Genomic DNA, 72,089 nt, shown 5'->3' with positions numbered 1-72,089 from the left:
ACTTTCAGGTAGAAGATGAAAACGTTCTGGAGATCTAATGTACAGCATGGTGATTATAGTTAATAATACTGTATTATATACCTGGAATTTGCTAAGAGAGTAAATCTTAAGTGTTCTCACCACAACACTTAAATCTTAAGTGTTCTCACTACATGAGGTGATGGATGTCTTAATCAACTTGATTGTAGTAATCATCTCACAATGTATATGTATGTTAGATCATCATATTATACACCTTAAAAACCATATTGTACCACCTAAATATGTACAATTTTTAATTTGTCAGTCATATCTCAGTAAAGCTGGAAAAAATATACCAAGTCAGACTTTTCTCACCTTCCTCATTGGTGCCCATCAGTGATGTGGTTTTACTATCTAGTATTTGGAGGCTTAATTGACCAAGAAATCTCATCTCTGCTCTAGTTTGTATTGACACCTCCATTGTCTGTGTGGTAAAGGGCCTGCCTCTAACAGATGGGCATTAAGCCAGAGCATTCAACATTATGTTGGTGGAGGAGGAAAGAAGATGGTTCTAGTTCTTTCCACGTGAGCAGCATGATGGCGGGGAGGGGGGGACTGGAAAACTGTAGACTCACTTCCTAAGGCATTCTCAGCCTTTCTGCCTTATTCTCACCATGAGAACTGCTTCTCCCTAGCCATCTCAGAACCAATACAATGAAAATTAATGAGCTTGTTCCAATAAACATTTATGAGGCTAGTTTTAGGTTAACGAACTAGGCCCTTCAGGCAAAGTCCATCCACCTGTCTAGGCTGGAAAAAAGGGTCATTCCTCCAGAAATTTCAGCCATCTTGCTCTAGACCATACAGCTCTGTGATTAAGGGCAAAATCTTTAAAATCAGCTGGTCCTGGGTTTAAATGCTGACTCTGACAGTAGCCTATGAGACCTGGTAAAGTTGCTTAACTTCCTGAAACCTTGATTTCTCAGCTGTCAAAGGAGAATAATAGTAATAGTATGTACTTCCTGAAGAAGCCAATGAGATTAGGTCTGTAAGATATCTAGCGCAGCACCTGCTACACGTTGAGGACCAAGTACCCAATTAACGGTGGCCACTATTATCATCACTTTAGTAAGAGTGGCCATCCTGTTAAGTGGATCCAGGGCTCAGGATCTTTATTTATCCTCTTTATTTATCCTCTTTCTTCCAACCATACCCAAACAGCAAGAGAGCAAAAGAAACTGAACACGCTCTCATCAGAATTAGAAAGTTCAGTGTTGTCTTTGGAATCATTTCTTGTTTCCCTATTTCCTTCCACTAGACTCTGAGCAACGGTCCATGATCACCAAACCTTGATCCCAGTTGCCCATCAACAAGTCCACACTGAAGTGTTAGTCTGAAATGGTTTAACTACTGTTGACCTTTCCAGTAAGGAGTTCTCTCTATAAACCTAGAAACTGGAGCAGAGAATCCAAAGAGTGTATTGAATCCCAGGCACAATAGGTCCACTTGACAAGCATCCATGCTGTTACCCTGTGAGAGGCAGTGTGCACTAGAGTTGAAAGAGTGTGGGATTTGGTATCTAAAGCTTACTTTACTCCCCCTGAGCCTCAATTTCTTTCTTTCTTTTTTTTTTTTTAATGTTTTCCCCAAAGTCTTTCATTTTTTTTTTTTTTAGATGTTGGGGGTAGGAGTTTATTAATTAATTTATTTATTTTTGTTGTGTTGGGTCTTCGTTTCTGTGTGAGGGCTTTCTCTAGTTGTGGCAAGCGGGGGCTACTCTTCATCGCGGTGCGCGGGCCTCTTACTATCGTGGCCTCTCTTGTTGCGGAGCACAGGCTCCAGACGCGCAGGCTCAGTAGTTGTGGCTCACGGGCCTAGTTGCTCCGCGGCATGTGGGATCCTCCCAGACCAGGGCTCGAACCCGTGTCCCCTGCATTAGCAGGCAGATTCTCAACCACTGTGCCACCAGGGAAGCCCCTCAATTTCTTCATCTCTCCTCTCAGAGGATTGTGTTAAGGATTAAATGGGAAAAAGTCAGCCACAAACATTTTTCCCTTCCATCTCTCCTCTCTGTTATAATTCTGTATCATTTTGGTTCTGGTTCACATCATTGATCTTGGAATCTGGCATCTCTTCGTGAGTCTCCTTTTATTTTCTCCCATGTTCTATGACCAGAGTTTCTAGCTTGATGAAGACTCTTGAGGGTATGGGCTGTGGAGGGGCCGAGCCATACACACTATCAACATTTCATTACTTACTTGTACAACTAAGTGCAGTCTTGCTGTCACCTCATGCTTTCTCCTAGATGGATGGCTCTCATTGGAGATGGCAATCTGCAAGGGACCTTCACAAAAACCCTGCCCACCTCCAAGTACCTTTTTATCATGGGCTCCTCCGGCCCTCACTGGGAGTGGAGTTTCTACACAGAGCCAGACAAAGAACTTTCCATAAACTCACCTAGCAGGGAGCTCAAATGCTAGAGGCACCTCTTATTCTTACCAAGATGTTGCCCTTTCTTTAGGGGAAAGCAGGCCTTGGTGGTTCCAGTCTATTTTCCCTGGGCTCTCTTGTTGACACTCCAGGCGCCATCTTCAAAAAGCAGTGTGTGCTTTTGTGTGGTAGAGGAGGGGTCCAATTTTGCCATCAATCATATTTAATAGTATATGCTATTAATGTAATTTTGTTATTGAAGATTCTTAAAGCTATTCAGTGGTTTGCACAAGACAATTACGGTTTTTAAAAAGTACATGCATGCAATCGGATATCACCTTTAATTAGAGCTGTAGCAATTAAATACGGTCATTATAAATGGAATATAAAATATTCGCTCCATAACAGTTGACAGGGCATTTCTTTCATTGAAAGGAAAATGACATCAGAATCAAACAATGAGAATTCTTATTAATTATTTGATGTCTTATTAAAGATTGTCTGCTTGGAGGATGATGTGAAAGAGTATGTGGAAGGAAGCCATTGACATTTTGAACAGCCTTCTTTTGCCTCAGAGCCAAGCTCAGCTCCGCACTCACAGAGCTCGTAGTTTTAAGATCTATTCGTTGCCCAAAGACAGGCTGTTTGAGTTCAGCTTTTGGACTTGATTAACAACAAGATCCCCCCAGGCCCCTTCTAAAGTGGAGGCTGGAGTCTGAGACACGTTTGCAGCAAATTCACTTTGTGAAATCCATATCTCTTTCATAGAGTGTTTTGGTTTTGGATCATGACAAAATTAATGTGCCTTCAATGCTAAAAACGCTTCCTTGGAGGAAGTACGTGGGAGGTGAGAACGGGTAGGGGGAGAAACACCCCAAGTTCAACAGCAGCCTAATCACATTTAGATGTCAGGAGGCAAACTTACTGAGCATTAAATCAGGATGGCTTGATTATATTTTTCTAGTAATAAAAAATTAAGACAGAAGACATAAAATAGACTAAATAAATAAAATAGTAATTCTTCTTCTTCAAATCTGCCTTCCTGCTGTTTTGTGTTTTGATATAATTAAAAAGTGGAGAGATTTTTCCTTCCTTGGAAAAACTAATGGTCTCAGTTTATGTTCCTTTATTGTATGTTCTCTGGTCATTTTGTGACTTGTCATTTAAGAGCCGGGGAAAAGAGGCTGCTTTGTATCAGGAGAAGGTTTCAACTGGTCCCCCAGCCTTGTTGCTGCAAACATATTGGCCGGGGAAGGATATAGAAAGGAACTACAGAAGGTGAATAACGACTCCTCCAACAATTTAGAATGTTTGAAGTTAATTATCCTACTCTGATGACTGGTTGTCTAGACATTTTAAGTATTTATTTTGTGGTGTCCCCTACAGTTCATAATTAAAGACCTAAAGGAAGGCTCCCGGAGGTTTTTACTGGCCAGACCAGAAATTACCCACACAACATACTGTGCTTGGGCAAAACACAGGAAGAAGTTGCATTCCTTTTTTTCATGTAGTCTGATCGGAGGCAGTGGCTAGAGTATTGACTGTCTTTGAACCACAATGGCATTAATGAACCCAACCGAGATCCATTAAGCTCAGCTAAGGATCTCCACCTGGGACTCAGTGTGTCAATGGCTCCTAAGAGACAGAATGGGAGTAGGACAATCTGCTAGAGTCAGGAGTTCCCTAATTTTCAGTCCCCCGACATCACCTATGCATCAGAGTTGGGCACACGACAGGAAACACTGAACTTGTATGAAATTCACAACGCAGAATTGTTCATTCATTCGTTCATTCATTCGACAAGTGTTTGCTCAGTGCCCACGTCAAAAGTATTGAGTTAATATTTTTGGAAAGAGCACAGTGATTGGGCCTGAATCTTGGCTTTGTTATTAATGAGATGGCTGTTTAACCTCTCTGACACTTTGTCCAATGAGGACAATAATATTTATTCTCACATGGTTGTTAGATGGATTAAACAAGAGAAGATACATACAATTCGCTCTACATAGTGCTTAGCATGTAGTCAAATGTTTAATCATGGTGGATTTTCAATGTGTGCAAATATTTGCTAATGATAAAATTGATGCAAAGGTGGTGTGGAAGTTGTGGAGTTCTACACACTTGTGATGGTGTCTTCAGTTCCATGAATCCTTCCTAAGCTGGAGATTCCAGGGATATGTGAATAAAAAAGGTTCAGTGAGGGTCTTCTGCGTTAGATCTTCCCTTTCATCTGGAAACTAAACAAATCCCCCCAAAGGAGTAAAATAACACTAAAGTGAGGCCAAGCCAGGTTCTAAGGCATCCAGGTGGGTATAGATCTCAAGGGGATGGAAGGACTCAGGCTTCAAGGAAGAGGCAGCATTTATAGACTAGGCATCCTGTTGTCACTCAGAGGCTGCACTCTCCTTTGTTTGCCCTCTGCCTGGGCCTCTTGGTTCCTTCTCCCAATCTCCCAACTTTCAGAAGAATATATAAGATAAACACAGACACATATACACTCAAACACAGGCAGAGCTTAAGTGAGCCCACAGTGTACTTAAATTCCAAAGTGTGTGTGTGTGTGCATGTTTGTGTGAAGCTATAGTTCTTTTAATTTTGTCTCCAGACATTTCATCCCCAACTCTTCTTCATGAACTTTCTGCCCTCACTTCATCCAGCTTCAGTGCCATATACAACATTCAGGGCTGCACTCTCTTCAGCTGCTTCTCTGTGCTCCAGAAAAATCCCAAGTGTCATCACGTCGGCAACCTTCACTCTTCAAACTCTTCATCCTTTCTTAGAGCCAATGCCTGTCTTCCAGGTCTTTCTTCATTTAGTTGGAAAACTAAGCCATTATAAGGAGTTTCTAGGGGAGTAAAAAACAGCTGTGTCACTCTTAACCACATCTGTTCTGCTGAAAGGATGGGTGCTTGCAACAGCTGAGTTGGTGGTCTGCATTCTCCGAGCACCAGAAAGAAAGAACTTGGTTCAAAAGGAAAGTTGGTTGAAGGCAAAGGCTGTGTCTGGGACTCCGAAACTTAGCACATGATAGTGAGTGGCACAGAGATGGATAGAAGGACAAGAAGACAATTGAATGGATGAGTGAGCAAATGAGAGGTTCAAAGTTCCCTTCCAAGACAAAGGACTCAATTCATGGACCTTTGTTGGAGCTTTTGGAATAGAGGAGCCACATTCCACAGGTATTGCTGGTTAAAAAGAGGATGTAAACCCAGTGTTAATGGGGGCCTGCACATAGGGAGAGCCTGCCTGATTTGAAAAATGAAGAGAGGGATTGAGAGTGGGAGGGAGGGAGAGAGAGAAACACAGAGACAGAGAGAAAGAAACAGTGTCTTGATGACATTATTCAACCAGCTGTGTCCAGCCCTGCCTGAGCCCATTACACTCCTGGACTTTTCTGCCCCATGAACCAAAAAATTCCCTTTTTTTCCTTAAGTCTTTGTGATCATTTGCAAACAGTAGTCCTGATTAATGCAATGATTGCGGGGGTTGGATATTATTCTTATTTTTCTTTTGAAGATACAGGAGAACATGACTAAGAGAAAAGGTAAGGAACCATGTGCTTTATGGTATGTTTCACAGTGACTTATATTCCAGGGTAACTTTTGAGGGGTTGGGTGGGAATCAGACAGTCAATAATCCTGCCTTACATTAGGATAAGCTTTTTTTTTTTTTTTGCTGTACGCGGGCCTCTCACTGTTGTGGCCTCTCCCGTTGCGGAGCACAGGCTCCGGACGCACAGGCTCAGCGGCCATGGCTCACGGGCCCAGCCGCTCCGCGGCATATGGGATCCTCCCAGACCGGGGCACGAACCCGTATCCCCTGCATCGGCAGGCGGACTCTCAACCACTGCGCCACCAGGGAGGCCCAGGATAAGCTTTTTTAAATGAGGTGGTTACCCCCAGCTCGACCAAATGTCATCACCCGGGGGAGGGGGACATTGTTTGGGGAGGGGGACATTGTTTGGGGAGGGGCAGCACTGGGGTGCAGGTAAGTTAGATTCTGTTTCTCTTTCATGGGTGGAGGAGGGAGGATGTGCTTTAATCTCTATTTTTGAGCAAATAGGTCACTTGTTAAATTACTTTTTTCTGAATAGCCTCTCTGAAATTAATATTCATGTATCCCTCTGATTTAGGTATTGGAAAAATCCTCTTCTGGCAAAAAGTTGACTGAGGTTGACTATTAAAATATCCTCCCAGAATTATGTCCAAAATATTCCTCTAGGTAGGAAAAAAGTGGGTTTTAAATAGCTCTGAGATTTTTCCCTTTGTTTTATCAATACCGCCTCATTTCAGCGTGGGCAGGCCAAACGGTTCTGGCTTCATCCCATGAATTAATGATTCTTCAAATCAATTTAATCTGGAGCCTAATAAATTTTCCTAATGACAAATCAATGTCAAAAATAATGAAAGAAGGAGTGATTCAATGTGTTTGCCCCCATCTCTACTTCCCTAAGCAGAGATGTATTATCTGAAGGGCAGATTTCGCATTTTCTCTTTCTACAATTCATGACACTTTTTCCTATGCAGGGTGAATTGTCAGAGGCAAGAATACAGATTTCTTTCACCTCCCGCAATCAGACACTAGTGTTTACATGTTATCCTTTCTCATGCTTTTTAAAGTTCGGCCAGAGTCAGCATCAGAGAACTAAGATCCTTAGTGTTCCTTGCACAGACAAAGAAATAAAAAAACAAAAAGATGGTGAGTGTGTGTGTGTGTGTGTGTGTGTGTGTGTGTGTGTGTGTGTGATACATGTGTTTCTGGAAAAATTTTAAACAATGTTGATAGGTGAAGGCGTGTAATGTATTAATGTAATGGAGTATGTAATGGAGAAGATGGTCAGGAAATGAGCAAGTTTCTTCCTCCTGACTTGAATACTGTTGCTTAAGACAAAAGATGTAATGACACTGTTAAGCTAGCATTACTTCCATCTCCAGACACTTAGTTGATAGCCCCAAAGAATTAACCAATACGTGTCTACTTTGTGTCCATCATTGTCAGGTACTATAAGTGGTTGAGGAGATTAAGTGTCAGCCCTTATGAAACTTGTAACCAAGATTAAGGATGCAAATCTAACACACACAAAACAATTAGAAGAAAAGTTGGCTGCTGATAATGACGACAGGGGCTCTTCAAACTCAGAGTTGGGTGAGAGGCCAGCTATGAAGGAAAGTCGAAGAAGAAAAGTCATGTCTAAGAGGCTAAGATGCAGGGTTTAGGCAAGAGGGCAGGGACTGAGTGTCACCCGCGAGTGAGGATAAGACCCTGATAGACTAGAAGGTAATATCCTTGTTGGTTCTTCCCCATTCTAATGGGGAAGAGATTCCAACTGTACACTGATTTGCTTTCCTAGGAGCCCTCTTCAGGGCTGACTCCTGAAGAAGTGCTAGGCTGGTGAAGGAATTTTTGACTGTGCAAGGTCATGCTTCGTGATACTACATTTGTAAAGGGCAGTGGACATGTGTTCCCTATACATTTATCTTAATTCTCTAGACTACCTTCAAGTTGGGCTGAAAGATATGGGAGTAGAAGTGACCAGACGAGATGACCCCAAGAAGATTTCCAGAGATAGGTCTCCTAGAAGTCTCAGAGGCATTATCTTCCAGGGTTATAAAACTCACACCTCATATGTCTGCCATAATGGATGTGTTTAATAATACACATTGTCCTTCTGGGAACAAGGTTCAAAACAGCTCAACCTTTCCCCTCTCAGAACTGAACATCATCAAATATTTAAGAGTGGCACTCTCCTTTACCCTTGGCCATTGTTTAAGGGAGGGAGGAAGGAGAAATCCCAGTCTCAACTTCTGTCACCTTGAGATGCTGACTTTTCTCTTAGACATTTAAGTAGAAACCAGGTGGATTACTGGCAAATTAGAACAAAGTCCCAGGACTCGGAAGCTGGACTTGGCAGCAAAACCCTCTTTTATACAGCAAAACTTATTGGAAAAGGAAAACTGGTCTGTGTGATACCATTGATGGTTGACTTGCCCTTGGATCAAGATAGTCTGATAATGTTGTTGATAATGTTGATTTTTCCTGGTGAGAGTGGTGGGTGTGCATAGGTTGGAGGCAGGGTTAAGATACAAATGGGAAATGAAAATCAGGAAAGATGCACTCAGAAGATTTTCCCTGCACCATCAAGTCTTAGAGTGCCATTTTTATTGCTTATCAAATAAAAACTCAAAACAGTGATTTGAAAAAAATATTATGTGACTTCCTCTTTTGTAAGTTAAGTTAACTGAAATTTATTTTTATTTGAGATACTTGGATGTCTCTTGAGAAAAATGTTACCAGGGTGAAATGGATTGGAGAGAGGGCATCCTTTTCTGTTTCTCTGGGCAAGCTCAGTGACTCTAACTTAGAAGCATCCCATTGCTCAGGACAGCAAGGGAGTAGACCCCTTTTCATTTAAAGATTGCTCAGCTTTGTGAGCTCCATGAGAGAAATGAGAAACACTTTATGTCCTTTCAATATCTCCAGTGTATGTTAGCATATTACATGTTTCAAGAAACATGCAGTGAGGAATTCTGGTTATCCTGCACGTCACACATTATGTGACAATGGGATAGGTGTGTTCAGGTAACATCCCTTCACTTGGTTCTCTGTAGAGTATGGGTTGGGAAATGTTCCATCAGCCATGCCTTAATTATTTGACATCACCCCCACTCACCCTGAGCACCTTCCACAGTGCTCAGCATATACTGGGTGCTCATCATATATTTAGAAATCCCTTTTCAATGTCCTTTAACACTCATGACTTTATTTGACCCCTGAAACAAAAACTCTTCATTTTATAGACAAAGAAAATGAAAGGTAGAGAAGTCCAGTGACCTGCCCAATGAAAGCATAAGAATCTTCACTGATGTTTGACCCCTCCAAAGCATGTGTGTTTTCTATCCCACCGCTCCAGAAAACAGCTGGGTGAGAAACGCTAAGTTATCCCAAAGCCTGTAGAATGTGATGCCTCCCCACCCTGGCCCCGAACACATGAAGAATCTGGACTCGTTTCCACATCTCCACTTGCTCTGAATGCCCAACATGAATGTCTCTGTACCAGGTTAAGTAGTCTTGTTTTCCCACCTTCAAATTTGTAATCTAAACAGTGGAATGCCAGCATGTTGGTTGAATGAGGTATCTGGATCCTGGTCTGATTTTTCTTGCTTTACATTCTTATTATCTGAAAGTCTTGGCTAATGAACCAATTGGGGCCCTCAGAGCAGCCTTGGGCTGCGTTGAAGCTAGGTTACACCTGGCCTAGATGCTATGATACCAGGATAGATACACTGCAGTGTACCCCAACCAATGCCAGTGGGGAGTGCAGGAAATGCAGGGAAATGGAACATGGTTCCAGGCTCACCAAGGACAGAAATCCCTGACTCAAATATTCATGGGCTGGAAAAGATGGACTGAGCCTTGGTGAGCCAGGAATCCCAGAAGATCAGATCCCAAGGGCATCCCAGTTTTTAGTCTATCTTCATCCTACCCCTTTGGTCAGTGCATGCGAGTTTCCTCAAGTACCCTTGAGTCATCATCCTCTTTGGCACAGTAGCCCATAGCTAGTAGTCCATTGCCCTGGGAAGCACACACCTTAGCCTGACTTTCAAGACCTCCTAGAATATAGCACACTGCCCTCCATGCCCACCTGCCATCTCTCCATCTAGGCTGGTCTGCTCACTACTCCTCCACCATCTCTGGTCCAAGTTCACCCAAGTCCACTGTATTCTGGAATGCTCCAATGGGGGCCACTCTGCCTCTCTAACTCCTACCCATCCTTCAAAACCCAGACTCAGTCCCACTTCCCCTCTGAAGGGTTTCCTAGCAATGCCAGCCCTCACAGATTCTGAGTCTGACTTGAGTAGCCATCATTTTGGCTTTAGTGGGTACTCAGCCCTGAATTATCATTGGAAAGTTCCATGTGAGCACTTATGGTCTCACCAGACAGATTTTGAGTTGGTTGACTGTTATTAGACATATTCATGACACTGTGTCACCACCTCTCCCCTCTTCCCCAGTGGCTAGCATAATGTGAGGCTCAAACCAGCCCTCTAATCCCTTTTCAGTCCTTGTTCATTGCACGACATTCTCTAGGTAACCCTGAAGGTGAATCCACTCCTTTAAATGGTCACAGAATAAAGTGTGGCATCTGGAGCAATTTGGGTTTTTTTAGACTGGCTATTACTATCTTTTTAAAAGTGCTTACTAAGCATCAGCTATTTCTCCTAGGTTCTTCCCAAAAATTATCTCATTTAATCTCCCCAAGAATCCCATGAAATCAGGGAACTGAGGCTCAGAGAACTTAAACAACTCACCCAAGGTCATACTGGAAGTGGTAAAGATGGGGTTCAAACCCAGTGAAGAACATTCCCCAAGCCCCTTGGTGGCAATTTCTGCTCAGGTGGTGTTTATTCTTTTTCCATTCCATCCTCCTGATGTTACTGTTGAAATCTGTTTCTTCCTTGTCACTCTCGAAGTTGGAAAACGGACTCTGCCTGCCCTTTACCAGTGACTTGGGGTCAGAGGAGCCAGCCTTTGACAAAGGACCCCCCGGAAGAGCAACTTCCGTCCGTGCCGCGACCCCATCCCTTGCCTGTGGTCTGGAACCTCTGTGGTTGCTGCCCCTACCTCCTGCATCTTCCATCTCCCCAGTCCCCCTCCTCTGCCCTCAACCCCCAGCCCCACCATTAATGAGAATCAGAAGGAGGGAGAGTGGGGACTTGAAAGTGTAATTCCTTTCTTATTTATAGGTCTCCACCAGCGGACCAGGGGCAAGGAGTGTGGTCTCTACCCTGAAGCAAGGAGCAAAGCACTCATAGGGGGCTGGGTCCTGGCTGGGCTCGGCCTGTGACCCCTAGTGCCTTAATCTCTCCAGCTGTACAATTAGGTAAAAGTTGGGCTACAATGAAAACCAGATGTTACATCAGGAGCGAAGTCTCCTGGGCAAACAAATTAAACAATAAATAAATGCTTTCGGTTTTACTAGCGACTGGCCATTCTGTACCTTCTCCCAGGCTCCAATTAGAGCACTCCTGTTGTCTTGTGGAGTTTTAAAACCCAAGTGTAAATAAGAACGAGTCCTGGAACGCCAGAAATGCCTGCTAGCTTTTATTTTTGTCGATTGTTTGGCTTTGCTTTGGTTTTTTGCAATGTTGCCAGCCTGTTTTTGCAAATCATCATGAGTTTGATTTTACATTCTGGTTTAAGTTGCGGGGGGGGGCAGAAATTAACCAGGTTGTACCCTTTTTTGGTCATTTGGGGAACATGGATCCTGGGATGTTCGCATGTGTGAAGGACTCTGGGGAATCACAGAGACCTAGCGTGCATTTCTTTCATCTGCCAAAAACCCAAAACAAACCCAAATCAGAGGAACTCCAGCTCTAGGAAAAGCAACACTGAACTTGGTGTTTTAACTACAGCCATTCACTTGAGAATCTCTCTACAATGTTTGTATCTGCTTTCCTGCCTGGCGTTTAAAGATAATCATACTTGGCTGAGTCAAGAATTCAAGAGGCCTCAAACCCATTACTTTCATTCATTCTTTTACTTGTGAACTCATTCATTCATTCAGGAAATACTTATTGAGCACCTATTATGCACTCAACACTTTTCCTGGAGCTGAGCATGCAGCTGCAAACGAGCACACAGAGTTCCTGCCAACAGAAGGACTGAAAGAACAAAATTCTGATTGTACAACCAGTTTAGGCATTAGGGTTCTGGTCATTCCTATTGAAGCCTTGGGAGAATTCTAGGAAAATGTGTACTGATGGACAAAAAGGTGATTCAGTTAAGTCATGGCTATCACATGTGACTCTTCCACAGCCATGTTTGGCCAAAAGTGATCTGAGCTTTCCACCGACACAGTTACAACCAGGGCTATCGTTAAGTGAGTACCTACTATGTGCCAGGCATGGGGGTAAACATTCCACACATGTCATCTCATTTTATCCTCACTGCTTTAGATTCGAGGAAACAGAGCTTCCAAGAACCCCACCCTACCTTACGTAAGTTTTCCCATTCCTGTTGACTGCTGGGAAGCCCAGGGAAATGTCTAGAAGAAGTTACAACAATATTTAGATATTTATTCAGAACCTACTCGGTGCCAGACACTGAGCTGGTAACTTTCTGCATGTTATCTTATTCCATCCTCACAGTCTTTCTGGAAGGTCTGCAATCCCCATTTTACAGCACAGGAAATGGAGACTCATCAGGGTGAAGTTCCTTGCCCCCTGTCACACAGCTTGTAAGTGTCAGAGCCAGGATTCATATTGAGGTCTTTCTGATGCCTAAGTCTGCATTCAGTCACCTCCCTTTAAGCTTTGTGTTTTATAAGCGAACAAGCAAAAGTTGGAACTAAGAAAACCAGCCTCAACTGCTTTGCTTAGCTCCCCTTGACCCTGTGAGGGCCTGAACTCTCAAGACATGTTTTGGGGAGCCCCACATTTACCCCTAGAGGGTGATGGCTTTCTCAATGGTCAAATGAGGATTCTGAAGCCAAGAGCGGTTGTACCCCTTTCCCAAGGCCTCAGGGCAAAGTCAAAGACAGAGGAATTCCTCGCCTCTGCCCTTGGTTGAGTCCAGTCAGAGACACTGAGTAGAAACACCCTCTGGCACAGCATTCTCTTGAGTGAAATATGGGTGGGAAGGACACAGAGGGAAGCTACATTAGGGACCCACCCTTCCCTCTTTCCCTCTCGTGTCCCTCAATCCAGCTCCAAACTCAGAGACAAGTCTGGGTCCAAGAAAGATTTGCCTGATCAGGATTTGGGTTTTTTGTCCCTTATATCTTGCCCTGTTTATGGTTTTGTATCAGAAGGAACACCTTCTAATGAACAGCAATCATTTGTCAAATGGATACACTCATATAGCCACCATCTCAATCAAGATAGAAGATATTTCCATCTCCCCAGAAAGTTCTCTTGTGCCCCTATGCAGGCAAACTTCACCTCCACCTAGGCCAGGTAAACACCAATATAATTTCCATATTTTCTTCTCTCTCTCTTCCCCTCTCTATTTTTAATTTCCTTTTCTTTTTTTTTTTTTTTTCTTTTTTTTTTTTTTTTTTTTTTTCTTTTTGCGGTACGCGGGCCTCTCACTGTTGTGGCCTCTCCCGTTGCAGAGCACAGGCTCCGGATGCGCAGGCCCAGCGGCCATGGCTCACGGGCCCAGCCACTCCGCGGCATATGGGATCCTCCCAGACCGGGGCACGAACCCGTATCCCCTGCATCGGCAGGCGGACTCTCAACCACTGCGCCACCAGGGAGGCCCTCCTTTTCTTTTAATAGTAATGTTTTTCCCTTGTGCAAAAGCTGGTAATTGCAATTTGCACATATTCTTGGGTTATTGTCTTGTCAGCTTGTTTTTCTCCAGTGTCCTTATTTGGCAAAATAAAAAGTTTGCAACCCTACGTCTGTAAATTTTACTGGTCTATGAAATCTAAAAATCTATTTTTATAAGAGCAGAACTCATTTGCTTGATTGGGGGCATAAGAGAAAGGATTACGAAAAGGTGTTGCGAATAAGGATGCAACATTCTATTTACAAGATGGCAGACTCTGAACTGACCAAGTTAGTCAGTAATCTGTGCCCAAGGTGGACATTGGCAGCTGGTTCTGAAATTCATTCCCAGGTCCACCTCTGAGTTCCCAGGTGACCTGAGACAGTGGTTGCTCTTTTCTGAACTCATTCTGCTCATCTGTAAAGTAGATTGGGTTGGTTAGATTATTTCTGTGGTCTGATTTCTTCTCAGGCTAGGTTTGGATTCATTGGCACTGATTTCCCCAGAGTGCTCGAGGTCTGAACTCCAGGCTAGCATTTTCAGCCCAAAGGAAACACAGTTCTAAACATCAGGCTTAGAACGAGTTCTATCTAAAGTTTCCTTCCACCTCTTTCTGGGAAGCAATCAAGGGGTCCCTTTTCTAGGAGACTGTAATTTGCTGAAAAGCATTTGATTGCTGTATTGAAAGGTGCACTGTATGTATAAAAAGGTGTTTATGAGGCTTCGTATAGTATAGTTAATAACCAACCAAGACCAGGGCCTTAATAACAGGGACCCTGGCTGCGAGCATCTACATTGTGCCTTTCTGAGGCCCACTAATATATAATTACAGTGGCTGGTGTTCTGGAATATAAACCCAGGGTGCTTGCTGCAGGCCTGCAGGTCAGCCTTCTCTTCTACCCATGGTAGCACTATGTACATGTCTCAGACTCAGCAGAAGTATGCCTCCTGACCTTCTCGATCCAACTTATTGGACACCTGCAGGTTCTAAGGTAGGCTGAGCAAGGTGCATTTTGAAATGCATTGAAAACAAATAGCTGGGCAGCAACCAGTAATAAAATGAGTTCAGGCGTTTGTTTTCTCATGAAGGGGAAATTCATTGCTGACGGACCAACTAGCTCAAGCTATGGCCGTTTCTTGCCATGAACAGGACAACTTCTTAGGAGGCCTCCCATTCCCACTTTGTCCCCACCCCTGAGCCATGCCCCATAGGGCAGGTAGCACACACTCCTAAATATACAAATCTAACCAGGTTTACTTTCCTTAAAACCTTCTGATGGTCTCCCACTGTTCTCTAGGACCAAGCTCCACCTCTCCATCATGGACTTCAGGGCCCTGCACCATCTGCCCTCTTCATTCTCTGGTCTCTCTGTGTGTCACATCACCCTTTGCTCCCTGACTCGCTTTCTCACTGACCTCCTTTTGGGTCCCTTCTGCCTCTGACTCCCCATGTGACTTTGGGCCTATCACCTAGAGTGATCCCTCCCCTCTCCCTTCCTTTCCTCAATGCCACTGTCCACTGTGCCCAAGGAGGATGTCAGCAGCCGGTTCTGAAATTCTTTCCCAATTCCACCTCTGAGTTCCTGGGTGACTAGTTCACAGTATGGATGAACCATACTTTATTTAACTTGTTTCTCATTGATGGTAAATTGCTGCTCAGCCTTCAGATCCCAGAGTCAAATGCCACTTCTTCTGCGAAGCCTTCCCTGATCTCCTGGACCAGGCCAGGTTCCCCTACTTGGTTCATTTATTCTTTCTTCCAGAATTACTCCTTCTAGAGTACATGTTCTCTGCCTGAAATTGAGATACACAGTTTCCAGGGAATAATTCACTTAGGGAGCATGTACTAAGAATATCCTCGTGGGCTTCCCTGGTGGCGCAGTGGTTGGGAGTCCGCCTGCCGATGCAGGGGACACGGGTTCGTGCCCCAGTCCGGGAAGATCCCACATGCTGCGGAGCGGCTGGGTCCGTGAGCCATGGCCGCTGAGCCTGCGTGTCCAGAGGCTGTGCTCTGCAACGGGAGAGGCCACAACAGTGAGAGGCCCGCGTACCGCAAAAAAAAAAAAAAAAAAAAGAATATCCTCGTGTTACAAATGCAGAACCTGAAGCTCAGATGGAGTATTTTGCACAGCATGTGGGAGAGCTGGTAAGTGACTGAACCAGAATTCAGTGACCCTGAAACACAAGCCCTTCACCAAAAACACAGGCTCATCAACATTTTATCGTGACGTGGTGGGGAATGGCACATAGAATACTCAAATACATAAAATATCTGTCCCCAAAATATAAGAAAAAATGTAGCAAGACTTCAATGAAAGACACAACCTATTCTTAACGATTATCGTTTGGTGATGGTTCTGGGAGTGAAGTTATCTTCCCCTTTCAGTTTTTCTCAAATATCCTAATTTTCTCCAATGAGTACCTTTTTTTTTTTTTTAAATCCATTTAAGTAAGTAAAGTGTGGATTGCCTGAAACATTACAACATTCCTAGAATTAAAAAAAAATATTACTGGGCTTCCCTGGTGGCGCAGTGGTTGAGAGTCCGCCTGCCGATGCAGGGGACACAGGTTCGTGCCCCAGTCCGTGAAGATCCTACATGCCGCGGAGCGGCTGGGCCCGTGAGCCATGGCCGCTGAGCCTGTGTGTCTGGAGCCTGTGCTCCGCAACGGGAGAGGCCACAACAGTGAGAGGCCCGCGTACCGCCAAAAAAAAAAAAAAAAAAAAAAAAAAAAAATTACCCACAATATCACTGCACTAAACAAACTGTTTTCAATTTTGAGTTTGCCTCCCGGGACTGATCTCTAGAATACTTCTTTTCCTCACAGTTGTCGTCATAGTGTGCCTTCTATGTTGGCATTCTGTTCTTGTCACTTAATATTTCACCCTGACGATCATGTAAATAACAGGGTAATACTCCATCAAGGTGAACCTCATCTATGGTTCTGGAGTCATTTGTGTGATTCTGGCATTAACAATGCCTCCAAGACCAGCACCATCTTTTGCTTTAATCCAGTCCACTCTGGCATTCATTCTTCCATTCAGTGATTTAGTCATTCCCTCCACGACTACTTTTTAAATGCTTACTATGCACCAGGCACTTTACTAGGTATGCTTCAATCTACCTGTGCTATGTGACAGTCAGTTACTGCAGAAATCCAAATAATTTATTTCTTAAGATATCTTTAACAGACTATAGGTGACTTCAGGAATTAGAGAGATATCCTATAGGAAGCCAAGGATTCGTGCCCTCAAGCGATTTTCCCCTTTTTGTTGATGAATTTTAAACAGTGTTTTATATAGAACTTTACAGTTTATAGGATTCTTTTACGTCCATTGTCCCTTCTAATTTGCCAGCACTTGAGAAGAGGGAGGCGTTTTCTCCAAATGAGGAGACTGAGGCCCCGAGAGATTATTTGATTTGTTCAAAGTTTTTCAATCCATGAGAAATGGGCCCATACCACATGCATGGTGCTTTGACTTGATTCTCTCACATTTTAATATATCTTAACCTGTTTCCCACTGATGAACATTTATATTGCCTCAACTTTTTCATAATTCTGATGTTGCAATTAAATCCTTGTAATACATCTATCTACACACTACTTTATATAAAATAGGTAAACAACAAGAACCTACTGTGTAGCATAGGGAACTAAAAAAAGAAAAAAAAAAGAATCCCTGTAACACATCTTTGAGCAAATGAGTATATTTCTGTAAAATAAGCTATTTGAAACATGCATAGGTTCACGGGCAGGCACATTATAAATTTTGACAGATAGCCCAAAAAAGCCTCTCTAACTATGTTGTGTACTGATGCCTGTTTGCCAGCAACTATGCCAGCTGTTGAAACTATAGATCTTTTTAAATTTGCCAATATTATGAGAACAAGACAATATCTCTCTGTGACTTTTCAATCTGCATTTTCCTGATTAGCGGTGAGTTTGAATATTTTCTCTTATGCATATAAGCCTTTAGCGTCTCATCTAGAAAGAACTTCCTACAGTCCCTGGGAAAGAGCTTTACAGGGAGGGCCCCTGGGGCCAGGGCAAGCTGGGGCAGGTTTTCTCTAGGAAGCCCATGGTTTATGCAGTCAAATCGGGAGGGCAAGTGGAAGCCAAAAGGGAGAATAAATTACAAGGTCAGTGGTTAGATGTGGAGAGAGAGACAGAGAGACAGAGAGAAGATGGGGCCAGGGTATGTCAGTTAGTTTGGATAGTTTATGATATGCCCATAAAGGGAAAGAAGACTATGGATCCTCCCTTTTCATAGTTCCCAGGACATATCACAGGAGTAGTGACTCACCATGAAGCTTGATGCTTAGGGCCCCTCACTTGCACAGACCCCTTCCATGGCCCAGAGAGGGGCTTAACAGTGGGTTCATGTGATCACATGTGCTGTAGGTCGAATGTCTGTGTCCCCTCCAAATTCATATATGGAAATCCTAACCCCCAAGGGATGGTATTAGTAGATGAAGCCTTTGGGAGGTGATTAGGTCATGAATGGGATTAACGCCCTTATAATGGAGGCATGAGAAAGCTCCATCAAATGAGGTTACACTATAAGATGGCTAGGAAGTAGGCTTTCCAGACATCAAATCTACCGGCATCTTGATCTTGGACTTCCCAGCCTCTAGAACCGTGAGAAATAAATATTTGTTGTTTACGAGCTACCCAGTTTATAGTATTTTGTTATAGTAGCCTGAACAGATTGAGAGAACATGTTTCTGTGAAATTTTCAAAATTAGATATTTTAGCTGCATTTGGGCAAGACTCCTGTCTCCTTCTGTTCCAACTTTCCTCCCATTACACTAGCCCATGTGTTGGGTGGAGACAACATTTTCAGGAGCTGGTCAAGAGGACACTGAGTTAGGGATACTTTTAGCCTGTATTTAGTGAGATATATGTGTGATGTCCACAGGGTCCATGGATAGTAAGCCATTGATGGCTGCCCCAGTGTTAAGTGTGGGTTCAGGAATACAGCTCCTGCCTCTGGGCCAACTCACTGCACTGTGACATGACAGTGCAAAGACAGACACTGTATCAAGATAGGAACGTGTCCTGTGGTCCCTAGTCACAGAATTAAGAGGATTGAAGAGGAGAGAAGAAACACATTTGAAAGGCAGTGAGCCAGAAGCTAGGCTATGAAAAATTCTACACCCGTCAAATGTGCACATTTATAAGCAGAAATTTCTGTTCACATTAATTCCTAGTCAAAATAGACGCTCTTTCCTGTCAGAATATACTAAATAAAGAAGCATTTTGTTGACAATATAATTATAAACCCACCACAATTTATATGAACAACTCATGAAATATAATTTATCAGAAATATTGTATTTGAAGAGTGCAAACCTGTATTTTTAGTGAGGACACCTATTGGTGGGGTTGCATGTTTCATGCAGCCCAAATATCATGTTTTATTTTTTTGATCAACCACATAGAGGAAAGACTGAATTATTTTTCTAGTCTCTCCGTAGAAAATATTACAAAGCCATAATCATAAGAAGAGGCAATCAAAGAGTGTGCAGCCAAAACTGCAGGGAAAAAAGTATTATAGAGGTGTTCTAGGCAGCTAATGAATTAAAATATTCTTGTTTTTTCTGGAAGTTTTTATTAAAAGATTGGTTGGTTTTTTAAAATTAGTATTTTGTTATGATTTCTTTTCTCATTTTAAATACACATTACTTGCATGCCTAAGTGTGTGTTCACACCTTTGCATTCTTTTACTTGATGAAGGCCCCAAAACTGAATATGCTTCAGGTTCCACCATTTGTAGGATACTGGAGAGTTTGGGTTTGGCCTCCATGACCTGTTTAGTCTAGACTGTAAGCACAGGAAAGCTGAGTTTATGTCATCCTTTGTTTAAACTCTTAGATCACTGTTACACCTACAGTGACCAGTGTCGAGTAGTCACTCAATAAGTCTTTACTTGACTTATGATTTGGTATGAATGAACTTTTCCAGCTCTGTTTTTTTGGTACCTATGGGAGATCAGATTATTGTTAAAAAATATTCACTCTCTTCCCACCCTCACTACCAAAGGAGGAATATACTTCCCCATACACTGCTATTGAGTTTGGCCATGTGACTTGCTTTGGCCTCACAGTGGGAGGAATACATTTGCCATCCTTTGGTTTTGGATGCTGGAAGACATGATGCGGACAGAGGCTAGATATCAGCTGCGTGGTTAACCCTGCCCTCTTGTACTTCTACTCTCACCATGAGAAGGACAGGCCATGGCTAATCTGCTGATCCAAAGAGGATGAGAGACACGTGGTGTGAACCCAACACAACCTGCAATCTTTGGGCTCTCTGGGTGCAACTGGACCCTGACTTCTGGCATGTTTCCTGGTTTTTGCCTTCTTTCTAAAAACTAACCAAGAAGCCATACCTCCATGCAGACAGATACATGGGCAGGGGTAAGATGAAATAGCCAAAGTGAGAGGCAAGAAAATCAGCCCTGCAATGCAACCATTTAGACAAAGTCAAATATAGATTTAACAACTAATTATAGGAGAAAGCTGCAAAGTGCGTTATAAAATCAAGTGTTTGCACAGAAACATTTTTGCTAGAAAGCAAAGTGGTAGCTCATTTGCATGTTTGGTATTGTTAGCATACAAAGGAGCCGAACTGCTAAAATTAAGATAGTGAGTTGTTTGAAAACCTCATTTTAAAATAGAATAAATCACTCCACAGACAGATGTTTAAGAGTGTGCCTGATGTGGGGAGAGCTGGCCTCCAGTGCTAGGCTTGGTGGGGTTGAGCCTTCATTCCAGAAAGGCCAACCAAATTCCTCTCTGAACAACAGGGATCAGGAATGTTGGAAACTCACTATCCCTGGCTTTCTGGGAGACTGTCTTGGGGGGTCCCAGTCTAGGGCTGAGCTGAGAGAGTGAGTATCAATTCTGGAAGCCACCAGTGACCAAGCCATCTCTGTGCCAGGTACATGCCAAGTGCTCATGTGCAGTAGAATGAGACAAAGTAGGTCCTAGGGTGTGAAATGTCAGGGACAGACCCTGTACTTACAACCCTTAGAGTTCACCCTAGGCCCAGATCTCACATGCAGTATCAATTTTAACCCTCATCCAACTTCATGATTTAAAGTATTAATATCATTATTGTCATCCTATCTCACAGATTGGACATGTGGAGGATGGGAGAGGTTCTAAAACATCTCCTGAATCCAATAGGAGGCAAGTGGGGGTGACCCTGAATTGACCCAAGTCTAACTCTAGAGATTTGTGATCATCAAACTTTTTTGTTGCACACCTCATTATGAAGAAAATGTGTGAAGGGACACTTCCATCAATATCTATTTATTAATTTATAAATGACATGCAAGCATGACTATATTATCTACTTTATATAACATGTCCCCAAATAGAAATATGAAAATAATGAGATAAAGACAAAAAATGGAAATATTCTTATTTTCTTCATGCACTAAAATGGATTATCTGCGTTTTCCAGGGTGTGCGTTTTCCCCACTTTGGAGATAAGTACTTAACGACTATACATTTCATTCTGACCTGTTCTAGGTTAGGAAGGTATATTAGTCTGGGTTCTTGAGAGAAACAGGATAGATATATATATATACATCCAAGAGAAGATATATTTATATCTATCTATCTATCTATCTATCTATCTATCTAGTGAGAGCGAGAGACTGATTATGAGGAATTGACTTACATGATTATGGAGCCTGAGAAATCCCACAATCCACCATGTGGAAATTGGAGACTGAGAAAGAGAATGGGAGACCCAGTGAGGCTGGTCCTGTAATTCAGTTCGGGTCTTAAAGCCTGAGAACCAGGGGAGCCGATGATGGTGTATCAATAAATCCCAGTGCAAGGGCGGAAGACTGATGTCCCGCTCAATCAGGCAGGCAGGCAGGAAATGGATGCTCTCATCCTCACACATGGAGGAGGGCAATCTGCTTTACTGAATCCACCAAATCAAACGCTAATCTCATAAGAAAACACACTCAAAGATGCTCCCAGAAACAATGTTTAATCTGGGCATCCCAAGGCTGGTCAAGTTGACACAAAAAATTAACCATCGCAGGGGAGCTGTTATATGAGTCCATCACCTTGGCCTTTCTTTTCTTGATGTACACCTATATTAGTTTCCTATTTTTGCTGTAACAAATCACCACAGACTTAATGTCTTAGAACAACACACATTCATTCTCTTATGGTTCTGAAATGAGAAGTCTGAAATCAGACTCACTGGGCTAAAGCCAAGGTGTCAGCAGGTTGGTTCCTTCTGGAGGCTCCAGGGGAGAATCCGTTTCCTTGCCTTTTTCAGCTTCTAGTGGTGCCTGCATTCCCTGGCTCGTGGCCCCTTCTTTCATCTTCAAAGTGCACCATTCTACTCTCTGCTTCCAATCGTCACATCCTCTCCTCCTCCGACTCTGAGTTCCCTGCATCCCTATTATGAGGACCCTCGTGATGATATTGAGGCTACCCAGCTAATCCAAGACAAGACTCTTAACTAAATCACATCTGCAAAATTGCTTTTGCCATATAAGGTATCATTTGCAGGTTCCAGAGGTGAGGTGGAGATACGTGGGGGCCATTGTTCAGCCTTCCACAATACCTTTCACAATTTTTGCCCAGCTGTGGCCTTTCACAGATTCAAAGCTCCACAAGGAAGAGGTCACCACATAGGGTGACCAACCATCCAGGTTTGCCAAGGGCTTTCCTGGTGTTTGCATGGAAAATCCCATATCCCAGGAAACTCTCAGTCCCAGACAAACCAGGACAGTGTGTCCTTTTACTGCTACCTGTAGGTGCACGGTACTTTATTTAGAGTAGGCATGTAATGAGTGTTAGATAGACCCTTTCTACAGGGCTGAAAAGACTTTCCCTTAAAGACTCTCTAGACTTTTCTAATCCCTTTAACTTCTCTTTATGGTCCAGGTCACCCCAAAATCCTGAACATTTATCCAAGTCCCAGCTTCATTGCACAAATCTCTTATTCCTATGTGCATATAAATTGTTTCATGAAAGTAAGTTCTGATGCTCCACTTGAGATATTAAACTCATGAACCTAGACATTAAATCACCTTATATTTTTCTCCTTCGGGTCCTAAAACAGACAAAAATCGCAACAAAATGCTGAGTAGGTACGTCCTGTCTTGCCAGCACAAGGCATCTACACAAAATTGCAGAGTAATGAAGTTATAAAAGGAGATGGAGAAGAGAGGGATGTGGGTGTCTTAAATGATGACAGGTTATCGGTAGTGATAAATACAAAGCCATTGCCTAAAGCAGTCATACCCAAGCTTCAGTCATCTTTATAATTTTTGAAATATGTTACCACATCTGTATGTTGTCACCTGTAGTAACTCTTTTTTTTTTTTTTTACTTAAATACATTTTAAAAGATTAAATGTTTAGTAAACCCAAGTTTTTTTCCCAAAACACATTATAATAAACATGGGATTACTGGAATTACCTATTGCTGTGTAACAAAATACCTAAAACTTAGGGACCTAAAACAACATTTACTACCTCACAGTTTCCATTGGGCAGGAATTCAGATGCAGCTTAGCTAGGTCCTTTGGCTTGAGGTCTCTCAGGAGGCTGCAATCAAGGTGTCTGTTGGGACTGCTGTGGACTCGAGGCTGGACTGGGGAAGGATCCACTTGCAAGTTCTCTCCGTGGTTCTTGGCAGGATTCAGCTCCTCACAGGGGTTTGGACTGAGGATCTCAGTTCCTTGCTGGCTGGTGGCCAGAGGCCATCCTCAGTTCCTGGCTACATGGGCCTCTCCATGGGGAAGCTCACAACTTGGCAGCTGTCTTCATTGACTCGAACAAGTCAGAAAGTAAGAGAGGGCGTGCTAGTAAGACAAGTCACAGATTTTTGTAACCAATCACATCTTGAAAGGGACAGCCCATCACCTTGGAAGCAAGTCACTAGATCCAGCCCAAACTCCAAGGGGAAGGGATTATCCAAGGGTGTAGGTACCAGGAGTAGAAATCATTAGAGGCCATCTTCCATGTCTGTCTATCCTAATATACCCTCTGAAATCAACTTGCTTACTCCTTAGGGCCCATGTGTTGCACATTGGCAATTCCTCACATTAAGGATACAGATAGGCTTACCTTGCCATAAGTGGCAGTTGATGGAGGGAATGTGGAGGTGGAGAGTGTGACCCAGCCACAGAGAGACCATGGTAAACATTTGGAGGTTGGGGCAGAGAGGGTGAGTGAGAAGCTGTGTGTGAACTGATAAACTGGAGTGGAAAGATCACTGGAGCAAAATGAGGCTGGAGAGTTTTCTGAAGTAGGAGAAAATTCTAGAACCATTCAGCAGCCAGTCACCAACTTCCCATTGTACATGGCAGGCCCAGCACAGTGGGAAATTAAATAATAGCTTCTTCAGTTGCAGGGGAAATTATTTTAGATAGATTTTGACAGGGAGCAGTTGATAGAGATAGACTTGATGTGAATTCATTCTTATTTGGATGCAGATTTTCCCAATTGTTCGGTGTTGCTCTCTATATATTGAGAACTCCCCAGTCCCTTGAGAAATGAGATCTTATCCAATTCTCTAGATCAAGGGTCAGCAAACTACGGGAGCCAAATCTGGCCAGCTACCTGTTGGTTTATGATCCAAGAGCTAAGAATTTTTTTTTTTTTTTACATTTTGAAATAGTTACATTTTAAATGGTTGTACAAGTACCAACATAATAGCCTTGATTTTAACGCCAGACTGGCAAAGCCTAAAATATTTATTATATGGCCATTTAAGAAAAAGTGTACCAGTCCCTGCTCTACAGTTCCCTCAAACTCCATACACAGCACAAAGAGGAGATCAAAATAAGATGAGTTATGTCGTTGTTTTAGAAAGAAAGAGAGAGAGAAGTGAGGGGGGAGGGAGGGGAGGAGGAAGGGAAGACCCCTAGAGCTCACAGCATTCACAGTTCTTCATGCCACCCCAGCCGACCTCCACCTGTGCTGACTCCGTAAGTACCCAAGCTGGCACGGAAACCACTGTTTCAAGATTAACTGTCTCTCAGCCCTCCAAATCTCTCAGATGAGAAAGAAACTGAAATATTCCCTAGCTTAAAAAATAAAGATAACTTTAGGAACTAACCAAAAAGGAAAACAGAAACATCACTTCAAAAACACTAACTCAAAAAGATACATGCATCTCAATGTTCATTGTAGCATTATTTACAATAGCCAAGACATGGAAGCAACCAAAGAGTCCATCAACAGATGAATGGATAAAGAAGATGTGGTGTATATATAATGGAATACTACTCAGTCACAGAAAAGAATGAAATTTTGCCATTTGCAGCAACATGGATGGACTTGGAGGACATTATGCTAAATGAAATAAGTCAGAAAAAGATCAGTACTGTATGATGTTGCTTATATATGGAATCTAAAAAATACAACAAACTAGTGAATATAACATAGAAGAAGCAGACACACAGATATAGAGAACATCTAGTGGTTACCAGTTGGGGGGGCGATATATGGGTGGGGAGTGGGAGGTACAAACTGTTGGGTGTAAGATAGGCTCAAGGGTGTATTGGACAACATGGGGAATACAGCCAATATTTTGTAATAACTGTAAATGGAAAGTAACTTTAAAAATTGTGTTAAAAAATTTTTTTAATGTGGTCCCATTATCTGGAAACTATTGTGGTAGTGGCTTAAAGGGAAAAGAAGAAGTTCTCAATAAAAACCCTTAGTCCAAGAAACAGAGAAGAGAGGGATGGACAAGAAACAGCTTCAAAAAGAAGAACCAAGGGCCCCAGAACTCTATAGAAGGAAATGTAAACAAGAAGACTGAATGTATCTTTTTTTTCTTTAAAGAGAACATAACTCACATCTTCAGGAAGAAAGAACAAGATTTGAAAGGTTTCCCAAAAGCATCGTCTTGAGAAACACTTTAGGTAGTGTGTCACTGAAAATAGAAAAGAATGAATCTGAAAACCCTTGAGATTTAGAACCTATGGCAAAACTATGAATCCACTGGCAAGAAGGGAGGGAACAGAACCACATAAACCAAATGTTTCTGTCCATAACATAATAGCCATAACATAATAACAAATATCTTTAACTAAGAGTGGAGAAGACTGGGATGGAAGAAGTGTCTGACTTGGGCTGAACTTTCTCAACCTCTGAGGCCAGTGCTTCTAACTGGTGTCATACCACTTCCTTCTTCTGTGAGAGAACAGCTCGAAGACATCTATTTTTAACATCTCACATTGCTCCTTGGAATTGGGTTGTAACAAATGAATGTATTGATGAGCACAGGATGGCAGTTTCTTAAAAAGGTAAAATTATGCTTATCAGATGATCTGGTCATTCTACTTCCAGGTATTTACCCCAGACACATGGAAGCATATGTCCATACAAAGACTTGTCCACAATTGTTCATAGCTGCTATTTGGAATAGCAGAAAACTGGAAACAATCCAATGTTCATCAACAGATGAATGAATAAACAAATTGTGGTATATCTACACAACTGGATATTATTTGGCAGTTGAAAGAAATAATCTTTGGACATGTACTACAACATTTACAAATCTCATAATAATTATACTGAGTGAAAGAAATCAGACCAAAAAGATTACATGCTGTATTACTCCATTTATATCAAACTATAGGAAATGCAAACTGTTACATAGTAACAGAAATGATATCAGTGGTTATTTGGAGAGGGGGGCAAGAAGGAAGGGATTACAAAGAGACATGAAGAAACTCTGGGGGGTGATGAATTTGTTCATTATATTGAGTGTGGTGACATCTTCAGGAGTGCATATATACCTCAAAATTTATCAAGCTGTGCACATTAAATATGAGTGGCTTAATTTATGTCAATTATGCCCTAGTAAAACCGGTAAAAAAGATACCTGCTAGAAAACTCAATATTGTTAAGATGTCAATTTTTCCCAACTTGATCTATAGATTTAGCATAATCCCAATCAAAATCTCAGCACACTATTTTGTAGATGTAGACAAACTGATTCTAAAGTTTATATAAAAAAGCAAAAGACTCAGAATAGCCAACATAATGCTGAAAATGAAAAACAAGTTGGAGGACTGATAGTACCAAACTTCAAGACTTAACATAAACCTACAGTAATCAAGGCAGCATGGTGTTAGAAAGAGAACAGACACATGGATCAATGGAACAGAAGAGAAAGCCCAGAAACAGACCCACACAAATATAGTCAACGGATCTTTGACAAAAGAGCAAAGGCAATGCAATGGAGAGAAGATAGAGGATGGTCTTTTCAACAAGAGTGCTTGGAAACATTCTGACTTCCGTAAGCAAAAAATGAATTTAAACACAAGACTTTACACCTTTCACAAAAACTAATTCAAACTGGATCACAGACCTAAATGAAAACCTTGAAAGTATAGAACTTCTAGATGATAACATAGGAGGAACTCTTAAATTTGGTGGTAAGTTTTAAATACAGCACCAAATGCACAATTCATAAACGAAAGGACGAAGTTGGTCTTTATTAAAGTTAAAACCTTCTGCTTTGCAAAAGCGACTGTTAAGAAAATGAAAAGACAGACCACAGATTGGGAGAAAAGCTTTGTAAAACACATATCTGACAAAAGAACTGATATCCAAAATACACAAAGAACTCTTAAAACTCAACAGTAAAAGTAACACACAGCCCAGTGAAAAATGGGGAAAAGATCCGAACAGACACTTCGCTAAAAAAGATATCTAGATGGCTAATAAGTGTATGAAAAGACGTTCAACATCATTTGTCACTAGGGAACTGCAAATTAAAACAAGATACCATTAGACTATTAGAATGGCTAAAATTCAAAACACTGAAAACACCAGATGCTGGTGAGGATGTGGAGTAACAGGAACTCTTAGTCATTCCTGGTTGGAATGCAAAATGCACAGCTACTTTATTGATGGACATTTAGGTTGCTTCCATGTCCTGGCTATTGTAAACAGTGCTGCAAGAAACATTGGGGAGCATATATCTTTTGGAATTATGGTTTTCTCCAGGTATATGCCCAGGAGTAGAATTGCTGGGTCATATGGTAATTCTATTTTTAGTTCTTTAAGGAACATCCATACTGTTCTCCACAGTGGCTGTATCAATTTACATTCCCACCAACAGTATAAGAGGGTTCCCTTTTCTCCACACCCTCTCCAGCATTTATTATTTGTAGATTTTTTGATGATGGCCGTTCTGACTGGTGTGAGGTGATACCTTATTGTAGTTTTGACTTGCATTTCTCTAATAATTAGTGATGTTGAGCATCTTTTCATGTGCCTCTTGGCCAAGGGGGAAAAAGTGGCGTGGGATGAATTGGGAGATTGGGATTGACATATATACACTACTATGTATAAAACAGATAACTAATGAGAACCTATTGTATAACACAGGGAACTCTACTCAGTGCTCTGTGGTGACCTAAATGGGATGGAAATCCAAAAAAGAGGGGATATACGTATACATATAGCTGACTCACTTCTCTGTAAAGCATAAACTAACAAAAACTGTAAAGCAACCATACCCCCATAAACAAATATATATATATATTTTTTAATTTTAAAAACTCACAGCTATTTTAGAAGACAGTTTGGCATTTTCTTACAAAGCTATGCATATCTTACCATGTGACACAGTAGTTGCACTCCTAGGTATTTACTCAATTGAGTTGAAAACTTTTGTCCATCAAAATATTCACATGAATGTTTATAACAACTTTATTTTTATTATTCACCCAAAATTGCTAGATATTGAGATGTCCTTTCATGGGTGAATAAATAAATTGTGGTATATCCAAACAACAGGATATTTTTCAGTGATAAAAAGAAGTGAGCTAGGGCCTGGGGGCGGAGTCAAGATGGCTACTAGGAGGACCCGGAATTCATGTCTCTGCACAACTAGGGCACCTACCAGGCACCCGTGGGGGACCACAGACACCTAAGGGGACGGGAGGAAACCCCAGTGACCCTGTAGGACATGGGGCATGGGGGGAGTGAAGGGGGAGGAGAAGTGGAGGTGGGACGGGACAGGCTCCCCTGAGGGGCGGCTGGGGGAGGGGAAGGGATCCCACGTCCGAAGGGGGAAATTGGGGAACCACTGGGAAGGCAGAGGATCAAAAGGGAGCGTGGCCAGGTTTCCCCTGCCCACTTGGGCCCCCAGGGACCTGCTGAGATCCCGGGCCTGCTCCTCTGCCCACCGAGGACGCCTCCAGCTGCAGGGGTCCTGAGGGAGTGGGAGGGAGGGAAGGGGGAGCAAAAGTAAAGGCCGGACTCTGGGATGGCACCCCTGAGGGGTGGCTGGGGTAGGGGAGGAGCTCCTGCACCCAGGGGGACACACCCACGGTTAGGGGTCCAGCAGCAACTGGGGAGACCCTGGGGGAGATGGTAGGGGAGGGGCGCAAAGGGACTGAAGGGAACGGGGCCAGTGCCTTCCCTCTCCACTTAGGAACCAGGAAGCCTGTTTGGTTCCCGGGCCTAATCCTCTGCCCTCGGAGCCTCCCTCCTGCCACACAGAGCCCAAGCCCCGCCCCTACACCCCCACCCAGGGCCCCACCTCTATCCTCAGAGACCCCCTCTGAGACCCCCTCCAACGTGCTGGGCCTAAACCCCCATCCACACACCCTCATCAGGGCCCCACCTCCGAACTCTGGAACTCTACACTCCAGAGGCCCTGCTTCCCACGTGTTGCCTCTCCCTTTCTGCGCAGGTCCTAACCAAAGGCGCGCCCCATGCTTGAACGTCCCCCAGCCTAGGCTCCGCCCCATGCTCAAACATTAACCCCCCACCCACCCTAAACCTCACCACTGCCTAAGTTCCACACCCGCCTAAACTCCACCCCCATAGCCAAGGCTTTTTTTTTTTCTTTTCTTTTTTCCTCTTTTAGATTGGGGTTCTGTTTTACCTTGTTGGTTCATTGTTGTTGACACTTTTATATTTTTATTTTTCCTATTAAATCTTTTATTTTTCTAATTTTATTTTATTCTTTACACTTTGTTAGTGATCTCTCCTTTTGGCTTGTTGCCCCCACGCCACCCCCCCCCCTTTTTTTTTCTTTTTTCTGCTGTGGTTTTATTTTACCTTGTTGCAGTTCTTTCAATTATAGTTTTATTTTTCATAATATATTTTTTATCTTTCTAATTTTATTTTGTTTTTTATTGTTTGATATTGTACTGCTCCTTTTTTTTCTTTCTTTCTTCATTTTTTTTTTTTTTTTACCATGCCATAAAGCTTGTAGGATTTTCGTTCCCAGGCCAGAAGTTGGGCCCGAGCTCCTGTGGTGGGAGCTCTGAGTCCAAACTGCTGGACTAACAGAGAACCTCAGACACCAGGGAATATCAATTGGAGTGAGGCCTCCCGGAGGTCCTCATCTTAGCACCAAGACCCAGCTCTATATAACTGCCTGCAAACTTCAGTGCAGGACGTCTCAGACCAAACAACCAGTAAGACAGGAATACAGCACCACCTAACAACAACAATAAAAAAATGAAATGACAAAAAAAATATGATACAGATGAAGGGGCAAGGTAAAAACCTATAAGACCAAATAAATGAAGATGAAATAGGCAACCTACCTGAAAAAGAATTGACGGTAAGACAGTAATTATGGTAAAGATGATCCAAAATCTCAGAAACAGAATGGAAAAAATACAAAAAACATTTAACAAGGATCTAGAAGAACTAAAGAGCAAGCAAAGAGTGATGACAACACAATTACTGAAATTAAAAATACTCTAGAAGGAATCAATAACAGAATAACGGAGGCAGAAGAATGGATAAGTGAGCTGGAAGATAAAATGGTGGAAATAACTGCCAGGGAGCAGAATAAAGAAAAAAGAATGAAAAGAATTGAGGGCAATCGCTTCTCGGCCTTTTGGCTAAGATCAAGTGTAGAATTGAGGGCAGTCTCAGAGACCTCTGGGACAACATTAAATGCACCAACATTCAAATTTTAGGGGTCCCAGAAGACGAAGAGAAAAAGAAAGGTTCTGAGAAAATATTTGAAGAGATTATAGTCAAAACCTTTCCTAACATGGGAAAGGAAATAATCAATCAAGTACAGGAAGCACTGAAGAGTACCATACAAGATAAACCCAAAGAGAAACACACCAAGATGCATATTAATCAAACTATCAAAAAATTAAATACAAAGAAAAAATATTAAAAGCAGCAAGGGAAAATCAATAAATAACATACAAGGAAATCCCCATAAGGTTAACAGTTGATTTTTCAGCAGAAACTCTGCAAGTCAGAAGGGAGTGGTAGGACATATTTAAAGTGATGAAAGGGAAAAACCTACAACCAAGATTACTCTACCCAGCAAGGCTCTAATTCAGACTTGATGGAGAAATTAAAACCTTTACAGACAAGCAAAAGCTAAGAGAATTCAGCACCACCAAACCAGCTTCACAACAAATGCTAAAGGAACTTTTCTAGGCAGGAAACACAAGAGAAGGAAAACACCTACAATAACAAACCCCAAACGATTATGAAAATGGTAATAGGAACATACATATCGATAATTAACCTTAAATGTAAATGGATTAAATGCTCCAACCAAAAGACATAGACTGGCTGAATGGATACAGAAACAAGACCCGTACATATGCTGTCTACAAGAGACCCACTTCAGACCTAGGGACACATACAGACTGAAAGTGAGGGGATGGAATAAGATATTCCATGCAAATGGAAATCAAAAGAAAGCTGGAGCAGCAATTCTCATATCAGACAAAATAGACTTTAAAATAACGACTATTACAAGAGAAAAAGAAGGACACTACATAATGATCAAAGGATCAATCCAAGAAGACATAACAATTGTAAATATTTATGCACCCAACACAGGAGCACTTCAATACATAAGGCAAATGCTAACAGCCATAAAAGGGGAAATTGACAGTAACACAATCATAGTAGGGGACTTTAACACCCAACTTTCACCAATGGACAGATCATCCTTAATGAAAATAAATAAGGAAACACAAGCTTTAAATGACACATTAAACAAGATGGACTTAATTGATATTTATAGGACATTCCATCCAAAAACAACAGAATACACTTTCTTCTCAAGTGTTCATGGAACATTCTCCAGGATAGATCATATATTCGGTCACAAATCAAGCCTTGGTAAATTTAAGAAAATTGAAAACGTATCAAGTATCTTTTCCGACCACAACGCTTTGAGACTAGATATCAATTACAGGAAAAAATCTGCAAAAAAACACATGGAGGCTAAACAATACACTACTTAATAACCAAGAAATCACTGAAGAAGCCAAAGAGGAAATCAAAAAATACCTAGAAACAAATGACAATGAAAACTCGATGACCCAAAACCTATGGGATGCAGCAAAAGCAGTTCTAAGACAGAAGTTTATAGCAATACAATCCTACCTCAAGAAACAAGAAAAATCTCAAATAAACAACCTAACCTTACACCTAAAGCAATTAGAGAAAGAAGAACAAAAACAACCCAGAGTTAGCAGAAGGAAAGAAATCATAAAGATCAGATTAGAAATAAATGGAAAAGAAACGAGGAAACAATAGCAAACATCAATAAAACTAAAAGCAGTTTCTTAGGGAAGGTAAACAATATTGAAAAACCATTAGTCAGACTCACCAAGAAAAAAAGGGAGAAGACTGAAATCAACAGAATTAGAAATGAAAAAGGAGAAGTAACAACTGACACTGCAGAAATACAAAGGATCACGAGAGATTACTACAGGAAACTATATGCCAATAAAATGGACAACCTGGACAAAATGGACAAATTCTTAGAAAAGCACAAACTTCCAAGACTGAATGAGGAAGAAATAGAACATATAAACAGACCAATCACAAGCACTGAAATTGAAACTGTGATTAAAAATCTTCCAACAAGCAAAAGACCAGGACCAAATGGCTTCACAGGCAAATTCTATCAAACATTTAGAGAAGAGCTAACACCTATCCTTCTCAAACTCTTCCAAAATATAGCAGAGAGAGGAACCCTCCCAAACTCATTCTACGAGGCCACCATCACCCTGACACCAAAACCATACAAAGATGTCACAAAGAAAGAAAAGCACAGGCCAATATCTCTATTTAACATAGATGCAAAAATCCTCAACAAAATACTAGCAAACAGAATCCAACAGCACATTAAACGTATCATATGGCATGGTCAAGTGGGGTTTACCCCAGGAATGCAAGGAGTCTTCAATATATGCAAATTAATCAATATGATACACCATATTAACAAATTGAAGGATAAAAACCATATGATCATCTCAATACATGCATAAAAAGCTTCTGACAAAATTCAACACCCATTTATGATAAAAATTCTCCAGAAAGTAGGCATAGACGGAACCTACCTGAACATAATAAAGGCCATATATGACAAACCCACAGCCAACATTTTTCTCAATGGTGAAAATGTGAAACCATTTCCTTTAAGATCAGGAACAAGAAAAGTTGCCCAATCTCACCACTATTATTCCACATAGTTTTGGAAGTTTTAGCCATAGCAATCAGAGAAGAAAAAGAAATAAAAGGAATCCAAATCAGAAAGGAAGAGTAAAACTGTCACTGTTTGCAGATGACATGATACTCTACATAGAGAATCCTAAAGATGCTACCAGAAAACTATGAGAGCTAATCAATGAATATGGATTATGTAGCAGGATACAAAATTAATGCATTAGAACACTTCCTAACACCATACACAACAATAAACTCAAAATGGATGAAAGACCTAAATGTAAGGCCAGACACTATAAAATTCTTAGAGGAAAACATAGGCAGAACACTCTATGACATGAATCACAGCAAGATCCTTTTTGACCCACCTCCTAGAGAAATGGAAATCAAAACAAAAATAAAGAAATGGGACCTAATGAAACTTAAAAGCTTTTGCACAGCAAAGGAAACCATAAACAAGACGAGAAGGCAACCCTCAGAATGGGAGAAAATATTTGCAAACAAAGCAACTGACAAAGGATTAATCTCCAAAATATACAAGCAGCTTATGCAGCTCAATATCAAAAAAACAAATAACCCAATCCAAAAATGAGCAGAAGATCTAAATAGACATTTCTCCCAAGAAGTTATACAGACTGCCAACAAACACATGAAAAGATGCTCAACATCACTAATCATTAGAGAAATGCAAATCAAAACTACACTGAGGTATCACCTCATACCAGTCAGAATGGCCATCATCAAAAAATCTACAAACAATAAATGCTGGAGAGGGTGTGGAGAAAAGGGAACCCTCTTGCATTGTTGGTGAGAATGTAAATTGATACAGCCACTATGGAGAACAGTATGGCGGTCCATTCAAACACTAAAAATAGAACTACCATATGACCCAGCAATCCCACTACTGGGCATATACCCTGGGACCATAATTCAAAAAGAGTCATGTACCACAATGTTCATTGCAGCTCTATTTACAATAGCCAGGACATGGAAGCAACCTAAGTGTCCATCAACAGATGAATGGATAAAGAAGGTGTGGCACATATATACAGTGGAATATTACTCAGCCATAAAAAGAAACGAAACTGAGTTACTTGTAGTGAGGTGGATGGACCTAGAGTCTGTCATACAGAGTGAAGTAAGTCAGAAAGAGAAAAACAAATACCGTATGTTATCACACATATATGGAATCTTAAAAAAAATGATTCTGATGAACACAGGGGCAGGACAGGAATAAAGACACAGACGTAGAGAATGGACTTGAGGACACGGGGAGGGAGAAGGGGAAGCTGGGACGAAGTGAGAGAGTAGCACTGACATATATACACAGCCAAATGCAAAATAGATAGCTAGTGGGAAGCAGCTGCATGGCACAGGGAGATCAGCTCAGTGCTCTGCGACCACCTACATGGGTGGGATAAGGAGGGTAGGAGGGAGACGCAAGAGGGAGGGGATATAGGGATATACATATGCATATAGCTGATTCACTTTGTTATACAGCAGAAACTAACACAACACTGTAAAGCAATTATACTCCAATAAAGATGTTAAAGAAAAAAAAAAAAGAAGTGAGCTATCAAGCCACATAAAGATATGGAGAAAACTTAAAAGTATATTGTTCAGTGAAAGAAGCCATTCTGAAAGGCTATATTCTGTATGATTCCAGTTATATGTCGTTCAGGGAAAGGTGAAATAATAGAGATACTAAAAAGGTCAGCAGTGATTGCCAAGAGTTTGGTGGGGAGGAGAGAGAAGTGAATAGATGAAGCACAGGGGATTTTTACGGTGGTAAAAATATTCTGTATGATACTGTGATGGTGGATACATGACATCACACATTTGTAGAAACCCATGGAACTTTAAAGCACAAAGTGTCAACCTTAATGTATAACAATTTGAAAAAATTGTTTAGGATGTCAGGGGATCCCAGGAAAGATTGCAGACTGTAAAAAGAGAATCTTATTGTATAATAAATGTATGAAACAACCTCTTTGAAGGGAATGGGGGAAAAGGTGTTGCTCTAAGTCACTTTGGAAATGGAGTCTGTAAGACTAAAAGCAAAAGGAACTTCACATAAGCACTGTACTCTCATTGATAAAGCTGTTTCCAATAGGGGTACAGGTTAACAATTCTGATAATGCTATACATGTATATTGGGATTGAACAATTCATTAAATGGGTGGCAGATGGAGGGAGGCAGGTATTTCAACATCTTGGTGGGAATTTACATAATGATCCATGTGGTAATGGATGAGTTAAAGATACCAGTAAGAATTCATGTTTATCTTAAAATAGATAGAGATGGTTACATAGAGAAATACTTACAGCTACATGTATATACATGGGTTAATATATACACATATATTCCTCTGCCCTGTCAGCTTAGAGAGTTCAGATGCAATGACACCCCAGTAGTGTCAAACCCAGCTAATGTCCAGATCTTGGTTTCTAAAACCATCTTCCAATTAAAGTAACCAGGGCTTCTTAAAGCAATGGCTGATTCTTGGACTGGGAGAAGAAATAAACAAGATGAGCCTGGAGCATCATGTATTGCCAGAAAGTAAGGAAGTACTAAAAAACAAACAAACAACAAAAAAGAAACCCCAACACATCGATGGACATATGTCAAGGGGGCACAGGAGCCAACTGAAATAGCACCCAGTGGTCAAAGCTGAAACAATTTGAGCCAAAAAATAAACTAGTATTGGATTATAACCCAAAGTATAAAATAAATATCCATGAGTATATACTGATATAAATAAATATTGAGTAAATTAATAAATGGAGAAGAGCTAAATCTGCCATGAGGAAAGATTCCAAATAAATTATGTAGATACTTCATCCTCAAGGAGGGGGACATAACTCCCCAGTCTTTAAGCGGGGGCTACACACTGCCTTCCAAAGAGGGCAGTATAGAAAGAGGGGGAAATAGTCACTTTATAGTAGAGAAACCTGACAAGCACTGCCTGAGCCAGGTGACCAAGGTCAACATCAACAGCAATAAGTCATGTTGATTGTATGTACCCTTGATGTGATGTGATTAAAATGATACTTTATCTCTGTGATCTTCTTTCCCCAAAGTCATGACCCCAATCTAATCATGAGAAAAACATCAGACAAATTCCAATCAAGGGACACCCTACAATATATCTGATCAGTCATCCTCAAAACTGTTAACTGTCAAGAAAAACAAGGAAAGTCTGAAAAAACTGTCAAAGCCAAAAGGAGTCTAAGGAGACAGGACAACCAGATGTCACATGGAATCCTGAATGGGATTCTGCAACAGAAAAAGGACACCAGGTGAAAACAAGTGAAATCTGAATAAACCATATTAGTTAATAATAATAATGTATCACTATTGGTTCATTAATTGTCCAAACATACCACACTAATATGAGATGTGGTAATGTAATAGGGGAAACTCTGTGTGTGTGTGTGTATGTGTGTATGTGTGTGTGTGTGTGTGTGTGTGTTAATATGGGAACAGCCTATACTACTTGCTCATTTTTCCTGTAAATCTAAAACTATACTAAAAAATAAAGCCTGTTGATTAAAAAACAGTGACATGACTTGTGAGATGTAGGATATAGCCCAGCCCCAGGTGTCTTAGATTCCTAAGACCAGTATCCTTCTGTCATGTGTCAGTTGCCTTGCCTTTTGCCGACATGAACTATTTCAGTCAAGGCCAGTGCTGTTTGGGGTGAGTTGGAAAGCCCGTCACCTAAGTCACTTCGTAACTCTTCTTAGGAGTTGGGCCAATTCTGTACATCCTGCCCATGTCTCTGAATGGTTAACACCGCTCATGGGCAGAAATGGGAGGTGGAGGGAAGAGATGGTCTTACCCCCTACAGAGTTTATGGAAGCTCAGGAACATATACCATATACAACTTAAGCCTCATGTTTATGTCTGGGAATATATTAAATGCCATCTGCCTAACCATTTGCCATGTTATAAATTAAGGCGACATCAACAATGCTACAAAGCCAAGGAGCACTCTGCTGTCTTCCAGTTTGATATTAAATGGGTTTTGTTACCAAACTCTCCTTACAAACATGAAAAGAACAGTTGCAAGCCTTCTGGAGGAGCAGATGGTCCTGGAGGCTTCCCAATGCAGGCTCTCTGAAAGTTACAGGGTTTACATTTTCTTTGCTGTAAAGAGTTGACTGGGTTATGGTGGCTATTGGGGAGAGCAAACATTCTGTGGATGAGTTTAAACCCTGGCCCTGTCACTTTCTTGCTGTGTGAACTTGTGTAGGTTATTTAACATCTTGGAATCTCAGTTTTCTCACCTGTAAAATGGGGGGTAACTACGTCAACCTCAAGATTTAAATGAGAAAACTCAGTCTTCCTCTAACTGCCCTTGAGTTACAAGGAGAAATATATTTTGCACTGTGACCTAATGTGCATACATGTGCATACACACTCACACACCATTGACAGAAAGCCTTCATTAGCAAAGATAATCCTTGCAATGGACAATACACTGATATTTTCCACTCCATTGTAAACTATTCTAATCTATTCTGCTTTGTCTTTTTCTCTTTCACAGGTGACCCAGTAAGTCATTTTAGATCCACTACAGGCTTACAATCTGCAGATGCAAAAAACAAAACCCACAAAGATAGTGTATTTATTTATTTACTTATTCACTGTGGAAACATATAAACACATACTGTGTATGTATTGAAAATAAAGTTGGGGGAAAAAAGAAGCCAGACTTTTCTGACAAAGTAAGTCTGATTTACGTGGTTGCTTTGACCAAGAGGACTGACTTTACTAATTAGATTACATGATGTACTCATAAATTAAATGTATTCATAAATTAAATGAGTAAAATCAAGATAGTGCATTTAAATACAGAAAAAAGTGCTTGACAGATGAAAGTTATGCAGTAAATGTTAGCAGATAAAATTGTGATTAGTGGTACTATTATTGGTTGTGGCAATATGATGTGAAAGGTAGAATATAAAACCACATCAATCTGTTACCACAAGCCCAGGCAGTAGGCTAGTTCTTTCCTAACCCCCCCAACCCCAAATCGCATCCACTACCAAAAGCAGTAGCATTTTAGCAATTCAAATGTCCAGCCCAATGCAGTGATCAAAGCCCCAGTGCTCCAGGAGGAGCTTCTCCCCTCCCTCAGCTCCCACAAGGAGCTGTCTCCCACAAGGTCAGCTTCTCTCTCTTCTTCACTTTGCTGCTGTTTCAGAGTCCCCAGCGGGGCTGACCCCCAGTGCCCATGGTAATGACCTGCTCATGAATGCATCCTGTATTAGGTTTCTTCCTCTTCCATCTCACTTCCTTATTCCCCTACCAGTGCTTCTTGGGATCATCTTCAAAATAAACGACTTACTTGCACGCACATTCTTGTCTCAGGATCTACTTCTGGGAGAACCCATCCTCAAAGAGTCCCCTGCAGTCCATCTATCCATAAAGCACCTGCCAAGTCAGCCTCAGAGCAGATAGAGGGGTATGAGGACCTATAGACTTATCGAAGCTACTTTCTCTCATGCTGGTTCTGGTCCTTTCTGGGAACAAGTAAAGATGGTCCACTAATCCTCACCTTAAGCAGGGATCAAACTTGGGGGCCTAGATGCTTTTCCCCTTTGTCACTTCCTCTTTTTGTGGATGAACCCTCTTACCCTACACAGGTCTGGGTGGTGAAGGACTTCTTCCAGTATCTGTCCATCTTTTTTGTTTCTTTGCCAAGTAAATAAACAAAGTGCTCTGATCTCAAATATGGAATACATTTATTTGCCTATCTTTCTTAAAACATATCTAATATCCTCCCGGTCTAGGAGGGCTACCCCACCTCTATATACTATATACTATAGAGGTATACTATACCCCAGTATAACTCACTGGAGCACCCACAAAACTGTATTTCCTTCAGACAGAACATATCTTTTATTGGGCTTGTGTCTGTGATAAGGATGCTGGTGAATTTTATCATTCCTTTCACCCTACTAGTAATGAACAAATTCACTGCGTATTACTTTGGACTTGATCTCTGGCAAAACACTACAGGAGCAAACAATTTGATTTGTCAACACCTTTACAAGGGCTCCTCAATCAATGTCACAAATCCAAATTTAAACAGCAAAGTATATTTGACTGCAAGACCCTAGACTGATTAGAGCTCCGAGTTCAGAGAATTGCTCCAGACAGGGCAGCAATCAGATTATTAACTCTACTTGAAAATACTCTCTGCTGCCTGGGATTAGCATGCATATTTTGATATAGATCGATAAGCAATCTCCTTTCTATAAGAAATGCCTGCAACATTCATTTGGCTGATCAAAGGCAGATATCAGCTGGCTGTGACAGCTAGCTATTGTTTCCCCGCTTTCTTTACAGAAGAGCCTCTATTAAAAAAATTCTCTGGCTCTTTTTCAGCTAATAGTGGAAGCCAACAGAGAGCCACAAAATCCCATCTCCTTCTCGATACTGAAACACAATTAGTGCAGAAGGGATTCGAGGTTTTTCTGAGCTAACTTAACCCATTTCCACTGTGTTCACTGACAAGAAATGGCAAGTTTCTTCTCCCTCATTCCCCCATTCCCTTCCTCTCTGGCATATTTGTCACAGGCACAGTGGTCCCAGTCCGGGACTGTTAGAAGGATGGGTCCCATGCTTGCCACCTAGTTACTTCCTTGGTGAGGTCAGAGTTCATATGTGAAACCTCTGATACTGTTTTAAACTAGTCAACTCAGCTTTGGATTCTGGTTGTGGGCATGGAATTGACTTATTGCTTCGAAGGCTGTTATTTAGTCCCTTAACCTTTATCTCTCTCCCTGCTTCTGTTATAAAATGTCATTGTCTTGTTGAAAACCATTTTTATTCCTATTCTCTGTTTTCTCCATCTCAAACTCTTTTCCCCTCAACTAAACCTTTCCTGTACAACTAACTCAGTAATGAAAACCTAACTTACACATCAATTGTTTTCTTCTGTCCAAAGATCCCAATTAATAAAAGCAACATACAGGGGGCTTCCCTGGTGGCACAGTGGTTGAGAGTCTGCCTGCCGATGCAGGGGACACGAGTTCGTGCCCCGGTCTGGGAAGATCCCACATGCCGTGGAGCGGCTGGGCCCCTGAGCCATGGCCGCTAAGCCTGCGCGTCCGAGCCTGTGCTCCGCAACGGGAGAGGCCACAGCAGTGAGAGGCCCGTGTATCGCAAAAAAAAAAAAAAAAAAAAAAGCAAGATACAGTCCCTCTAAAAACAGATTGATAAGTGACAAGTGCAGGTTACAGAATAGTTTGCACAGCATGATTTAACTTTTATTAAAAAAACAAAAAAATGCTTGTGTTTATATGTATGTGTATATATTCACTACACACATACATGTTCACTATGTATATGCATATACACACAAATAAACACTCACGTATACAAACACACATAAATGCACACACACATATATGAGAACATCCTATAGTCCTGATTTGTTCTTAAACGTCAGCATGTTTGTCGTAGATCGTAAGGTCCCTGAAATCACATTTTGATGGCTCGCTCTCTGTGAGCACATCGCCAGGCTCGTGTCAACAATATGGCAGCTGCTAAGTGTGTGCTAAGTGGGTGGTGATGTACTCTTAAGGATTATTTGATTTGTTTTAAAACCTCACCAATCTGAATGGATTGTGGGGGAGTACAGCCCCAGTGAGTGAAAATCTGCGTTTTAATATGGTTTAAAATAAATTCACTTGGAACAGAGTCACAAGGTATGCCTGAAACCACACAAATAAAGAATATTCAGGTGGTTGCCATTGGACACTGTTATCATAAAAGGTAAAAGTATGCAATAACATCTAATTTTATAATATTTCAAATTTTGAAGTACTTAAAACAGTGAGTATTTTCTTGAAATTTTTTTTTTTTTTTCTGTCCGGAAAAGGGATATGATAAGCCTAAGCCTTGTCCAAGTAACTTCAAATGCTTTCTAAATGGGATTTAGGGACATACTTTGAGTTCCTTATGATAGATATCATTTACAGGTTTTACATTGCCTTACTGCATCTTCACAGCAACATAGTAGGCTAATTCCCACCTTACAGATGTGTGTATGTTTATTCCCATCTTACAGATAAGGAAACTGAGGTTCAAATGGCTGAATTAATTGCCCGGGAATTTCCAGTCAGATCTGACTATAAAATTGGGGAGAAAAGATACTTAGACTTCAATGGCATCTGGTATCATCTTATTGTGAAATGATGTAACCGACTTTTAGTGTCAAAAACTGAGTTGTGAAAGTGACATTTGTGAAAATATTTCTTTCTCAGGAAAGCAACAGAACTGATTCTAATGATTGATGTGGTTGGAATCTTGCTCAGAGGTCTTAATTCTGACACACTCATAGGAACTGGAACTGGAGAATTCTGCCATTACCGATAGACCATAATTATGTTGATTTAGAAAATCTAGCTCCAGTAAATAATTATATTTGATAGAAATGTATGTAAACATGACTCTTTTTTTTTAATTGGGGTATAGTTGTTTTACAATGTTGTGTTAGTTTCTACTGTACAGCAAAGTGGAGTTCCCTGTGCTATACAGCAGGAACTGTAGATAATTCATTTGTTATCTATTTTATACATATTAGTGTATATATGTCAATCCCAATCTCCCAATTCATCCCCCCCCACCCCCTTCCTCCCTTGATGTCCATACGTTTGTTCTCTATGTCTGTGTCTCTATTTCTGCCTTGCAAACAGGTTCATCTGTACCATATTTCTAAATTCCACATATATGCGTTAATATACGATATTTGTAGAGACGTGGATGGACCTAGAGACTGTCATACAGAGTGAAGTAAAAGTCAGAAAGAGAAAAACAAATATCATAACCATGACTCTTACTTGAGGCATGTTTCCATCTCTTTCTGATTAAAACATTCATCCCGGCTGGACCTCTTACTAGCTGGGTAACCTTGGTCAAATTTCTTAACCTCTCTGTGATTTCTTTGTTAAATAGAATGGTAATAACAGTGTCCACCTTATGGAGTTGCTGTAAGGTTTAAGTGAGATGAAATGTATGAAGTACTTAGAATAGCGCTGGGACATAGAAGATATTCAATAAATATTAGGTGTTACTAGTAACAACAACTATACATTTCCTCAAGCCTTGGTTTTCCTATCTATCCAGATAATCAGGAGCTAGAAAACAAGTGGACTATTTTACTTTTTTAATAGATCTTTCTACTTCTAACACTTTCTGATCTATTAATGTCTTTAGTTTTTCTCTCGTTCACTGTGAAGACTCAGATCTTTAGCTGCAGGCATTGAAAATGACTATATTTGTTTCCAATGTTCTTAAATTTTCAAAGTGATTTCATGTACTTTATGCTCTCATGAAACATCCTGAGATAAGGTAAATGCAGAATTATTTAAGAAATATTTATTAAGCATCTACTGTGTGCCAGGTGTTGTGTTAGGTGCTAGCAAGCCAAAATGCTGATGTTCTTGCCCTCTGGAACCTCACAGTCTTGTGAAAAATTATTAGTCTTATTTGAAATAAAGGCACATAGAAATGAAGTAAATTTCCCTTTTAGCATCAGAACCTGGGGCTTCTTCATTCCCAGTTTTGTTCCATGAAGACAGTGGGCTTGTGGCCTACAAACCATAAAGGTCTCAGGAGGGGGGGAAAGGAATGAAGGAGGGAGGGACACCACATTTACTCAGGAGAAGTTGACAGTGCTTAACTATAACATGGAGCTGGAGTTCTAGTTGGAATTATAAATGGGAAAACAACCTAATGATCATGTGATAAACACAATTTGATTAGTAGAAAGGACCTGACCAAATAGTCTGTCTATGGAAGGGAAACCAAGAAGGAAACTACTAGCTTGACCTTTGTCATCCTTGACCTTGATTTGTACACATTAGGCTTATTTTCATTATGCTCCTCCCACCATGGCTTTTGGTTTGAAAATTCAGTGTTCCATGTGCCTGAACATGTTCCTGGGACCATCAGATCTAGCCACCTCAATGGCCATGAATTTACAAAGGAAAGAGTTTTCCATAAGGTCTCACAAGAACCTAACTGAAGTAGGAAATCTGCTCTAAGCAGCAGGTATTAATGTTCCCTGGACTTCTATGAAGACAATTTACATGTCAGTCATTTTGCTGGCTCTCTAAGTGGGAAACCCTCAATGGTGTCATCATCAGAGAAGACATGGTAAATTTCCCTTTTCATGCCAGTTAGGTTTTGCTGTCTTCGTGTTGTGTTGTAACTGCCTGCCTTGGGCATTTTCCTAAGCACCTTCTCACTACAATCTGTTATATATAATGACTTGGCAAATGTTTTTATTTTTCCCTGACCGAGGAAGAAAAATGGTTTTCATTTCTAGTCCAATTATATAGGATTCTGCAGCAAGAAAAGTGAATCAAACTTTTTGATCCACCTAGTCAAGCCAAAAAGGACATTAGGATAATGCTACTAACCACCCAGGCCTGCATCCTATATCAAATCACTGCTTTTTCCTTGTGAGAATGATGCTGTTGACAAGGATTCAGACAATTTAAGGGCATGCTTGATGAAAAATCTGGTTTTTCTCCTTGGCTTGCCACAGATAAATCAAATGCAAAGTTTGTGAGATGCACAATGGGTGTCCCTTTGTGAGGATACTTTCTCCTTCTGAAATGAAAGATTGAGTGCAAGAGGCAATGCAGATTATTGGATAGCTGCAAGAATTGATGAATGAAAAATATTCTTCCCTGTTGAATGGGGTAATTTATTCTCATTGATGGCACAATAAGTCAGAGAATGGTTCTTGCTTCATTAGCTCCCTCACTAAAAGACAGTTCTGATTGGAGCTAACCAAGAAACTGTCTATACCAGGACATAGTCAACATCCCTACCTTGTAATGTTATTGGAAGTAAAAGTTGCAGAAAGACAGTAAATTGCTACAAGTTTCTTAATACTCAGATGATTTCCTTAGTGTGTGGGAACAAATGTCATCCTTACACTGCCTGGTTTGATTTGGAAAATTACAGTGATTTGTGAGTCTACAAAATAAAAGTCATTTAGCAGAGTCACATCGTCTTGCCTTTAGGACCTCCTTCCAAATGTATTTTGGTGGGCACTTTCTATATAGTATCCCAGAGTCCAACACGTAACAGTTATAAATAAATGTTTCTTAACATTCTCTACATTAAAAAAACACATATTTGTGTTTGGCAAATAATCGGTATTCCATAAACAACACTTCTTGTTAATAAGTAAATTATAGCATATGCTATTAATTATAGTAATGTAATTTTTATCCTAAATCTTGTCTTTAAAATCTAGTGGGAGAAGCATTAAAACTATACATATAATTTCATATACTATGACACAAGCAAAGATAAATATATGCACAAAGTATTACAATCATGCAGAAGAGAAGGGGGTAGTTGAGGAAGCCCTTATAAAGGAGGTAATGGCTGAGCAGTTTTGAAAGATGAACAGGAGTCAGTCAGGGAGGTGAGGATGGGTATGCAGGAAGGGTACTTCATGCCAAAGGAACACCATGTGAAAAAACACAAAGGTAAAAATACTCAGAGTTTGTGTGCCAAATTATAAGTAAATCCGTTTTGGGAGATTATGGTTTATCTTGTTAACCATTCCATATGCACTAGAAAACAATGTGAATTCTACTTTTGTTGTATAGTTTTCTATAAAATCAATTAGATCAAGGTGGTTAATGGTACTGTTAAAATACCCTTACTGATTTTCTCTCTACTTGCTATATCAATTATTAAGAATTATTGAAATCTCCAAATGTTACTGTGGATCTCTTTTTTTTTCTTGCAGTTTTATCCGTTTTTGCTTCATCTATTTTGAACCCCTACTACTAACTGTATAAACTCTCAAGATTGTTAAGTCTTCCTGATGAAATTACCCCTTTATCATCACAAAGTTACTTTCTTGTGTTTGGTAATATTCTTTGCTCTGAAATCTACTTTTCCTGGTATTAATATAACCACTACAGCTTTCTTTTGATAAGTGTTAGCATGGCATATTTTTCCCATCCTTTTGCTTTTAACCTATTTATGTCTATAAAGTGCAATTACTGTAGGCAGCATATAGTTGCTTCTTGCTTGTTCATCTAACCTGACAATCTCTGCCTTTTAATTAGTGTTTAGACCATTTACATTTAATATGATTATTGACATAATTCATATAAATATACTATCTTTCTAGTTGTTTGCTACTGATTTCATTTATTCATTGTTCTTTTTTCCTTCTTCTTCCAGTAGTTTTGTATTAAGTACTTTTTATGATTCCTTCTTTATCTCCTTTGTTGGTTTATTAACTATAACTGTTTTGTTATTTTACTGGTTGCTTTAAAATTTATGGTGCATTTTAAACTTATCACTATCTACCTTTAAGTAATATTATACCAAGTCATGTAACATAAAAGAACTTTTGAATAATTTACCTTCATTTCTCCTTTCTCAGTCATTGTGCTATTATTACCATACATTTTATATATTTCTATATAGGCTATAAACCTTCTGTTACATTATTATTAATTTTCACATGAAGAATTAGTTACCATTTAAAGATACTTAAATAACAAAAAAAATCTTATTTATTCATCCATGTGGTTACCATTCCTGGAAATCTGAATTTGTGTGTGTGTGTAGATACATATTCCCATTTGGTACCACCTTCTTTCTGCCTGAAGGACTTACTTTAACATTTCTTATAGCATGAGTCTCCTCCTAGCTTTTGTTTGTCTGAAAAAAATCTTTTTTTCACTTTATAAATTAAACTTTATATTTCATATCAGTTTCCAATTTACAGAAAAATTGTGAAGATACGTGGGAGGACAGAAGGAAAGAAAGAGAGAAACTAGCACTTAGAGAATGCCAATTGTGTTGCACTAGCTATAGTACAGAAAATACATTTCAGACCAAGCACATGGGAGTGACAGTGGGGATGGAGGAAAGGTAGACTTTAAAGATGCTTAAGAAGCGTATGTGATAGGAATTGGTGAGTTGGTGGCCAAATGGTTGTGGTGCTGATGAGTTATCAGTCTATGTCCTGTCAAAAAAAGAGGAATCACTTTAAAATTTTAAGCTCAGAGGAATTTAGTCCAAGGTGTTAGTTACAACGTTTTGGGAAAAGCTGGAATAGCAAAACAGACGTTACCTGGACACTGCGAACCTGTTACTGCCTCTGGGATGGAGCCCATGAGCCCAAATTCACTGTTCATGTTACTGGAAGCACAAGTTTATGGTGCTAACCAGTGACCTATGCAGTTGACCTTAATACCAGTGGAGATGCTGTTAAGATGCTACTGTAAACCCAGATGCTGATGTTGTGCAAATTAGGAGGTTGAGATTAACATATACACCCTACTATATATGTGTATATATATAATTGAATCACTGCTGTACACCTGAAACTAACAGGACATTATAAATCAAATATACTTCAATAAAATAAAATAAAAAATAATAAAAGTAAAAAGAAAAGAGTCACTGCCACTACTGTTTTCTGAGGTGTCACTAGAAGCAGACAAGCTTCTGGCTTCTCTCTGCCTGCCACCCTATTGAGAATGCTGCCTCCTGGTACCCAGTGGGCAAGGGGATCTAGGTGATAGAGTTTGCAGGCTTTTGGATCCAGAGGGACAGCGCAAACAGAGGAATGAATATGGGCTGAGAGGCCACAATGCATACTTGGCACAGGGAGTAACAGAGGGGTAGGGTGGGGTGAACCCATGGTTTCTATTTGTGCAGAAGAAAGGGATACTAACGGGCTATCCCAGGATTCTGTCAATTATAGCACGTTTCTTGTTCTATAGGAAGGCCAAAATCTCCCCTTAGCTCAAAGAGAGAAAACTTGGTGCCTGGACTCAAGAAACACACAGTTCCATATGGGTCAGGCCACTGTTATGTGCTCTCCTCTCATAACCGTAATTGTAATTTAATAATTAATTAGGTGAGACTATAGACTCTGTGAGCGTAGAGTGTGTTTGCCTTGGTTGCCCCTATATCCTCAGCATCTTTTTTTGTTTTGTTTTGTTTGCGGCACTTGGGCCTCTCACTGTTGTGGCCTCTCCCGTTGCGGAGCACAGGCTCCGGACGCGCAGGCTCAGCGGCCATGGCTCACAGGCCCAGTTGCTCCGCGGCATGTGGGATCCTCCCGGACCAGGGCACAAACCCGTGTCCCCTGCATCGGCAGGCAGACTCTCAACCACTGCACCACCAGGGAAGCCCATAAGTGTTTATTTTTCAAGCACTAAAATGCTGAAGCCCCATGCTCAACTAGAGAAAAAAGCTGAATTAAAAGCAGAACCTTTCTAAAGGTCAATTGGACCTAGTATCCACATAAAACCCCCATACTGGGCATAGGAGACACCAAAAGCCCAAAGGCCAACAATAAATGCACCCCATAAAACCAGAAATAAAATAAATGAGCTCTGTCTGAGGCATGAGGCCAGGGGAGGGGCGGCCCTCACCTCATTGAGGCCAGTTACCTAGGGAAGGATTCAAAACTGACCTGAAGGTGACCACTTGTGCTTTAAAGTGGAAATCCAAAGTGGAAAGAGCTCGCCAGAGAGATGATGTCTGGAGGTGTGACAAGACCCGGGGGCGTGGGGCATCGAGAGTATTCTGCCTCCTTTGCCCTCGTCTTCCCAGGAGAGGTCTTCTGGCTTTTCTGACTCACCCAGTGACAAGGTCAGCAATCCCTGTCCCCATCGGCTGGACCTGCTGGAGTCAAGAGCTGGATTTAAGGAAAACGTCAGGAAGCCCTGTAAGCCCTGGATAGAGACAGCTCACAGAAGGCTGCACACGAGGCAGGGTGAAGGGGAATGAGTGGAAACCCTCACTCCTCAGTGTGTGGTCCCAGAAGGGCAGCCTCAGCACTCCTGGGAGCAGGTTAGACATATTTGGGCCCCTGCCCAGAATGGCCAAAGCAGAATCTACATTTGAACGAGATCGCAAGGTGGACCAATACTAAACTTGCTCTCAGAATCTGTATAATGGACACACTTAACCCAGCCTACCCAACTGTGAAGAGGGAAAGTAGAGGAGGAAGAATGAGATGTGATCAGAAAGTGCCTTGAAAAGGCAGATGTATTAGATAGATGTTAGGGAAAATGACAGAGATATTCCTACTGCACAGATAAAAAGAGTTTATCTTTTTTACCCAAGGAGACCCTGGACACCCGACCCCACCCCCACCAAGCCTCCAGAAAGTAAACACCCAGGGCAGAGAGATGTCCTCTTATGGAGTGACAGCCTGGATGGAGTTTACAAGTGTAGCTCTGAGTCAGACTCCTCTGGGATTTACCAGCTTGCCACTGGCAGGTCAGTAGTCTAGCAAATTGCATCTCCTTTTTGTGCTCTACTTTCCTCATCTGCAAAATGGGGATGTTATAGGACATTATATGGGTTAAGACATGAAATGTAGAGAACAGTGCTCACTCCAAACCAAGTGTTCTGTAAATGATATCCACTATATTGTCATCTTATGTAGTGTCCTGGGGATTCACTGAGATAATGCACATAAAGGAGCAATAGCATTACTTACCTTGTTGAGTTGCCAAGTAAGTAAGACAAGGATCTGAAATTTGGACCCACGGAAGAGTGAGGATTTAAGAGCTGTTTATGGAAGTCATTATTACTGCTGCTGCTGTCATTGTTTGAGGACCATGTCCGCAAATCCCCTGCATTCAGAACATCCTTGGGCATGCACCATGCCCAGCCAAAGCTCTGCAGATGAAATTCTCAGCAGAGCTAATTTATAAAAGCAAACCCATGTCCTACATGCGTGCACACACACACACACACACCATGCAAACAGAAACACACCATCTTCAGCTCCCTGGCAGCTAGCTGCCAGGTGGGAAATGACCTTCATGGGAAGGGATGAGATGATAAGGTCAAAGATAGAGCATCTGCCCACACAGTCAAGGAAAGATAACTTGGAGCAGCAATTCTACAGCAGGTCCTACTGCCCAGGACGGCCGGCCATTAAGGGGGCAAAGCTCATGATAAGGAAAAGGAACATCCATTTCTCCCCGGGAGGGGTTCTCTGTACACCCAAGCCTGCTGGCTCTCAGAGGGGACACCTGGTTGGAAACTCTGCTGGAAAAATATCCTACAAGAAAGGGCTATATTCAGAGGGGTCTTCTGAATCCCTTGGTTTCCCAGGAGTCTCTTTCTTTCCAAAGTTCTTCCCACAAATGGAAGCTCTCACGTGATCCTGGCAACCTCCCTCAGAGCAAAGGAGGTTGAAAAGGAAGCACAGGCTCAGAGGCATGAAGCCGCCTGGTGAAGGTCACATGGCAGCACGTTGGAGCTCTGGTCACGTGCTTTGATCCCTCATCTAGGACTACACTACCACGGATAATGTTTATACAGCCCTCTGTCCAGTGCCTCTCCCCACTCTGTAAGCTCTGGTGGACAGGGATTCTGTTTCCTTCCATTGCTATTTTCCCCAGCATCTAGTGCAATGCTCGATGTAAATATGGTTCTTAACAAACATTGACTGAATAAATGTCAGACAAACCCTTAAACTGGACCCCATCACCCATCGGGCTAGAGAATCTTGATGCTGCCCTTAGAAGAAAGCACAAGAGTGAAGAGGCACTCAGCACACTGCTACAGCTGTCCGTGTCTGGCAAAGGGCACTTTGAGCAGACACCTGCTAATGTGTTCCATTGTTCACATCAGCAGGATAATAATATTTACAGTAATAATAATATTAACTGCTCTTGACTGAGTACAAAGCCCTGTGCTATGAAAAAGGCATATTTTATCTCATTTAAACCTCACAGCAACCATGTACTATCGATATGATCCCTATTTTACAGGTGAGAAAGCTGGGCTTCTGAGAGGTGACTAATTAGAGGTCATGGAGTAAACGGCAAGGCTGCTATTCCAGAATAGGTCTACCTTATTCTAAGCTTGTTTCCTCTCCATGGCATGAGATTGTCTCATTAAAGGGGCTGCTACTGCTGGGTTTCCAGTAAATTTCCATCACATCTCCATTAACCATAGGCCAAGTCTACGTAAAAGAGCAAATTGCAGTTGGAAGAGTTTCCTTTCAGAGGGTGGCCTCTCTCAGACTCTACGTCCTGATGGATATAATTGTCAGGGCACAGGGGACAACCCACCCACCCACCATCCACCCAGCTATCTTTCCATTACACAAATATTTGTTGACACTTCCCAAGTGACTGGTTGCATGTGGGTGTGCATGTGTGTTTGGAATGGGAAGTGGACTAGGGTGGGCAAGAAAGGCAATAAAGACAAGATGTTTCCTGCTCCCAAGGATCCTGCAGTCTAAGGGAGAAAGAGATAAACATAACTGTGATAATACTAGGCAGAGGATGGTAAGAGTCAAATAGGTTCTTCCCAGGGGAAGGGAATTTTAATTAACTATGTTAATACGAGCAGGAAAATTTCTGCAGGAGGAGTTCACATTTGAATTGGATGTTAGGATACCATTTAGATTTTGGTAGGTGGAAAACTGTAGAATGAAAAAGAGCATCCTAGCCAGCAAGGGCAGCACAGGCAAAGGTGTAGAGGCAGAAAGTGAATGTCATGGGTGAAGACCTCTTATGGATTATGGTTCCCTCACTGGTCTGCCTCAGTCTGTGAGGTTGTCCGGCTTTAGTTACTCTTTTGGGTTAAAAATGGAGAGGTCCATTTACAGTGCTAGTAGAGGACAAGGAAAGGATGTCACATTCAGAACGATGAACTTCTGACTACTTGGAAGGGGAGCTGAAGAGAACTGTACACCGGGAATATGCACTTTTAGAGTGGATGTTCGAGAATAGAACAGCAGTGGAGTGATGCTACTCCCTCCTTCTGAACCCATAGCAGACATAACTAATCATTAACAGCATCGCCTCAGAATCCTTTCAACCCAGCACTTCCCCACCCACTAGCAACTGACAAGAGCGTGTATATGAAATACATCCCATTTGCCCTCCGTGTGACAGTGCATAAGGTACCCAGAGAGAAGTCTCCAGGAGTCAGACGACCTGGCTTTGAGTCCTAGTTTTACACTCCCTGGCTTTGTCATGTTGGATTATTGGGCTGATCCTCTGAGCTACGTGCTTAGCCATTTGCAGATGGGAAGAACATTTTTTGGATGCTGTAGCAGAGAGAGTGCTACACGTTTGCTTAGTCCTATTTTCTTCTCTTCCTGGATACAGCAACATAGCATCCTTAGCCTCTTCTGCAGTTAGGGGAGGCCAGGTGTCTGATCTGCCCAGTGGAATGCAGACAGAAGTGACGTGTGTAACTTGAGGCTTGATCCTAACCTCCACATCTTCTGTCCTTCATCTGCAGAGGGCTCTGTGGAAGATTCCAAGGTCCTCGGATTCGAGGGAATAACTCGATGGAAGCAGCCTGAGTACCTGAGTCACCACGTGGAAGGCCGCCCGCTCCATTGTCAATTGGAGTTTATGCGAATGAGAAATCAGCTTCCATTCAATTAAGCCACTGGGACTTCAGAGTTTGTATGGCAGTTATCATTCCCTATCCCAACAGATAAAAGTGCAAACACATGACTCCACTTGAATGCCTTAACAGCTCTCTCTGGAAGGTATAATTCTCCCTATTTTGCCGTTTCATTGGTGACAAAACTGTAGCTCAAAGAGGTCAGACAACAGCCCTAGAGTCCCACTTTGGAAGGTGATGGAGTTTGAAAGGCTCCTCCACCTCCAAAGCCCTTAATCTTTACACAGCACCTGGAATCTTTCAATTAAGCCCCATCTATAGTATAAGAATTTGAGGAAATTTGATGAGCTCATGGAAGGGAACGGAGTTATAAACATTTAAGAGGGCAACGTGCAGAGCCTGGTTATGACAATATGGTGAAAAGACAAGAGCAGGCCAGCTTCACTCACTGGAGAAGAAGCCTGAGTTCCGATTATCTCCAAAGCTCAGGTGCACAGAGGGGGAAGTGAGGAAGCATCAGAACCAGAAAACCTGCACCCCTGAGGAGACAATGGGATTGGGAGGGGAGTGGGCTGGGAGAGGGTGAGTGGAATAATTATAATGGCATAGCAGTAAATGAGCATACTTTTAAATATCAGCCTGATTTACAGGTTCCGCCCACTTAATTGCTTCTTTCATAAACTCTGCACATTCCATACATCATGGGAAAACATTAAAGAAAGAATCCTCATGTAAAATATTAAAGGCGAATGGCCTCTTCAAGGGACAGCCACCCACCACTTCCGAGTGTGGCCGGGTGTAGGGTCTGGACGGGGCAGAGACCTTATGTGGGAGAGACACCTCTCCCCCACCCCTCTGAAGCTGGCTGTGCCTGTGCCTTAGTCTGAAGGAGTAGGGAGGGGACCCCTGGCCCTCAGCTGCAGCCCTGGTTTCTGGCCTTATTCCCATTTGCCAAGATTAATAAAGCCTCCAAACCAGGCAAAGCTTTGCACAGGAACTTTGCTTCAAGCCCAGCCCTGCAATTATGAGAAGGGACCTCACCATAAATCCCCCAAGGTGATCATAGCTTGGCATAGAGGAAACCTTGTTGGGATGTTCAAAGACTTTAAAGATGCTGCTTAAAGAGGATTATGGTTTACTTTAAAGAGTTGTAAAACTGTCCCTCACATCTTAGGTTTGAGTATCTGGGTATTGTCGACCATAAAGAGAAAAAGAAAAGTAGATCTTCTGCTTAAAACTGAAGGATGTTATTAAACTTCTTTCTGTAATCAATCGATAATGAGTTTTTACTGACCACCTACTACGTGCACTGCTCTCTGAGGCAGTATGGAGAATGAGACACGATTTCTACTTTTAAGGTGTTTTAAACTTGGGAGGAAAGGTAAAAAATACAGGTAGCATTCAGCAGTTATACAACTATTGAAGGCCTTCTATGGGTCACTCAGTGCAAGGCACAGGGTAGAGACACAGACGGATAGAGGGACAATGTCTTAGTTCAGGCTGCTATAATAAATTATCATATACTGGGTGGTTTATGCACCACAGATATTTATTTTTCACAGTTCTAGAGGCTGGAAGTCAGCATGGTTGGTTTCTGGTGAGAGGCCTCTTCTGGGATGCAGGCTGCTGACTTCTCACTGTGTCCTCACATGGCAGAAAAGGGACTAGACAACTCTCTGGGGTCTCTTTATAAGGGTGCTAATCCTGTTCATGAAGGCCCCACTCTCATGACCTGATCACCTTTAAAGGCCCGACCTCCTAACACCATCACATTGGGGGTTGGAATTTCAGCATATGAATTTTGGGAGGGGGGACACAAACATTCAGTCCATTGCAGATAGCTATGGGTAGATATAACTACTGCTGTGCTGGTAAATGTTTAACAAGCTGCTCACAGGGAAGGAAAAGGATCCCTGGTTTGTAGTATTTGCTGTGTTATAAATACTCCCCACATGGACACGGCCAATTTCAAGCTACCAAAGTGATGTCTCCAAAGGAAGAGTTGAGAAGAGATTGCACAGTAGGCTCTCTTTTGAGCCAGCGTGAGCCGGCTCTACCCCACGAGTGAACATAATGGAAAGCTAGATTTATGGCATGTGCAGTAAATGACTTGCAGCTCAGAGGAGGAGGAGGTCAGAGTAACCTCTCATTCAGGGAAGGGTTCTTTGGGAAACAGGAATGGGATCAAGGCATCCAGGATGACCAAGGTTTGGAGAGAAGGAAGAAAGGCATTCTCAGCCAAAGATGTCAACAAAAGCAAAGGAACAAAGACAAGAATGGATAAAGGGTTATATGTTACTGGAAGCAGATTGAATTGGGGAGCCAGAGCACCATGAGGCCAGAGAGCAGAGGGTTTTGAAATTATGGCCTAAATTCTGTGTGCCATCTTGGTCTAGAGGAGACTGGGCACCTAGGAGGCCCATGGGGGTCTCCGTTCAAAGCACACACTAGTACCACAGATGTGCTCCCCATGGCACAACCTGCTCCAGGGTAATGCGACAGCACATCTAATAATAATTATAATAATAGTAAACACTTATGGACATCTGTTTCATGTCAGAAATGTACAAACTGCTTCCCAGGTATTAGCTTATTTAATCCTCACAACCTAACGAGGTGCTAGTATTAAACCCATTTTACAGGTCAGGAATCCGAGGCACCAAAAGCTTAGGTAATTGTCTGGACTCCCTTGCCTGGGATCACATAGCTCATAATGACAAAAAAGATTTGACCCCAGGCAGTTTGGCTCTGAGCCTTTACTCTTAACTACTCTGCTTTTTCTTTTTCTTTCTTTTATTTTCCTTTCTTTTTTCTTTTCTTTCTTTCTAAACTTCTAAAATTTTAAACATATCTTAAACAGTGAACCCTCATACCTATTACTTAGCTTTAGCAATCATTACTTTATGGTCAATCTCATTTTACCCTACTCTTTCCCACTCCCCAATTATTATTATTATCATTATTATTATTATTATTATTATTATTTTTTTTTTTTTTTGCCGTACGCGGGCCTCTCACTGTTGCGGCCTCTCCCGTTGCGGAGCACAGGCTCCGGACGCGCAGGCTCAGTGGCCATGGCTCACGGGCCCAGCCGCTCCGCGGCATGTGGGATCTTCCCGGACCAGGGCACGAACCCGTGTCCCCTACATCGGCAGGCGGACTCTTAACCACTGCGCCACCAGGGAAGCCCTCCCCAATTATTTTGAAACAAATCCCAGGCATATGTAATTTGATTCATAAATATTTCAGTATGTATCTATAAAATATAAGGACTCATAAAAACACACACACAATTCCGCTCTTGCATTCAGAATTAACAATGATTTTTTAAAATAAATTTATCAATTTATTTATTTTTGGCTGTGTTGGGTCTTCGTTGCTGCACGCAGGCTTTCTCTAGTTGCGGTGAGCGGGGGCTACTCCTCCTTGTGGTGCACGGGCTTCTCAATGCAGTGGCTTCTCTCGTTGTGGAGCACAGGCTCTAGGCACGCGGGCTTCAGTAGTGTGGCATGCGGGCTCAGTAGCTGTGGTTTGCGGGCTCTAGAGTGCAGGCTCAGTAGTTGTGGTGCACGGGCTCCGCAGCATGTGGGATCTTCCCAGACAAGGGCTTGAAACCATGGCCCCTGCATTGGCAGGCGGATTCTTAAGCACTGTGCCACCAGGGAAGTCCCCAACAATGATTTTTAATTACATTCAATATCCAATCAGTAGTCACATTTCTCCAATTATCTCATAAATACTGCATAAAAGTAAATAAGTTTCTATTTAAATTTGGATCCAAGCAACATTCATACATTGTATTTGATTGCTCTTTCTGTCTCTTTTAAACTCCTTTTTTTATGATACAATTTATTTGCAGAAGAAACCATTTGTCCTGTGTGTTCCCCACAATTTGGATTTTGCTATTTATGTTCTCACGCTGTTTTTGAACATTTTCTCTGCTCCCTGCATTTCTAGTAAATTGGTAGTTATTTCTAGAGGCTTGATCAGATTAAATTTTTTCAGTAAAGATTTATACACAGTAAAACCTAAATTTAGCATAAAAATTAACTTTGAGCTTCCTGGTTGCCAAGGCAAAGAAATCAAAAGAAGTTACATAGTGCATGCTACACAATTAACAGGAAGCATAGCAGATCACTAGGAAACAAGGTTTTTCAGAGCTTTAATCCCTAAAAGTAATTTATAATGCAGAAATTTAAAGGGACATTGAAAAATAAATGAACTATATTTTAAGAGCATTTTACTAAAATTTCAGGGACTCTTTCATTATTTTTTTTAACTTCATCCATTTCCCACACTGCCTACCCCTGCCTCTGGAAACCACCATTTTGTTCTCTGTATCTATGAAAACTCCATTAAAAAACAAAACAAAGCATTGTCAAAGTTACTTCTTAGGAAATGTATTCTTCCAATAGGAGGCACCTAAAATCTGGTGTCTTTCTTTCTGTATCTTAGCAGCCAGTGATAATTATTACCTAGGCCCATTACCTCATTAGGGACCACAAAATGGTGATCTTCTAATTCTATCATTCCTCTTTCATTTATTCCAGAAGCTGTAATACTTCTATAAAGAGAAATCTCCCTTTACTATTAATTATTAACTATTTGGTTACCTTAATGAACAGTTTATAGATGAAATGCAGGACAATTGCTTAATTATTTTCTTTATTATTTTTCAAAATAATGTGTTTCCTGTCAACATCCAAAGATGAACACTGAGACCTTTGTTGTTATTGCTGTTTATGTGTTTGTTGAGCTGTTTTTATATCATTATGATCTCATGGATTTGTAAGTATGTGTAATATATTTCAATCTGTTATACTTGCTATGCATTTAATGTTCCAATTATCCCATTTTTTGGCCAGTGGGAATCTTCTGAGTTCTCTGGCTTCTGAGTCATTTTGACATAATCTCAGTAGTCATTTATATCTTTTTTGCTTTCTGGAATGACAAAATATTCCAGACTTGCCTTGTACATTTCCCCCTAAGACTTGGAATCAGCCATTTCTTCAGTGGAAATGGTATTTAGAGACTATACTCTCGGAGCTAGTGATGTCTTACACTGCTTTTATCAGAAGACAAACAATGGTGTGAAAACACCAAGTTGCAGATGAGTCCAAAAAAATTTCTATTGGGCTTAGTTTCTGCTAGTTGAAGCAAAGAAGGAATGCCCGCTAGATAAATTTTCAGGTTGACCAAGTTTTCATAATTTGTCCTTCCCTTATTTTATCCCTAGGCCTTCATGAAAAACAAGACAAAACAAACACACGCTAACAAAAATAAAATAAAATTTCCCTGGGAAGCACTATTAATATCAAAAGTCAAATGTGTGAAATTTTGTTTTGCTATCTCTGCCCCTTAACAAGGAAACAGAAACTAACCAACCCCTTGATTGCATTAGCAATGGCCCTAGAGCTGTCTCTGTTAATTTGGGATGTACTGAAAGGACTGAGAAAAATAGTTTCAATTTTCTCTAAATATTCTTTAAAAAATTCTCTAATATTCTCTAAAAAGGCTCATTCTCTAGAGTTTTAGAGTGTTGCTCTTTCAGTGTGTACTGTTGTTACTAAAATGTCTTCTAAAGGTACCTCTTAGCTCAATTTCTAAAGTGCAGTATGCCCACAAACTTTCAAAAGCTCTGAGAGAATTGATTGCATCATGTTGGTGTTTCTTAAACACATAGTCTAGGCAAATCTTCCTTACACAAATATCTTCCACTTTAGGAAGGTAAGAGATGGTGCTGAGCTGTCCACCAAAGTCTTTGTTTTCTGTTCTTCCTGGGCAGACAGCAAACCTACATTTCTCAGTCTCCCTTTAAAGTTAGACAAGGCCAAATAATAAAATTCTCATCAATGGAACATGGCAGGATGTGATATGAGTCACTTCCAGGCTTGGCCCATAGAACCTTCCTCTATGGGCTCCTCTATGCTCTCATCTGCTTCTGGCTGGAGGCAAGAGCACCACTATCACAAAATCGTACATAATGGGTTGAAAATGAAAGAGCTCCATCAGCCTGAATCCCTGCATGTCTGCATGGAAGAGAGCTGCCCTCTTTTACCCAGAATGCCTATCTTGGTCTACACAGGGAACACTATACTTCTACTAAGTTCGAGCCTATATATATATATATATATATATATATATATATATATATATATATTTATATTTATATTTATATAGATATATGTAGTTATAGATATAGGTATAGTTATATATATATATAAAACTATACCTATATCTATAACTATATATAACTGGGCCTATTTGTTACAGCAGCTAGCATTATCTAACTACACCAAGAGCCCCTATATCAAAAGGGAGCAACTCTCTAAAGGCCAGATGCTCTGGGCTCATGTGATTCCTGTTCATACTGTCCAATGGTTCTTTAAAAACCTCTTAAAATTAAAGTTTCAAGCACATTAAGTAGATTTATATTTTCTACTCCTAAGATCAAATTGCTTGGGAAAATGAAATTAAGCTTAAGGAAGTATGCCCTCCTCTACAAATATACATAGCCAGTATACAATTGTAGTTCAAAAAACAATACCTTAATTAAAAACAAAAACGAACAAACAAAAACGAAAGCGAACTCTTTAGTGAGATTGCCGGGTGCCTGGGTTCATATGCCCCGCTCCAAATTTTACTACCTTCAGACTCAGGAAGAATATCTTTCTGTCTTGGTTTTCTCATGTGTAAAATGGTACACATTTTGCATTAATTCATAGAAAGTACTTAGATCAGTGCCTGGCACATCATACATGCTCAATAAAAGTTGGCTACCATTTTTGAAAATCCATCAACTAATTAATTTATCTAATAAGTATTGTATTGCATGCCTCCTGTGGTCAATCCCTTTTGTTGGCTCTGGGGCTTTAGAGGAATGAGTGTAGGATCGGGGGGAGATCCAGCTGCCATCATTAGAGCAAGAGGTGGAAGGGAGCCTTCGAGTAACATTTTCATACACCTATCAGATGTAAATTCTGTTAGCCTCTGACAAGAGTCTCATTCACTTACTCATTCTTTCATTCATCAAATCATAGTATACATGTAATGCATGGAACTACACCCCATGGCTGGGGCTGAGGGAAGAAAAGATGAATAAATTATTTTTAACTTATTTTCCAGGCATGCCTGGAAAAGGGAGTCCTAAGCACCTTCAAAGGAAGCATGAAACAATTGGAATTCAGATATCTATTGCTTTTTCCTATCAATCCAACAACAAACAAACCTTCTGCTACCTTGTCTCTAGAACTGGTTATTTCAGGGTGCCAAATTCAATGCCTACCAAGGGACCGGGCAGGTACTTCAATGATTAAAATCAACTGCCCTAAACAATGAGCCTGCATTTAAATACCCTCCAATGTGCAGGATGAAGCTGGCTGCCATGTGGGAAGGTGGGCCCAGCTTGCTAGTTCTTCTAATTTTTCAAGAGGAAATCTTCACACAGTTGTTCCCATGGTCAGGGGGAAGAAAATCTAGCAACTATTCTATAAACCCAGGTTTTTAATGTGAAAACCTAATGTTTAAGTACTTACAAATTCTTTTTAAAATATTTTTTAACTGTGCACATCCACCAAAACCCAACTGTGGGCCAAACCTGGCACGTGGGCCCTCAGCTTCAAAACTCTGGTGTGTTTACTGAAGAAGAGTTAAGGGGAATTCTGGCAGATGGAGAGTGAGAATCACTAGTGGCAAGTCTTTCATTGAAAAGAAAACAAAACAACAATGGGGAGGGGTCCTGGGCTCTGGAAAGGAAGCCATCCTACTCCCCCTTCACATGCAGGAAGCAGCCAGCATGCCCAGGGAGCCTAGCTACACAAGAGCACCCTTAATCATCAGCATGCCCTGTCAATCGGCAATTTTCTCAGAGGCAAGAACCCTTCCAAGCCATTTTACCAATATGAATATTGTCCAAGTGATGACTGGGGAGAATACACAAACAGACTGCAATAAAATCAAAAAGGACTTTTGAAGGAAACAGTATATTGGAAGGATTCATTACAGAAGTTCAAATAAAGGCCCATATGTTTCCCTCCTTTTTATGGTGGATTATACCGAGTGCCTGTAATAAAATGGGAGCAGTGACAGGGGTGGAGAGGGACTTGCTTGTTGAGGCAAAGGATAAGATCCAAACAGCAGATAAATAACCAAGATATCTTTATGATTATATAGGCACATGCCTCCTGAACCAGCAGAAGTTTCCTTGCTGATATACATTTGCAATGATGTTTTAATTAACATTGGCTGGCTGTGATAAGAAATGAATAGTTTGCCTGTCTTTATTTTCTGTCCATTTCCCCACCCCCTTCACCCCTTTTGTCTTTAAGTAAACTTATGAATTTGGTCCCTCTGGATATGTCTCTCTCGAATTTTATTGTTTAGAATCAAAAGTCCCTTGTGATTTCCAGGTTGACTGAAGGTTACATGGCAATGATATAAGAACTTACCCAGAAGTTGTGTTTCCTTATAATTTAGGAGAATTACATTTATTTTCAGAGTCTGTCCTAGGCTGTATACAATGTAAAATTTTATTTTATCTTTAAGATAACACATTTTCCTATAAATCCCAGAACACATTGGCTGTCCTAGTCAAGTTTTGGGGGGTCTGAAGGGTTGAAGAGAAAAGGAGGACATTTTTCATACACATTCATGCATATACAATGACGCTCGGGTTTAAATTACATCGCAGCATATACACTAATGCCTTTTTAATTCATGCTTTGTCCTACAAGCCTTGGTCAATTGGAGATGATGCCAAAGGCTTAGAATGTACAGTTCAGGTTTTCTGAAGTATAAGGAAAGGCTAAAGTTGGCTGCATCTTGAAAAATTGGAGGATTTATGAATTTACTTTTGTAAAGGAAGAAAGCATCCTTCTTTCTTAATTTTATCTTCCAAGAAGCCCTGGATGAATTCAATATGAAATGCTGTTGAGCATGAAAGTTTTAAGAACTTACACGTAACAGGGTGTACACATTTATAGAGAAAGAAAGAAAGGAAGGGAGGGAGGGAGGGAGGAAGGAAGGAACGGAGAAAGAAACAATCCACTGTTAGCTAAGGAGATATGTGATGTTGCCATGGTCATCTTAAAGGTGAACCACCTTTAAGGTTTCCGTCTCTTTCTTCCCTTCTCTTTCTGGTTAACCTTAAGTTTAAGCCCTAATAAAATACAAGTTTATGGGGATCAAGCTTGTCACCAGCTTTTCATTACTGTCAGTTTCTCTTCAGTTTCATCTAACTCAGTTTGGGGCATTCAAAAATGTTTTATCACATTCGCTAGAGATGTTTTGTGTAGTCACCACCAAGCCCAATAATGACCGTTCTGAAATAAAGCAAAACCTAAGACTAAGATCGGGGACTAGGATACAGGTAGCGCTTTAGAGTAAGAGTCTTTGCTGGGCCTCAGACCCTCATGTTTTAATCAGGAAAAGCGGGTGGCAGGTCACAAAGATTAGGTTTAACCTTCCTGATATACATCAGATCTCTTGCCCTTTCAACCTTCCAGCAGTGTGAGGAGGCATTCTTTCTGAAACCCATAAATTAGAGGCCAAGGTTTCTTTGCAAAGTGTAATGACAAGATGACAGAATCCCCATGAAGTCTAACTCTTTTCCCTAGACATGAGATTTTTATTTATTTTCTTTGGAACGTTAAGCCATGATCAGTGGGTCAGTGGGAGTCCTGCATGCATTTTTTTTTTTTTTTTTTTTTGATGAAAATGTGCTCTGGTCATGAGTGCACTCAGCTAAGATTTAAGACCCCCCAAATCCCAAATGACTCTTCCTCGTTTACATGCTTGTTTCAAAACCCACTAAGTAACTTATTTAGGTTCTGAAAGTTATATACAATATAAATCCATCCAGGCTGATGTAAAAAAACCCAGGAGCTGTAAAGCTGGTTTCTATATTGTTTGGACATAATACTGTTCTCAAGTGAAATCATAAGGGAATAGGGCACTTAAAATAGGGTGTCACATTTCAAGGTAATAAATAGCAGATTGATTCTACCTCCCAATTGATCCTGCAGTTTACTTATACACAAGATGGAAAATAAAGAACCAAAGCCACTGTGATTTACTTTGTGGAAATGAGACACTCAGTATTAGCTTAAGTGAATGCAAAGGCTGGCTCTGACAGTTTATTACAGGCTCAGCCCAAATGTAGTTTGGATCAAGTTGCACTATTGGCACGCACATTTTGCCACGCTTTTAGCATCTCTAGAGTTAAACCCATTTTAGGTCTCTTTATTTCCTAACATACATTTCATCGTGGTCTTCAAACTAGCCTTGTCATCCAACAACAGATAAAAGGGAAATTCACTCCCTTTCTTTGCTGAACATAGACTATGTTAAATAGTGGGACACCATCTTGCCCCTCTCTATGCAGGGGTGGTCTCTAGTATTTAGAAATTGGGATGTGGTCTAGCTGTTTATTTTTGCAATCCCCTTCAATCTTTTTCTCCTTTTCAAGCACAATGTCTTACAATGTAGTTGTCTTGTATTATGAATTGAAAACATGTTTATTTCAAGGATGTTTGGGGAATTGTCCAACATCTTTTGGGGCACCCGTAATCACTATTTTGGAATTATAAGACTTAACCCTGGCTCCTGTCCAGCTGGTGCATCATTGAAGGTATCGATAGTTTTAGTTCATCCTGGACAAAAACGCCTGAATCATAATTATAAGGAAACTCAATTTTTTGAACTCTCACAATATGTCATAAAGTATGACAAGTGCTTGTCAATTCTTGTCAAATACAGTGTTGTCGATTCTCACAACAGTCATATGACATAGTTTCTAATATTATCCCTATTTTTAGAACAGGAAACAGAGGCTTAGAGAGGTCAAGCAACAGAGTAAGGAATTCAAACCCAAGACTGTCTGATTTCAGAGTCCATGATCTTGATCAGCATGGTATAATACCTTCAAGCAGGGCACACTGATATTGTCCCTGTTCCTAAATTACTAAAGACTACAAATTCCTTGTGGAGCCACTGTTCTTAATTCTCTACTAATATGTTTCATTGAATCAAATTACTCACTTCAAACATGAAGCTGGTGTGAGGGTTCAAGATACTGGTTTAAAATTCCTATTCTCCTGTATTACCTCCCCTTTTGTTTATTTAGTGCCATAATAGGATATTTCAATTCTTTTTCTAATCAATACAATTTTTTACAACTTTGGGAGCTCCTTCTGCCTGCTAATGGACAGCAAAACCTGTTTCAAAGCCTAAAAGCTTCCCTATTCACAGCACAGATATGTCTTCCCCTAGGTATTAGAAAGTTAAGTTATAAAATGGAAGCATAGCGTACTTGAAACCCTAAAGTAAAAACTAGACATATTATCCAGGAAGTCTGAGAGTTGAGTTTTTCTCCTAATATATTTGGCAAATGAGAATACATGAGCATGCATCAATGAAATATAAGGAAATAATTTAATCTCACAAACTAAAAAGTAATTTACACTGTAGTGCAACAGACACTTTCAGAAGAGATAGAAGAATCAGAGTCTGAAAGGCTGCCTGCTTCCAGAAGTATGGTGGAATAAATTATTCACTGTACACATGCACAAATGAACACACACACACACACACACACACACACACCTATAAACACACACAAAAGGATGCTCACATTGAAATTTTAAAAAACTGTGCTGAAAAAAAACAGGGGGAAACTCCATATTTTTAAATGAATTACTGACATTCCTTCTTTTAAAAAGTAAAGATTCCCAGAGAGAAGAAAACAAAAGGGAAAGAGAGATCTAAAGAGGAAAGGTAGTACTCAATCTGGCTTTTTCCTTTTAAATGACTACAGAAGACACAAGGCATGAAAGACAAGGGGACATCAAAACACCCTATCCTTACTGGAAGGGTAAAATAGAAGTGCTCTTTGTATACATGTGCTACATCTGGAAACATCAAGGAAACTGAACAGGATTGCTCCACTTTGAGAATGGATAAAGAGGATTTTTAATCATGAAACTTGTCTCATTGTTGTCCAAAAGTCCCGCAGGCTGAGAACTTGTTTTAAATTGATCCCAAGTTTATGGAGCCCCCAGACAACTGGCTGAGACAAATAAAATATTCTCTGGAAGGATGGAATTCCAAGAAATATAGGCTCACAGTTGAACATCACAGCAACAAGTGGAATTTGAGCTAATTAAAATAAAGCCTATAGAATAACAACAACAAAGCTTTTGGTAATAAAATCATAAAATGCAAAATATAAACAAAGCATGTTTAGTATAATTAGAAAAATATAAGAGGGAATTAAAATCTGAGTTACAAGCAAGAGAGAATACAAAACAGTAGGTTTGGAAAAGTACCAAACTGAATTTCTAAAACTGAAAAACATATACAGTATTTGAAGTTAAAAGCTTAATGAGTGTTTTTAATTGTAAATTCTAATTAGCCAAAGGTATGAACTAGATGCTCAACCTGAAGGAATTATCCAGAATGCAGCATGGGGAGACAGGGAAATAAGAGAAAAAGGAAGCACTTAAGAGGAGAGAAAGAGAAGGTCCAACATATGTTTAATCAAGTTTCCAGAAAGACAAAATGAGAAACTGAGGGAGAGGTAAAACTTGAAGGTAATATTTTTCCAAAATTTATGAAAGACACAAATCTTCAATTCAAAAAGCATGAGTCCATTCAAAAACTAAACATTCACCTTGGTGTGACAATAACAAATCCAAAAATAGAAGGATGAAAATAATAAAAATAACAGCAGGTATTAATGAGATGGAAAATAAATTTACACTATAGTGTCTCAGTTTCTTTAATGATTATAAGATTATTCTAATTTTCTTTTTTTTTTTTTTTTTTTGCGGTACGCGGGCCTCTCACTGCTGTGGCCTCTCCCGTTACGGAGCACAGGCTCCGGACGCGCAGGCTCAGCGGCCATGGCTCACGGGCCCAGCCGCTCCGCGACATGTGGGATCCTCCCGGACCGGGGCACGAACCCACGTCCCCTGCATCGGCAGGCGGACTCCCAACCACTGCGCCACCAGGGAAGCCCTATTCTAATTTTCTATTTCTTCTGAGTCAAATTGTTAGTTATACTCTTTCTAAGATTTGTCCACATTATCTATTTTCAAATGTCTTAGACGAAATCATTACTAACTTTATTATGTTTCTAATCTTGACATCTCTGTGGTTATTCTCATTTTCATTTCTGATGTATCTATGGGCTCCTTTCCTGCCTTTATTCATAATAAGACTTGTCAAAAGTTTGTCAATTTTATTAGTCCTTTAAGAAAACCAGTATTTGGTTTTATTGAAATGCTACAGTGTAAACTTATTTTCCATCTCATTAATACCTGCTGTTATTTTTATTATTTTCTTCCTTCTATTTTTGAATTTGTTATTGTCAAACCAAGTTGAATGTTTAGCTTATTCAATACCAGCTTCTGATTTTCTAATATAATCATTTTATCAAAATCTATAATTTTTCATCTAAGAAAGCTTTATCTAATCTCACAAGTTTTTTCAAATAGTATTTTTTTTATTATTTAGGTCTAAATATATTCTCATTTCTATTAAGATTTCATCCTTGATTCATGATTATTCTGAGTATGGTTTCTCATGACTAATCATATGAGATTTGTCTAGTTTCTTTCTATATAAAAGCTTCATTGAGATATAATTCATATATAGTACAATTTACCTGTTAAAGTATAAAATCATTTTTAGCATATCCACAGAGTTGTGCAACCACCACCACATCAATTTTATAGTATTTCCATTCCTCCAAAAGAAACCTCACACCCATTAGTAGCACTCCCCATCTCCCCACAACCCTCTACCCCAGCACGAGGCAACCAATAATCTACTTTCTGTCCCTATAGATTTGCCTATTCTGGACATTTCATACAATATGAGGTCTTTTTATCTACCCCAAAATTACAAAAATTAAAAAGAGTTTAACAAGGTTGCCTGTTACAAAATATAGAGGTGAATAACCTTTCTAAACACCATCAACAGCTAGAAAGTATAAAAAAATGGATTTACAGTAGCAACATAAGACATAAAACATGTAAGAATAAACCAAACAGAAGGTCTGCCAGATCCTTAAGGAGGAAATTAGGAAATCATACTGAAAGACATTCTTTAACTACAGGATAGAAAACATTAATATAATAAAAAATATAATTTTCCCCAGATTTCTCTATAGATCAATGTAATTCCATTCAAAATTCCAATGGAAGTTGAGTTTGACATTCAGTTAAAAATGAATACTCAGGACTGTAAATCTTACCCTTTGGAACAGGGTAAGATTTTTTAAACAAAATTTTAAAATAAAGCATAAATCACAAAGGAAAAGATTAATAAATTATGCTTATCAAAGGACTCTAATAAGGAGAATAAAGAGAGTTCTTAAAATGGAAGATACTTGAAACACATATAACCAGTAAAAGGGTGGTACCCAAAATGTTTAAGAAACTCATACAAACCAGTGATAAAAAAGACAAGCAACCCAATAGGAAAATAGGCAGAATTCTTGACCAAACTTTTCAAAACAGGAATCATGAATTGCCAATAAACATAGGAAAATATGCTGATGGTCACTAAAAACCAGAAATTTCAAATTGAATCCAAGTGATATTTTACACCTAATGGATTGGCAAAACTTCTAAATGTCGATTGCATTAAATGTGTTGATTATATTAAGTATTACATACTTCTGGTGGAAATGTAAATTAGTTCAACCACTTTGGAAAACGATTTTGCATTTATTATTTAGTACAGTTAAAAACCAAATACCTAAAAATCAAATTTTACGCCTAGAAGCACAACCTAGAAAACTTCTCACAGTAGACATTAACAAGGTGATTGATAGAAGCAAAGTTTGTTTTAGCAAAAGCAAAATAAAACAAAAACCTGAAGAAACACAAATATCTATAGATAGGAGAATGGAGATAGGAGAATGGATTACTGCCACCAAAAAGTGAAAATTATATTTTCAATAGCTTCACATCAACATTGATAAAGTTCAAGACAATGCTGAGGGAACAGAGTAACAGATGAAAATCTAACATAAGAATCCCTTTTCTCGAAAGCATACAAGACTCAATAGATTAAAGATATGCAAGAAAACAAGAGAATGATAAAACAACATTTACATTATGAGAGCGTTAAATGCAATGCTAATCTATTTCTTAAGTTAGGTTGATGAGTACGTGCATGTATATTTTATTATTTTTCCTTAACCTTAAAAATTCAATGTAACTACTTTGAATTATTTAATATAAACCATCTTTAAATGTTAAAAAGACAGACTGTTAAAAATAAAAGAGAACCTCAAGGATAATCTTGCAGAGTGATTCTCAAATCATGTGATAACAGTCAGTTGAAATGATGATGATGATGATAATGGTGATGGTGACAGTAATACTGGCTTACTCTATGACACACTGTGCTAAGAAGTTAATTATTCCTGATATTGATATGCCGAAGTTGTTGAATGGCTTACCTTCAAAAACTATCAGTTAGAGCAGAATCAGGTTTCTTTATATTATTACATCACTTTCACAGAGTGCCTTTAACATCTGCTTTGTTCTTTGGGGAGGGAGGGAAAGAAGAGGCAGTGGGAATTACCCACCACACACAGCCAACTTAGGCATGCCTTGCTTGATCTGCTATTGCTGGTAAAACCTGAATAAGAGAGGTGTTTCCATGCACAATTAGATTTCTTTTCCTGAAATTCTTTTCAGACTTTTTTTTTTCCCAGAACCTGGTTGCATTCATGGAACTATGTCACATATGTGTATAGTATCCATCTTGCCCACCATGACATAACAGTAGTCATTTAGAAAGTGGTTAGCGTTTATTGAATACTGTGTGTTAGGCAGTCACATATTGTCTCATTTAATTCTTATGATAAGAAAAAGTGTGGGTACTAATATTCTCTTTATTAAATTAATGAAGAAACCCAAGCCTTAAAAGGTTAAGAAACTTACCAAAGTTTTCAGTGTGCACAAGTGATTAATCTGGGTTTCAACCAGATCTGGTTGATTCTAGAGTCTGATTGCCTGGCCCTCATCCTATTATTTCTTTTTTTGTTTGTTTGCGGTACGCGGGCCTCTCACTGTTGTGGCCTCTCCCGTTGCGGAGCACAGGCTCTGGACGCGCAGGCTCAGTGGCCATGGTTCACGGTCCCAGCCGCTCCACGGCATGTGCGATCTTCCCGGACCGGGGCACGAACCCGTGTCCCCTGCATCGGCAGGCGGACTCTCAACCACTGCGCCACCAGGGAAGCCCTCATCCTATTATTTCTTTCTCAAGAGTTGAAAAGCTCTGATCAAAGACAAGCTCATTATTTTAGAGGCAAGAAAACCGAGGCCTCTAAATAGAGGTAATGATGCAATATGGGTCAAGTTAGGACACCAAAATAGATAATAGATGATAAGCATGACATTATATTAAAAGCTGGGAAAAATAATTTCAGCTGATTTCTACCTGTTTCCATATCTGTAAAAGGAGGTTGGAGCATCAATGGTTCTTAAGTTTTCTTAGGTCATAGAATCTCTCCCCAGAAGAGAGTACATGAGTACACATTCATGCAATATTTTCATATGATGTTGGGGGTCCCCTATCCCCTCGAACCTCATCCCCAAGTCTTGTCAATATGAGTACATTTCAGATCAAGAGCCTCTGGACCCCAAAGATATGAGAAGTCCCTTCCATCTGAATCATTCAGCATTTCTAAAATCTCTCTTTAAATAGCTACTAAAGGGAGCCTTCCTAGCCAGCCACAGGGAAGAGAAGCCACCTTTCCCCCTCAATCCTCCCCTATCTGCAAACTGAGAAACTCAGTGGGGCCTCGCCAATATTTTAGTGTCTGCCAAGGAGGGCTCTGTGTCAGGCTTGTTGGCAGTAAACCAGGAAATGAGGGCGGGGGCATTAATAGCCTTTGTAAACAGCACCTTCAAGGTCTTCAATCACCAATTTGAGGGTGTTCACCACCAGGGTGGAAAAAAAAAAGAGGAAAAAGCCAAACAGGAAATGCAGTGAAAGGAGATGAAAGCGGATCAATAAAGAGAGAAACATTTGGTTTGAAGTCTTGCCTTTAAAATAACGGGAACCACCCCCGGGCACCCCCTCCAGAAAGTAATTTGGGGCATTACCACAGTTCTGGCCCTTAGGTGTAATTGCCCCAGATTCCAGACACACAGAGGTTTAGAATTCCAGGGCTTTTGCAAAGAATTCAGTATGGGGGCATACATTTATTACCACCTTTTAAATAGATGCTTTTTAAAAAAAGAATTTACTTAATGTTAGAAGACAATCCTGTGGATTTTATTTTACTTTTCTTCTTCCCAAATTAAGAGGAGGCAAAAGGAGTTATCCTGAGGGCCCATGTTCCAAGGACAGTGCAGTGTCACAGTATGGGACTGTGTCTCAAGCTGAATTTCTGGAGTGGACAGGCAATAGGATTTTCACTTAGAGCCCTGAGAGTGAGACACTCGTCCCCATGGTCCCCTAGGTCATTCAGAATCCAACAGCCTCTGCCTAAGGAAACAGGAAGCATTGTCCTTGGAGATGGAAGGACTCTTGAAAAATCGAGCATTGTGGAGGCTTGAGGGAAAACTGGTCCTCCCGGCAGTGCAGAAGTGAGGAAGAAATGGGAACACACTGCATCTCAAGCCTTTAATTTATTTTTTAGGCATTCATTTTGTTTCTAAGACCTTGAACCAAATGCCTATTTCACGATCACACTTTTTCCTTTCTGTTTTGCAGAGATGAGACAGGAGAATTGAAGGGGCTCTAGAAGAAAGGTGAATGGATTGGAGGTTTAGGAGAAGACAAGGAGACAGAAACACGATTCACTTACACAGTGGAAGGGGCCATTATTTTGTGGCGTGAAAAGATGGACATTTCCAATCCCATCCCTAAATGGTTTTCCAACTCCCACCATCTAGAGAGCTCACCCTATCTCTGCGACCGGGAGAGTCTCCAGCAAGGGTTTGGATTTGATGAAAATCCCCAATGCCTTTCCAAATCCTATTTTGCAAATTGAATAGGGCAAAAATCATCCTTTCTGCTCATTTTATAATGCCAGCTATGTTTAAAAATAAGCACCTGTTTTTTTCTTACTACTATCATTCAGCAAAAGGAAGACCATCTATTATTTTGAGTGTAAGATTTGTTCACTCATTAAATATTTTTTTTAAACACTTGCTTTGATTTGGTCTTTTTATGAAGCACTCAACAAATGGACAGCAGAGAATAATTTTTTCCTCCCATCTTCCTTCTTTTCCTTCTTTTTAGGCTTCAGACTTTTAGCACACAGACAAGGGAGGCAGAGGGATAGTGGCAAGTTTGGATTGCAAGCACCTTTATTTTTATTCTGTTTTTTTTTTTTTGGTTCGGGGGCATTTTACAATGGATGCTTTATGACACCTAAATTGCTTACTCATCTCTCCCTTCCAAATCCCAGTGATTTACAGGTCTTAATTTTATAGATATTCGCTGCAAGACCTCCCCTCTCCTGGAATCTCATACTTCCTTCACATTCTTCTACTTGAGTCCAGTTTCTGTGGTCACCGGGTCACAGGGCACTAACTGTCACCATAAACCATCAAGCTTGCTCCTTCTCTCTTGGGTCTGCTTGAGGGAAGCCCACTTCTATCAGGGCTGTATGTTGCCCCTGGGTGCATATGGGACAGTCAGGTTGGGAAGCACCCATAGCAAACCCACTGAGTACTGGTTCTTATTCTCAGTGACACATTGGGCTTAGCTGGAGAATTCTGAAAAATAAAGTTCCCCAGTCCCCAGAGGTTCTGAAATCAATGGCCTGGCATTCCTAGGCATCAGATTGTTTAAAACTTCCTTAGTAGATTCTAATTTGCAGTCAAGTTTGAGAACTACTGCCTTAGTGTCTTTCCATTCCTTCTCAATTGTGATTTTTTTCCCATCTCCATTGACAATTAGAATCAATGATATACCCAGATATGTGAAAACTTCTGTGCACTTTCTGTCTGCAGGCTTCTGAGATTGGGACTGTTAATAGCCATCAGAGACCTTCCCTTTCCCCTGTCCCCCAAGCCTGGGGAAGCTGCTCAGGGGATTATTTATGAAAATAGCGTACACACTGAGATGAAAATGGCAACCTTACCCTGAAGATCCAAAACCAGTTCTTTTAACAAAATGTACTCTCTTCTCAGATTCCCTGAAGTCTGTATCAAAACCCAACTCCTCAAATATTGTGATGGGATTTTGCATCAACATAAGAATCCCTTCCCGCTGCGGTTCGATGCCTCAGCTCTGTGATGTCTGGTGGCACCTTTGTAAGAAGGCCAGGTCTTTGTCGGCCTGAAATTAAATCAGAGCCGAGGAGTCTTCACATTCAGAACCCTAGCTACCTGGCGTTTTGAGAAATGACTGTTCAAGCTTGGTGGGAGTGGGAGAATTCTGAGATTTAATCACAGGAAATTTCACATGAAAGGCATTCAACGAATTCATCAAGCCCTGCCTTCCTAAAATTCTCTTCTCTATGCCAGGTGCAAAGTGGCTTTAACACTCAGAGGCAAAGTATCTCTTACACCATAAAACACTGTTCTGGGTAAACATGACGAGGTTTACTAGAGAGAGTGTAAACTTCCCAGAAAAGATTAGATAGTGGCTCCTCGGCAGGTGCAGCACAGACACCTATGGCCATGGATGGAAATATCTGTGCATGTCTTGATTTAAACAGCAACCCTGTAGCCCTCGCCTTGAATTAGGAAGATATGGAGAAAGGGGATTGGATCCAAATGTGGGATTTCATTTGATCCTAGGATTCACTGCAGATCCTGAGACCCATTTAAACACTGACAAATCTAAGAGCATGATGCCAGATGAATTTGCAAGTGGGAAGTGCAACTGATACATTTAATAACCGTGAAAGGAAAGCGGTCTCCAAAGCACACTCTTAGGACTTGCAAGTTCTCAGATTCTTGCAAGTTGTAGAAAGTGGGGGAAATGGTTTTGCTCACTTGCGAATGGTTTGGCCCAACACCAATAAATTACTCATTGAAACTCTGGCAGACAAGGCAGGTTAAAACTGTGGCTTTGGCTTTGCCTGAATTTCCATGACCTTCGAGTAGACTTCCAGGACACATGATGTTACTCTTATCCGATTCCCTACCCCTTCACCACATACAGAATCTCAACCAGAACCCCTGTTTAGATGGAAATGCCATCCTGTATTACAGTGAGGATTTAATCTAATAAAATAGTCCTTCATAATGGTTGCACTTGGCTTTAATTAGCTCTTTCTAATTTCCTTTGAAATTTCAGGTGTGATGAGTAGAAAGAGGGACTTCATCTGTGTGAAAGATGTGGTTAAAGTGAAGAGGAAAGGCAAAGAATACAAAGATACACGAGAGTTTTCCATTCCTACGTTCACAGAAAAATGCCTTCTCCAACCTAGATATGGCTGCAGTCACCATGTTTTCTTTTTATGAGCAGTGGAATAAACTGAAGGCCAGTGGGGCTAAAACTAACTAAGGATACAGCAACACTCTGAGGAAACCAAAGGTCTTTTTTGACACTGGGAAATCAAGATTCTACAAGATAATG

This window comes from Mesoplodon mirus, assembly GCF_964341445.2.
Source record: "Mesoplodon mirus genome assembly, chromosome: 19".
Taxonomy (NCBI): Eukaryota; Metazoa; Chordata; class Mammalia; order Artiodactyla; family Ziphiidae; genus Mesoplodon; species Mesoplodon mirus.
This window is presented reverse-complemented; position numbering follows the sequence as displayed.